This window comes from Acipenser ruthenus, chromosome 50 (assembly GCF_902713425.1).
Source record: "Acipenser ruthenus chromosome 50, fAciRut3.2 maternal haplotype, whole genome shotgun sequence".
Taxonomy (NCBI): domain Eukaryota; kingdom Metazoa; phylum Chordata; class Actinopteri; order Acipenseriformes; family Acipenseridae; genus Acipenser; species Acipenser ruthenus.
The window spans coordinates 4580686-4642347 of record NC_081238.1 but is presented as its reverse complement, the minus strand read 5'-3'; the positions used below and the strand labels follow the sequence as shown (position 1 = coordinate 4642347).

Here is a 61662-nt window from a genome sequence, read left to right as displayed (position 1 = left end):
AGGAGGTTAAATGTCTAAGAGATACAAACAGCAAAATCATAGATTTTACCATTTCGCTATCAGCATAAAAGATTAATTCTCAAACTGAACGCAGTAGGTATTCAATGAAATGCATGCACATGGATTAGGGAGTGGTACCAATCATTTTGTCCATGTCTGCTTTCACCTGCTCAGGACGTCTTGGTTCTTATGTTTGTCCAGTTCTCTGTACACAGAGTAGTCACTTTTTCCAGCCATCTAGTTAAGTTCTTCCTTCAACAATTCAGAAGTAATGGCCAAAAGCTTGTTGTTGGACTACCCTATATAATAATTGTAATGTTGGTCATTGAAAATTATGAGAAGAAAAGTTATAATGATTCACAACAAGTTTAAAACATGTAAGTTTAACAAATATATAAATTATGCCATAAAAGAAATGAGAAAAATCAATTCAAAACACAGCATACTGCTATTTAGATCCGATAGCTGAAGACAAACAAAATAAAACACACGTTATACCTCCTGAAACGAGGACAATGTAATCGTTTCCATTTTCTTGTCCATAATAACCCCTCCAGTGATGATAGAGTCCACGGCTAAAGGAGATTATGTCTCTCACATTAAATTTCTGGGGAAAAAAATAAACAACAGACATGGTTATGAGAGAAGACAAGACACTCTGAATACAAACTGTGGATAATGCATTGTGTGGCCACTGTAGAGCTAAACAACATAAACAAAAAGTTGGAGACAAAGATGTGGATACTTGTATATTTCAACTTAGCGTTCTTTCCTTAGACATGTTGGCAGTGTCTCTCTGTTGATTAACTGAATAGAAACAAGAGCAGAAATTCAAGTTTTGGTTTTAATTTTTATGACAGAATTTGTTCAAACAAAATAGGAAGTGTAACTCTCCACCTAAATGTCTCTCCAAGAAGCAATATAGGAGGTGATTCATACTAGCTGTCAAAGCCACATGTACTTTGTTAGTATTACAGTTCAGTTCCTTTCTAATGCAGTTAATGCAATCATAATCATAATCATAATAAACTCACCCCAGTGTAATTCCTTATTTTCGAAGCACTGATATGTTTGTAACAGAACGTCAGGTCTTTTATATATGCTCTGCTTTTGGGGAAGTTATTGCCTCTTAGGGACTTATTTGCATACAGTCTGACTGCAGCAGTACAAAGGAAACCAAAGAAGAATGAGAAATATTTAAGATCAGCTTCTCTACACAGCAATTGATGTTTTGCTCAAGTTCAGGCTGAAACTGACAAATGGAGAAAATAAAACTTGTCCAGCAGGTTTAAATGCTTCTATAAATCATCTACAGCTTGAGAGCTGGGGGAAATTATTGAAATGATCCAATTTAGACAATAATTAGTAATGTTAGATAATGAAGAAATTGTGTGGAATTAAAACCATAAGATCCAACACACTCTTGATCTAGAGCATGGTTTGGTCATTAGTTCCATCTCCAATCAAGATGGAGAAAACATCATTCCAAATAGCAATCTATTGGCATTACTGAGTATCTGGTCATAGTTTCATACCAAGCTCAATGGCCACATGAAAAAGGAGAATGAGACTTACAGTTACAGTTTATATATGATATACAAATTGCTGTCTTCTCTAGCTCTGCATTATAAACAACACTGGAGTCTAAACTGTTTTTCTGATGAAACAGTGCCATCCTTCATTCACAAAAAGTGAGGGATTTCTAATACTTAAAATGCACAGGCTATGTCTTTTAAAAGTTCAGTAGTAACTGGAAGAGGAAAGCATGCAGCAGACTACATACCCATGGATAAATGTATTACATATCATAGAAGCTGAAGACAAGACAGCCTAAATAGAGAGTCCTTCACAGTGAAAGCAGATTAAGCTTCTAATGTCTGAATTGTGTCATGGTGTGGGCATTAGTTGCTGCACACTATGGCGTGTATTTTGTATATTATTTAATTATTGTTTTATTTGTATTGTAAATTATTTCTCGTGAGAATGCGGTCGAGTTTCAATTGAATGATTAATTGCATATAAAAATGGCATGGCTCAGCTGTTCAGAGAGAGGAAGTTAGGAGATCAAGAGAGAGAGAGAGAGGGAGAGGGAGAGGGAGAGGGAGAAGGAGTAAGAGTAAGAGTAAGAGCGAGCGAAACAGCGAAAGTAGTCCATTTAAATCTTTACCTTTTGTTTTGGCCATCACACTCATTCCTTTGTTCCTGTTTGTTTATTGATTTATTTATTTCTGTGTTTATTAAATATGCGCCATAGTGCTTAAACACATTTGTCTGTGTGTTTCTCTTCCGGGTTTACGCTACACCACGACCACAAGACATATGGTATCAGAAGTGGGAAGTAGCGGCCCCTGCTGCACTGGAAGAAGACCACAGGCAGGAATAGGAAAAAAACAACAAATAAAAAATGGGAAGAACAAGCGAAGAAGGACAGCAGCAACCTCAGCAACCACAAGGGGGACCCAGGTCTTGTTGAGCCCAGATGCCTTGCAGGCCCTATGGGAGGACGACCTTGACGTCTTTGTGGAAGTCACAGGATGTCTGCTGTGCCGGGAATATGGCCATGAAGTTGCCAGTTGTCCACTCCTTGAGGAAAACGGGGAGCCAGAGGCGGCGGAGCTGTCGCTACCATCCCGAGGGCCCAAGAGGAAGGAGCCATTGCTGCCTTTCTGTGAACCAGAGGGAGAGGAGCAATCGCTGCCGATACATGGCCCAAAGGGAAAAGAGGCTGAGATCTGCCTCACCTGCCTCAAGGGAGAGGAGTGGTGTTTTAACGTCAGGAAGTCCTGGCACATAGTACCAGACCACCTCTTCCCCTACAGGAACAAAGAGCTGCCATACCACCAGTCAGAGGAGGAGCCAAGATGGTGGTGTCTTGACTGTGGGGAGGGTGACCACCCAACGTCCTGCTGCCCTGTTCGAGAGCCAAAGGGGGAGGAGCTATCGCTGCTGACCCGCCTGCCAGAGGGGTGACCTATCGCTGCCACCCCGCGTGCCAGAGGGGGAGGAGCTATTGCTGCCGTCCTGCGTGCCAGAGGAGCCAAGATGGTGGTGTCTTGACTGTGGGGAGGGCGACCACCCAATGTCCCGCTACCTTGTTCGAGAGCCAGAAGGGGAGGAGCTATCGCTGCCAACCCGCATGCCAGATGGAGAAGCCATTGCTGCAATCCCGTGAGCCAGAGAGGGAGGAGTATCACTGCTACCACTGCTGCTGGAGGAGTTGGCAGCACCACAACAACCAGTGCTGCCGCTGCAGAGAGGCCAGCAGCAAGAAGCCTAGGAGGGTCCCAGGAGGGGACAGTGAACATTCTCTTCTACCCACCTGAACTTTGGGAGTTTAAGGGGGGGGGTGGCCATTTAGGCTATTTATTACAAAAATTTCACTCTTAACATGCTCAGGCTCTGAAATAACATTAGCAGCTAGTTGAACAGACTTGCATTAGCTGGCTATATAATAGTAACAGGCTCCATTTTAAGAAACAGTCAACACAGGATACAGCAGAGATAAACATTCCAAAAGTAATTTCAAGTTATGTTTCTCTAAATATTTTTTCTCTACAACAGAGACGTCGGATTCAGTGGCCAAGAGTCGCGTCGCACAGTGGAGAACTTATCTGAAGCAGCAGAGAGGAGCAGCAACTGGCTGTGGTTGAGACAGAAAGATTCTGGCTGGGGATCTCAAGCACAATAGAAAGAAAGATACGCTGATGTACAGGTAAGTAAGCTGGGCTGAGTTGAGTGGGGGACGCCAGAATCATCGTCGAGCCCTCTTGAGGTGTCGTGAGCTAGTCAACGAAACACTGAGGATGGAAGGTGCCCACTTGAAGACCCCAGAGATGTACCCTACTTAGCTCAATCCAGACGGTTGTCATGCTGATGCGCTGGGGAGGCCACACTGTGGTTGATCCCCGGAGCCAGCATCACAGCCATTGTGTGTGCTGATGCGCCAGGGAGGCAAAATAAGCTGATCCCTGGAGCCAGCCTTACACTTCAGCCATTAACACCAGACAGAAGGATATCTACATCATCATATGGAAGGAAACGTAAATGGATGGAGACACATATGGATCACATTAGTTTACTGTAAAGCTACGTCTTAGTTGGTGCTTATCTTGGCGAGAGCCGAGTTCAAATCAGCATGAAGTTTTAACATCTACTCTCGTGTAATGGAAATCATGAAGATCTGGATACGTCCAGCGACTGCTGTGAATAGTGCAGCTGGCAACAAGGGAAAGACCTTGTGACAGCCTGGAGAGACAGATGACAGGAGGAAAGAGACCCCATTGGGACTGGTAAGGGTTAGCTACCCTTGACGGGCAGTATCCAGCTCTGTGTTTATAGGATGCTGGAGACACCTGCCCAAGGCTTCTAAGAAATTAAAGAGAAAAATACCCCTAGAGTCTGCGAGAGTGGGGGCGGAAGATGACTCAACGTTGGACAACACGGTTAACGACTTAGGAACGGAAATGGATATGAGTATGGAGAGTACTTCACAAAAGACTAATTCAAGATCTGCAGTTAGCAAAGACATGGAACTCCAGGTTTGTGTCTGCGGCTGGAGCAAGGTGACAACGGTCAGGGGTTTGAAGATTCATCAAGGGAGAATGAAATGCTTGAGGGAGAAGGGACAAGGGCCTTGCATTGATCAGTACTTCTTACAAAGTCAGTCTAGTCAGTCGAATTAAATCCAGCGACAGGAAGCAAACCACAGTTCGCAGGATATCAGCACCCTTGTCATAGACGTGAGGAGGACTTGCATGGACACAGTTAGTGATGAACCTAATGATCCTTGTGAACCCAGTCAGACAAACCAGCATAAGAGAGAAAAGAACCTCAACGGGCACAAGCCTGGAGTTAAATGGCCAAGAGCTTGTGAGAAAACTGCATGGGACACAGTAAACACAGATCTCTGCTTTGCATTGGAAAGATTAAGTGGAACAGTTGAAAAGCTGCTGGATAAATTTGGGGACATCATCTACGCATATGGAAGTGAGAGGTTTGGAGTTGAAAAAAGGAAGGAAAAAGTACAAACTATTCCTGGAAAGTCTAGACGGCAGCAGGAGATTGAACGCTTAGTTAGAGAAAGGAGACATCTGAGGAAGCAATGGAGAAGAGCAGAACAAAGTCAGAAGGAGGGACTCAATCTCTTACAAAGGGTCATAAAAGATAAGCTTGCAACATTGTGCAGAGCTGAGCGCCTACGGAAACGCTACAGAAAGAAGGAGTGTGCGAGAGCTAACTTTTATAAAGACCCATTCAAATTTGTAAAGAAGTTATTCACCAGTGAGAAGAATGGCACACTAAAAGCATCTAAGGTTGAGCTGGAGAGATATTTGGAGGAAACACATACAGATTCAAAAAGGCAGGAGCCTATGTCAATTCCGTCAGACATCCTACCTATCAATCCACCAGAATACCAAATGGAGGACTGTGCACCTAAGTGGAAAGAAGTAGAAGTAGAGCAAGCTGTGAAAAAAGCAAGGGCTTCATCATCTCCAGGGCCTAATGGAGTTCCGTACAGAGTGTACAAGAGTGCTTCAGGAGTTCTACGAATTCTGTGGAAATTGATGAAAGTGGCATGGGAAAAACAGGTTGTACCAAGAGCATGTCGCCGAGCAGGTGGAGTCTTTATACCTAAAGAAAAAGATTCTACAAGCATCAGTCAGTTTCGTCCTATTTCCCTATTAAACGTAGAAGGCAAGATTTTCTTCAGCATTATTGCTCAGAGATTGTCAACTTACCTATTAAAGAACTGCTTCATTGACACTTCAATACAAAAAGCGGGCATTCCAGGTTTCCCAGGATGCTTAGAACACATCAATGTGATCTGGCAACAAATTCAATCAGCTAAAAAGGAGAAGGAGCTCCATGTGACATTCCTGAATTTGGCTAATGCATATGGTTCAGTGCCACATGAACTTCTTTGGGCAGCATTTGATTTTTTCAGTGTACCGATGACAATAACAAATTTAGTGAAAGCCTACTTTGGAGATTTGCAATTTAGTTTTTCAACTTCAGAATTCAGCACTACATGGCAATGCCTAGAAGTTGGAATAATGGCAGGATGCACCATTTCTCCACTGGCTTTTACCATGGCAATGGAAGTAATCATTAGGGCATCAAAATGGGTAGTAGGAGGACAGCGCTTGGCTTCTGGAATGCGACTACCACCAATTCGAGCATACATGGATGACATGACAACCATGACTACAACAGTAGCCTGCACTAATCGGTTATTGGGCAAATAAACCAATAACATTGAATAGGCACGAATGCAATTCAAACCCACTAAATCAAGGAGCATCTCTATAATTAAAGGCAAAGTAGTAGATAAAACATTCTTCATTAATGGTGAGGCAATAGCAACAGTGTCTGAGAAGCCAGTGAAGAGTCTTGGGAGATGGTACGACGGGGATCTAAAGGACACAGTTCGTGTGGGAGAAGTTAGACAACAAGCAGTGGAAGGGTTGAAGATCATAGACAGCAGTGCTTAACCAGGCAAACTAAAACTCTGGTGCTTTCAGTTTGGTCTACTGCCGAGGCTGCTGTAGCCACTGACTGTGTATGAGGTTTCTTTGACAACAGTAGAGAAGCTGGAAGCTTTAATCAGTTCATACATCAGGAAATGGTTGGGAGTTCCACGCTGCCTCAGCAGAGTGGGACTTTATGGTAAAGGAATACTGAAGCTACCAGTCTCCTCTCTAACCGAGGAGTTTAAGTGCACCAAGGTCAGACTGGAAATGACATTAGTAGAGTCACGCGACAAATGCGTAAGGGAGCCAGCACCTGTGTTGAAAACTGGAAGAAAGTGGGCGGCAAATAAAGCTGTGGAAGATGCAAAGGCTGCCCTTCGAATTGGTGATATCATGGGGCAAGTTCAGCATGGAAGAGGGGATCTTGGTCTCAGTTCAGCTCCTCCTACATGGCACAATGCAGCCCCAGCTTAAAGGAGGAAGCTGGTAGTCAATGAGGTACAAAAGCAGGAGGAGAGGATGAGGTGTATAAAGGCCATTTCCCAGGCCAAGCAGGGAGAATGGATGAGATGGGAGAGTGTGGAACAATGCAGGATTGGCTGGCAAAACCTATGGTCAATGGAACAGAGCAGGATCAGTTTCCTCATCAGGTCAACATATGATGTTCTCCCATCACCACAGACCCTAAACCTCTGGGTAGGAGAGGATCCCTCATGTCCTTTGTGTTCATCACCTGCAACATTAAGGCACATTTTGACAGGGTGTAAGGTGGCTCTTAGCCAAGGATGGTTTACTTGGCGCCATGACCAGGTGCTGCGATGTTTGGCCTTAGCATTGGAAGACAAGCGTAAGATGACCAATAAGTTGCCACCTGTTCCATCAAAACATTACACACAAAAGCCAACATTCCTCCGCCCAGGAGAGCAACCACCAAGAAAAGGTGTTAAAACCAATCCTCGCCCAGGACAACTGGAAGCTGCTAGGACTGGAAAATGCTGGCAGATGTTGGTCAACAGCTTATTTTTCCACCTGAGTTTGCCACCACTAACCTTCGACCAGATATTGTCTTGTGGTCTGGATCAGCACGCCTTGTTCACCTGGTAGAGTTAACAGTGCCATGGGAGGATGCTGTAGATGAGGCGTATGAGAGGAAGAAACTGCGGTATGCTCAACTAGCCACTGAAGCGGAACAGCAAGGATAGAGAGTCCGGGTTTACCCAGTGGAAGTGGGTTGTCAAGGATTTGTGGCACACTCTACAACCCGGTTTCTCAGAGACGTCGGATTCAGTGGCCAAGAGTTGCATCGCACAGTGAAGAACTTATCTGAAGCAGCAGAGAGGAGCAGCAACTGGCTGTGGTTGAGACGGAAAGATTCTGGCTGGGGATCTCAAGCACAATAGAAAGAAAGATACGCTGATGTACAGGTAAGTAAGCTGGGCTGAGTTGAGTGGGGGACGGAGGGGGGTGATGCTGGGATGCCAGAATCACCGTCGAGCCCTCTTGAGGTGTCATGAGCTAGTCGACGAAACACTGAGGATGGAAGGTGCCCACTTGAAGACCCCAGAGATGTACCCTACTTAGCTCAATCCAGACGGTTGTCATGCTGATGCACTGGGGAGTCCGCACTGTGGTTGATCCCCGGAGCCAGCATCGCAGCCGTTGTGTGTGCTGATGCGCCAGGGAGGCAAAATAAGCAGATCCCTGGAGCCAGTATTACACTTCAGCCATTAACACCAGACAGAAGGATATCTACATTATCATATGGAAGAAACACGTAAATGGATGGAGACACATATGGATCACATTAGTTTACTGTAAAGCTACGTCTTAGTTGGTGCTTATCTTGGCGAGAGCCGAGTTCAAATCAGCATGAAGTTTTAACATCTACTCTTGTGTAATGGAAATCATTACATTTCAAAGTAAAAAAAAATAAAAAAATAAACAGATAATTATTCATTTGAACATTAAGAGTGCAGCTCACCTGCAAACGAAACCAAGTATGTCAGATTATTATTATTATTTGTTTATTTAGCAGATGCCTTTATCCAAGGCGACTTACAGAGACAGGGTGTGTGAACCATGCATCAGCTGCAGAGTCACCTACAACTATGTCTCACCCGAAAGACAGAGCACAAGATGGTTAAATGACTTGCTCAGGGTCACACAATGAATCAGTGGCTGAGGTGAGATTTGAACCAGGAACCTCCTGGTTACAAGCACTTTTCTTTAACCACGACCACACAGATTGACATCAGCACACTGTTGCACAGCTGAAACGATATTACGAACTAACTGCAGTATGCTAATGTAAACTACCCACATGGAAAAGAAAGACATCCTTCCTGCCAGGGAAAACAATAGGTGTCCCAGAATTCCCTACCAGTTTGTAGTTCTTTTGCTAACTTGTTAAACTAGCTGGCTACACAAGCAAGCAAATATTCCATGGAACGGAACATTTTCTTTTACAGCAGTTCAAAAGACCGAGGTGGGGGTGAAAAAACCTCCAGATGGCAGCAGTGGGATTGAAACTCACACCTCCAGAGCAAGTGGAGCCTAAATATAGAACCTTAGACCGCTCGGCCACACTACCACACCAGAATTTGCCAGACCCCCTCACGTTTCATTATTATTATTATTATTATTTATTTCTTAGCAGACGCCCTTATCCAGGGCGACTTACAATCGCAAGCAAATACATTCAAGTGTTACAATATAAGTCATACAATAAGAACAAGAAATACAATAATTCTCAAGTGTTTCATACTATACACCGCTAATGCAATTCAACAGCAACAACAACAACTTCTTATCTTGTAGTTGTAAAATCTTAACATAATGATTGGATTGAAAAACCAAACACTACTTTCTCTGGTTGCACTAACTGGGAATAGAACCCAGGTCACAAGAATGAGAATCTTGTATGATACCACTACACCATTGGCGCTGACATGCACGCATGCATGCAAATATTCCATGGAACGGAACATTTTCTTTTACAGCAGTTCAAAAGACCGAAGTGGGGGTGAAAAGAAAACAAGATGGCAGCGGTGGGATTTGAATCCACGCCTCCAGAGAGAATGGAGCCTTAATCCAGCGCCTTAGACCGCTCGGCCACGCTACCACAACACTAACACTTACCCACCCAGGTTCCATACTATACACTGCTAGGCCGCTCGGCCACACTACCACGCTGCAGGCTGGCAGCCCCCCAGGTTTCATACTATACGTCACTAACACAATTCAACTAGAACAACTTATTGTAAAATCATAACATAATGATTGAATTGAAAAAACAAACACTGCCTTCTCAGGTTGCGCCACCTGGGAATTGAACCCAGGGCGCAAGAATGGGAATCTTGTATGATACTGTCACCTGTGTGACAGTATCATACAGTATATACTGTGTGACAGTATAATTTAATAACTATGGAATTGAATGGGTGGGTAATTATTTCATTGATGCGTCCAATGGAGACTCTCTCCAATTGACTTGTTGAATTAGAACAGCGCTTGGCTATTGTGTCCAGGTGCGTTCTTACGTGTTAAGTATTCTCTGCATTTTCTATTTCATTTTTCTATGACCCTTTAAGAGCCTGTTTATTCGCTAATTATATAGAATGGGAATAGGTGTTTGTGACAAAGAGAGAGTGAATTCTTGTTTTAGATCTCCCTTCCGACCGGTGAGGGCACTGGGGAGGAGGAGCAGGCAGAGCCACGGTGCGCAACGTCACAGACCCGGTCGGGAAGCGCAGTGGCAATCGCGCATTGGTCGACGGCGGTTGCCCTCGCTGACCAATGGGGACGGGACGGGGCGTACAAAAGGGGGCGTGGCCCGGGGTTCTGTTCCTTCTGGCAAGGTACAGTGCGTGTGAGACAGTGAGAGAGAGAGAGAGAAACGAGCAGGGAAACAGAGGAAGGGTTTTTGAAGACGGGTCGTCTTTGCTGTGTGGACTTTTGCTAACCCATCTGTTCTTTGTATTTTAGAGCACTAACGGGACGCTCCGGGATTACGACGGCGGAGCGACTACCCGGAAGTGCTGGTTTTGTTACCCCCCGTGTTTTCCCGTTCCTGGATTACAAAAGGAAGACAGACTGTTTTTGTTGTTTGTTTATTTGGGACTGCAACCCCGTTTCTCTTTATGTTGTCGGGTTACACATCGTTGTGTACCCCGGCGGCCCTATTGTTTATTTGTCCCTATTATTTTTGAGTGCGTTTGGTAACCGGTTTTTAAGGAAATAAAACCCAAGCGCTTAATTGGAAAAGGACTGGAGTCTGTCATTTTGCACCACACCATCGGTCCACGTGTGACAGAGTTGACCGATGGTGTGGTGCAAAATGACAGACTCCAGTCCTTTTCCAATTAAGCGCTTGGGTTTTATTTCCTTAAAAACCGGTTACCAAACGCACTCAAAAATAATAGGGACAAATAAACAATAGGGCCGCCGGGGTACACAACGATGTGTAACCCGACAACATAAAGAGAAACGGGGTTGCAGTCCCAAATAAACAAACAACAAAAACAGTCTGTCTTCCTTTTGTAATCCAGGAACGGGAAAACACGGGGGGTAACAAAACCAGCACTTCCGGGTAGTCGCTCCGCCGTCGTAATCCCGGAGCGTCCCGTTAGTGCTCTAAAATACAAAGAACAGATGGGTTAGCAAAAGTCCACACAGCAAGACGACCCGTCTTCAAAAACCCTTCCTCTGTTTCCCTGCTCGTTTCTCTCTCTCTCTCTCACTGTCTCACACGCACTGTACCTTGCCAGAAGGAACAGAACCCCGGGCCACGCCCCCTTTTGTACGCCCCGTCCCGTCCCCATTGGTCAGCGAGGGCAACCGCCGTCGACGAATGCGCGATTGCCACTGCGCTTCCCGACCGGGTCTGTGACGTTGCGCACCGTGGCTCTGCCTGCTCCTCCTCCCCAGTGCCCTCACCGGTCGGAAGGGAGATCTAAAACAAGAATTCACTCTCTCTTTGTCACAGTGTTACAGTGATTTTTCAGGGCTTATAGGAGGCTGTGTGGTCCAGTGTTTAAAGAAAAGGGGCTTGAAACCACAAGGTCCCTCGTTCAAATCCCACCTCAGCCAGTAACTCATTGTGTGACCCTGAGCAAGTCACATAACCTCCTTGTGCTCCATCTTTCGGGTGAGACGTAATTTTAAGTGACTCTGCAGCTGATGCATAGTTCACACACCCTAGTCTCTGTAAATCGCCTTGGATAAAGGCGTCTGCTAAATAAACAAATAATAATTATTGGGGAGAATAATCATCAAAAAGGATATTGCTGCTCTAGAAAGAGTGCAAAGAAGAGCAACCATAATTATCCAGGCATTAAAAGACATAACATATGCAGACAGGCTAAAATAATTGAATCTATTCAGTCTAGAACAAAGAAGACTATGTGGTGATCCGATTCAGCCTGATTGCGCTGCAGGTAGAATTGAGCTGGTAAGTGTTCACTAAGGCAGCAAGGCTGGGTTGCTGTTTTTATTGGTTTTCGAGTATCAAAACTATTATACTCTGTTTATTATTTTGGAATATTCTTTTTTTGTTTGTTTGTTTTGTGTTCTTTTGTTTGGACTGAGACTTTTTTGTGTTTGTTTTATTTGCAGAGATGCATTACCGTCAGGGAAGCACTGGAGATTGTTTGATGTAACTGTAAACACTTTAAATAAAACAAATGTGGAAATGGTGTTGTAAAGGGGAAAAAACTCACCGTTTTGGTTCTTGTTTATTACATATACAGTACTGTGCAAAAGTTTTAGGCAGGTGTGAAAAAATGCTGTAAAGTAAGAATGCTTTCAAAAATAGACATGTTAATAGATTATATTTATCAATTAACTAAATGCAAAGTGAGTGAACAGAAGAAAAATCTAAATCAAATCCATATTTGGTGTGACCACCCTTTGCCTTCAAAACAGCATAAATTCTTCTAGGTACACTTACACAAAGTCAGGGATTTTGTAGGCATATAGTCAGGTGTAAGATTAAACAATTATACCAATCAGGTGCTAATGGTCATCAATTCAATATGTAGGTTGAAACACAATCATTAAATGAAACAGAAACAGCTGTGTAGGAGGAATAAAACTGGCCGAGGAACAGCCAAACTCAGCTAACAAGGTGAGGTTGCTGAAGACAGTTTACTGTCAAAAGTCATACACCATGGCAAGACTGAGCACAGCAACAAGACACAAGGTAGTTATACTGCATCAGCAAGGTCTCTCCCAGGCAGAAATTTCAAGGGAGACAGGGGTTTCCAGATGTGCTGTCCAAGCTCTTTTGAAGAAGCACAAAGAAACGGGCAACGTTGAGGACCGTAGACGCAGTGGTCGGCCAAGGAAACTTACTGCAGCAGATGAAAGACACATCATGCTTACGTCCCTTCTTAATCGGAAGATGTCCAGCAGTGCCATCAGCTCAGAATTGGCAGAAAACAGTGGGACCCTGGTACACCCATCTACTGTCCGGAGAAGTCTGGTCAGAAGTGGCCTTCATTGAAGACTTGTTGCCAAAAAGCCATACCTCCGACGTGGAAACAAGGCCAAGCGACTCAACTATGCACGAAAATACAGGAACTGGGGTGCAGAAAAATGGCAGCAGGTGCTCTGGACTGATGAGTTAAAATTTGAAGTATATGTCTGTAGGAGAAGGCAGTTTGTTCACCGAAGGGCTGGACAGCGGTACACGAATGAGTGTCTGCAGGCAACAGTGAAGCATGGTGTAGGTTCCTTGCAAGTTTGGGGCTGCATTTCTGCAAATGGAGTTGGGGATTTGGTCACAATTAATGGTCTCCTCAATGCTGAGAAGTACAGGCAGATACTTATCCATCATGCAATACCATCAGGGAGGCATCTGATTGGCCCCAAATTTATTCTGCAGCATGACAACGACCCCAAACATACAGCGAAAGTCATTAAGAACTATCTTCAGCGTAAAGAACAAGAAGGATTTCTGGAAGTGATGGTATGGCCCCCACAGAGCCCTGATCTCAACATCATCGAGTCTGTCTGGGATTATATGAAGAGAGAGAAGCAACTGAGGCTGCCTAAATCCACAGAAGAAATGTGGTTAGTTCTCCAAGATGTTTGGGCCAACCTACCTGCCGAGTTCCTTCAAAAACTGGGTCCAAGTGTACCTGGAAGAATTGATGCTGTTTTGAAGGCAAAGGGTGGTCACACCAAATATTGATTTGATGTAGATCTTTCTTCTGTTCACTCACTTTGCATTTTGTTAATTGATAAATATAAACTATTAACTTGTCTATTTTTGAAAGCATTCTTACTTTACAGCATTTTTTCACACCTGCCTAAAACTTTTGCACAGTACTGTGTGTGTGTAATATATATATAAGAACATAAGAACGTTTACAAACGAGAGGAGGCCATTCAGCCCATCTTGCTTGTTTCATTGTTAGTAGCTTAATGACCCCAGAATCTCATCAAGCAGCTTCTTGAAGGATCCCAGGGTGTCAGCTTCAACAACATTACTGGGGAGTTGGTTCCAGACCCTCACAATTCTCTGTGTAAAAAAGTGCCTCCTATTTTCTGTTCTGAATGCCCCTTTATCTAATCTCCATTTATGACCCCTGGTCCTTGTTTCTTTTTTCAAGTCAAAGAAGTCCCTCGGTTTGACATTGTCTATACCTTTTAGGATTTTGAATGTTTGAAACAGATCGCCACATAGTCTTCTTTGTTCATGACTGAATAGATTCAATTCTTTTACCCTGTCTGCATACGACATGCCTTTTAAACCCGGGATAATTCTGGTAGCTTTTCTTTGCACTCTTTCTAGAACAGCAATATCCTTTTTGTAACAAGGTGACCAGAACTGCACACAATATTCTAGGTGAAGTCTTACTAATGCACTGTAAAGTTTTAACATTACTTCCCTTGATTTAAATTCAACACTCCTCACAATATATCCGAGAATCTTGTTAGCCTTTTTTATAGCTTCCCCACATTGTCTAGATGAAGACATTTCTGAGTCGACATAAACTCCTAGGTCTTTTTCACAGTTCCCTTCTTCAATTTCACTATCTCCCATATGATATTTATAACACACATTTTTATTGCCCGCATGCAATACTTTACACTTTTCTCTATTAAATTTCATTTGCCATGTGTCTGCCCAATTCTGAATGCGGTCTAGATCATTTTGAATGACCTTTGCTGCTTCAACAGTGTTTGCCACTCCTCCTATTTTTGTGTTGTCTGCAAATTTAACGAGTTTACTTACTATACCAGAATCTAAATCATTAATGTAGATTAGGAATAGCAGAGGACCAAATACTGATCCCTGTGGTACACCACTGGTTACCTCGCTCCATTTTGAGGTTTCTCCTCTAATCAGTACTTTCTGTTTTCTCCCTGTTAACCACTCCCTAATCCATGTGCATGCATTTCCTTGAATCCCTACTGCGTTCAGTTTGAGAATTAATCTTTTATGCGGGACTTTGTCAAAAGCTTTCTGGAAATCTAAATAGACCATGTCATATGCTTTGCAGTTATCCATTTTCAATGTTGCGTCCTCAAAAAAGTCAAGTAGGTTAGTTAGACACGATCTCCCTTTCCTAAAACCATGCTGGCTGTCTCCCAGGATATTGTTACCATATAGGTAATTTTCCATTTTGGATCTTATTACAGTTTCCATAAGTTTACATATAATAGAAGTCAGGCTTATTGGTCTGTAGTTGCCTGGTTCGGTTTTGTCTCCCTTTTTGTAGATCGGTATTACGTTTGCTATTTTCCAGTCTGTCGGTACAACCCCTGTGTCAAGAGACTGTTGCATGATCTTGGTTAGCGGTTTGTAAATAACTTCTTTCATTTCTTTGAGTACTATTGGGAGGATCTCATCTGGCCCAGGGGATCGGTTTGTTTTAAGAGCTCCTAGTCCCTTTAACACTTCTGCCTCTGTTATGCTAAAGTTATTTAAAATTGGATAGGAACAGGTCGACATGTGGGGCAAGTTGTCTGTATCCTCCTTTGTAAAAACCTGTGAAAAGTAATCATTTAATATATTTGCTATTTTTTTCTTCATCTGTGATTTTGCCATTTGTGTCTCTTAGACATTTAACCTCCTCTTTGAATGTTTTCTTGCTGTTATAATATTGGAAAAATATTTTGGAATTGGTTTTAGCCCCCTTAGAAATATTGATTTCTATCTCTCTCTTGGCATTTCTAACTTCCTTTTTGACTCGTGTTTGCAGTTCCAAGTACTCTTTCTGTGTACTTTGTTTTTGGTCCCTGTAAACGCTCTGTAAAGTGTCTTTTTTCGCTGAATATTTTTTTTAATTGATCTATTAAACCATTTTGGCCATTTTGTTTTAGATTTAGATTTGTCTACTTTTGGGATGTAATTGTTTTGTGCCTCTAGTACTACATTTTTAAAAAACAGCCATCCTTTTTCTGTGGATGTTTTCTCTATTTTACTCCAATCTACTTCTGTTAGTCTCTGTTTCAAACCTTCGTAGTTTGCTTTTCTAAAATTGTAAGCCTTAGCTTTAGTCATTACTTTTGAGGTTTTAAAAAATATTTCAAATGAGACCATGTTGTGGTCTGAGTTTGCCAATGGCTCTCTGACCTCTGTTTTAGTTATTCTGTCTTCATTATTTGAAAAGACTAAAGTCAAGGCATGCCTCCCCTCTAGTCGGTGCCTTGACAAATTGCGTTAGGAAGCAGTCATTTGTCATTTCCACCATTTCAATTTCGTCCGTCGTGCCCCCGATCGGGTTTTCCCATTTTATATGGGGGAAGTTGAAATCCCCCATTAGTATGGCTTCTCCTTTTCTACACGCATTTCGAATGTCATTGTACAACAGATTATTTTGCTCAGCGTTTTGTAACGAGGTGACCAGAACTGAACACAATATTTTAGGTGAAGTCTTACTAATGCATTGTAAAGTTTTAACATTACTTCTCTTGGTTTAAATTCAACACTTCTCACAATATATCCAAGCATCTTGTTGGCCTTTTTTATAGCTTCCACACATTGTCTACATGAAGACATTTCTGAGCCAACATAAACTCCTAGGTCTTTTTCATAGATTCCTTCTTCAATTTCATTATCTCCCATATGATATTTATAACGCACATTTTTATTGCCAGCGTGAAGTACCTTACACTTTTCTCTATTAAATTTCATTTGCCATGTGTCTGCCCAGTTCTGAATGCTGTCTAGATAATTTTGAATGACCTTTGCTGCTGCAACAGTTTTTGCCACTCCTCCTATTTTTGTGTCGTCTGCAAATTTAACAAGTTTGCTTACTATACCAGAATCTAAATCATTAATGTAGATTAGGAATAGCAGAGGACCTAATACTGATCCCTGTGGTACTCCACTGGTTACCTCGCTCCATTTTGAGGTTTCTCCTCTAATCAGTACTTTCTGTTTTCTACATGTTAACCACTCCCTAATCCATGTGCATGCATTTCCTTGAATCTCTCCTGCATTCAGTTTGAGAATTAATCTTTTATGCAGGACTTTGTCAAAAGCTTTCTGGAAATCTAAATAAACCATGTCGTATGCTTTGCAATTATCCATTGTCGATGTTGCATACTCAATAAAAAAATCAAGCAGGTTAGTTAGACACAATCTCCCTTTGCTAAAACAATGCTGTTTCCCAGGATATTGTTACCATATAGGTCATTCTCCATTTTGGATCTTATTAGAGTTTCCATAAGCTTACATATAATAGAAGTCAGGCTTATTGGTCTGTAGTTACCTGGTTCAGTTTTGTCTCCCTTTTTGTAGATCAGTATTACGTTTGCAATTTTCCAGTCGGTACAATCCGTGTCAAGAGATTGTTGCATGATCTTGGTTAGCGGTTTGTAAATAACTTCTTTCATTTCTTTGAGTACTATTGAGAGGATCTCATCCGGACCAGGGGATTTATTTATTTTAAGAACTCCTAGTCCCTTTAACACTTCTGCCTCTGTTATGCTAAAGTTATTTAAAACTGGATAGGAACAGGTCGACATGCGGGACATGTTGTCCATGTACTCCTTTGTAAAAACCTGTGAAAAGCAATCATTTAATATATTTGCTATTTTTTTCTTAGTCTATGATTTTGCCATTTGTGTCTCTTAGACATTTAACCTCCTCTTTGAATTGTCTCTTGTTTTTATAATATTGGAACACACTTTGGAATTGGTTTTTGCCTTCTTAGCAATATTGACTTCTATCTCTCTCTTGGCCTTTCTAACTTCCTTTTTGACTCGTGTTTGCAGTTCCAAGTACGCTTTCTGTGTACTTTTTTTTGGTCCCTTTTAAACGCTCTATAAAGTGCCTTTTTTCACTGAATATTTTTTTAATTGATCAATTAAACCATTTTGGCCATTTTGTTTTAGATTTAGATTTGTCTACTTTTGGGATGTAATTGTTTTGCACCTCTAGTACTACATTAAAAAAAACAGCCATCCTTGTTCTGTGGATGTTTTTTTCTATTTTACTCAAATCTACTTCTGTTAGTCTCTGTTTCATACCTTCAGTTTGCTTTTCTAAAATTGTAAATCTTAGATTTATTCATTACTTTTTGGGTTTTAAAAATCACTTCAAATGAGACCATGTTGTGGTCTGAGTTTGCCAATGGCGCTCTGACCTCTGTTTTAGTCTGTCTGTTATTTGAAAAAACTAAATAAAGGCATGTCTCCCCTCTAGTCGGTGCCTTGACAAACTGCATTACGAAGCAGTCATTTGTCATTTCCACCATTTAAATTTCGTCAGTTGTGCTCCCCCCCGGGTTTTCCCATTTTATATGGAGGAAGTTGAAATCCCCCATTAGTATGGCTTCTCCTTTTCTACACACATTTCTAATGTCATTGTATAACGGATTATTTTGCTCAAAGTCTGAATTTGGTGGTCTATAGCATGCTCCTATCATTATGCCCTTTGAATTGTTGTCCATTATTCTGACCCATACTGATTTGGTGTTGTTTTCTTTGTCCAGATTTAACACCTGGGCTTCAAGACTATTTCTTATGTATAGCGCTACCCCACCGCCTCTTCTGTCATGCCTGTCTTTCCTATACAGTGTGTACCCACTAATATTATATTCCTCTCCATCACTCTCAGACAACGAAGTTTCTGTAACACCTATAACATCGTAGTTACTTGTCAGGCCTTCTGTTTTTCAGTTTTTTAATTGAATTTGTCGTTGCTTATTTTGAACTATTTGAGTTTTAAGTAAATCGTTTTTTTTCGGGGCTTTCGTTTTTGATATACTGTATGAAATTAGTGTTGTTGGTTGAGTGCTTGAGCTTTTTTTCCTGTCAAAATATGTATAGTAGTAACTTGACAGTACTTCCACACTTAAGTTGTACCTTCTTTCCTTTGCGGTCTTCCACAACAAAATCCCTATGGACAAGGGCACATTTTCTGGGGTTTTTGTGTGTAGGCATTTTTTTAACCTTTCGCCACAATTCTGTTTTATATCCTCCGTATTATTTTATTGTTTAAAACCAAAAATCAGTAGCCTTAAATATATACAATCTATATTAAAACCACCACATGACATTTCCAGCAAGTTAGGCACTGTTTAACCGAGGCATTTCAGTAAGACATGCTTGCCTTTGTCCCATGAGATTCTGACTCTCTAAAGCAGCACAACGTTGCATCTGATTTTTGTATCTGTATAAATTTGTATTTATGTCAATTCATTTGAATATTAAGATATTTGTCCCAGCACTAATGAAAATGGATATTGTTCTTGTTCCACATCAAAGCACAAAACTTTATTGGCAATATCTTTTAATAAATACAAAATAAACTAGCTCTTGGGGAAGGTAATTCTGTCACGTGAACACATCTGTTCTAATTATAAAAACATCAGCACATATCTGTTCCAATTATCAAAACATCAGCACACTTGTGGTAAATGGAAAATGTCGATGAACAGACGTGTTTTTAAAAATATTGTCATGGTGAGAGTTCAGTTACAACAACAAAATGTAACTAGAGTTGCTAGCAACTATAAAGGCTTAAAAGCAGTTATCGTGAAATTTAAGTGCATGAAACGTTATCATCACAACTGTGTCAATTTTGGCACAAATATGAGAAGACTTGAAAATTGCCCACATTTTTCATTAAATCCAAGATGGCTGCCACACCATGTGACCAAAGGCCGCCACATTGACCATGGCACAACATCCCATAGTCCTCTACATCCGTGTCAAATTTTGTGCGTTTTGGTTCAGCCGATAAGTTACAGGCAGTTTTATAGCCAGTTGCGTATGTTGATATAATGCATCACGTTTGACCTTTAGGAGAGGTCAGAGGTCACGGGCGATGGCATTTTTTCATAGAGCACATATGACTTCCTATACGTGTTCCATTATAACTATGACCCTGTCGGCACGCCCTAGAAGTTAAAATTTCAACGTAAATTCCAAAATGGCCGCCGCGCCGTATGAGCAATTGGTTTCAATCTTCAGCAGTTATTACTTTCCAATGGTCTGTGCAATTGTGTTGACATTGAAGAGCATAAGTGCAATGGTGTTCTTGTTATGGGTTGCAATTTTTTTTACAATTATCAATATGGCTGCCAAACCATGTGACCAAAATGTGTCATTTTCATATCACCAGTACTTTAAAAATAGAGCCGTCGTGAAATGGTTATTTGCACGCCACGGCCATGTTTTCTAATGAAAAAGCGTGGATTTTACAACGGTAGAAAGGACCTGGTTATGAACATGCGGGCCAATTTAGGTGTCGATTGACGTTACGGTTTCAGACAAGAACATTGTTGAATATTTGGCGCCAATCCAGCGTAGCGGGCAAAGTAATTGTTCAATCGACCTCGATTGAACATATGGTTTTTATAGGCCATTGCTGCACGATCTGCTGCCATTGTCATAGTTCCACCTTAAGTTGTTTTTAACGGCAAGAGTTTTGAAAAATTCCCAAATTTTCCACGAGACCCAATATGGTGGTCGAACCATGTGACTTTCATTCGGGGATGCCAGTCTGGTTGTCCAGCCATAGGCATCTACTTACATATGCGTTTCCATAACTCTGCGATGATGTTTGGGAAGAATAATAAACACAGCAATAACGATAGGCTTCCCAGCCTTTGGCTTGGAAGCCTAATAATAATAATCATAATAATAATAATAACTAGAGTTGCTAGCAACTATAAAGGCTTCCAAACAGTTATCGTAAAATTTAAGCGCATTGGTTAGCGCAGTATGTACAACATTTTTCATTGTTGTAAATGCAAGACACAGCTGCTGTTCTTTATAAATGAAAACACAGTGTTTATGTATTTAGAGTTTATACATACAGAACCTGTCTGCTTGGAAATGTGAGAACACAATATTAAAATACTAAATTAATACATCATCTGGTCACAAACCATTGTGCTTGCGATCTGCTCTGTCAGTGGCAGATGCAAACCTGTGTGCCGTCTTCAAGACACCTCAGTTAAACATGTTAATAAAGTCACACCTCATATGTCTGGCAGTGGCTCAGTCTCAGTCTCACAGCTCAGTCAGGTGTGAAGTCGCTGGTGTCGTTTAAAGGCTCCAGAGTGACGGAACATTTGTCCACATTGTGTACAACGGAATGGTTTCTCTCCGGTGTGAATCAGCTGGTGTCTTTTCAGGTTTGCCGAGCGACTGAAACTTTTTCCACAAACAGAACAGCGATTAGTCTCTCCTGTGTGGACTCGCTGGTGCTGCTTATAGGACTCGAAAAGACTGAAACTTTGCCCACATTCAATGCAATGATACAGTTTCCCTCCTGTGTGGATTTGCTGGTGCACTTTAAGATTTTCTACCCGAGCAAAGCTTATTCCACATTCATTGCAACGATGAGGGGTCTCTCTCACGTGAACACGCTGGTGTTGTCTATAGGCCACTAAGTGACGGAAACTTTTCCTACAAACATTACAAAACCATCTCTTTCCTGCTTGAGTTCCAAGGTGTCTACTCAGGTTTTCTAGTTGACTTGATTTTTTTCCACTTGAGGTCTCAGGGGTTTCCAAACTGCACATTCGTTGAGTGGTTCCTTTTACAAAGGGCAGATCAAGTTGTGGTAAAGAAGAATTCTGAAACCTAACAGTCTCAGTTCTCATGCTTTGCCAATACTCTTCTTGATGTGTTTTCCCCACTTGCATACCTTGCTGCTGTTTGTATGAGAGGTTGTGGTGAGACAATATGCAAGAGCCATGTTGTTCTTTTGTATCCACTTCAGAAGCATATATGAGAGAGAGAGAGAGAGAGAGAGAGGAGTTAATATATTTATGTCAATTTCTTTAGAATGTTTCTTCCCTCAGCAGAAAAAAAGCAAGTGCAGGAACTAACCTACAGTAACTTAAGCCCCTTTCACAGTGGCACCCCTACCCGGTTCCTGGCTACCCGGGTCACAATCCGGTGTAGTGTGAAGCATAACAAAATAAGGAAGTTTACAAAACGAAAGGAGGCCATTCAGCCCATCTTGCTTGTTTGGTTGTTAGTAGCTTATTGATCCCAGAATCTCATCAAGCAGCTTCTTGAAGGAGTTATAACTGTAAAAAGTTGTCAGTGTTAACAATGAAAAGAAAAACGTACCTAGGGTCGACACGCTTTGACCTGGGTCTAGCAACACAAAATGCATGATGGCTGTACGTAAGGCGATGAAATAACAAACAGCCATGCCTGTGTGAAGGTTTCACTTCCGCAAGGAACTTTTGCTTATTCAGTTCAGCCATATTTTTGTTGATTGAGAGACAGCATGGGGTGAAGAAACATTTGCTCTAATCAACATTTGGACTGCCGGTTCAATCCGGAGAAGCTTGGATGGAAGCATCCGTAACAAGCTGCTTCCGGGGCATTTATACTTGCGTTGTGTATTGCTTCAGTCACCCAGGTCAACCCTGCTTTGACAACCTGCCAACCCGCATGACACAAGATCGTGAGGGTAGGTTCTGACCTGGGTTGAGCATGCCAGTGTGAAAGGGGCTTTAGGTTAAGTAGCAGGGTTCTGAAAAAACATAGTGTTGTACATCCCCATGTGTTGCGACAACTGTTTAAATAACTTGCCTCTAATTTTTCTTTTCATTGTCAACAAATCACAACTTTTTACACTTATAACTTTAAAAGTCTTATTCAAAGCTCTTTGTAAAATGGCTGCTCATTTAGCTCATTAAATGCAGCATTTAACTCAGGGCTGTCCAACAACTGTCCTGGAGGGCCATTCCACTCTAGGTTTAACACGTCCAATGAGATAAATAACTACTTCAGGGTTGGAACTACTTTAGAACAGGGTTGGAACAAAGACCAGGAGTGGAAGGGACCACTTTGGCCCCCCCTGATTTAATTCATTCAGCCCACAGTGGCCATTTTGGATTCTACCACAAATCCATGCAGTAATGCCTCGAAACCCCTTAAGAATTCTGTGAATATAAGTTGTTTAGCATCATAGTGAATTAAATATCAGAAACCTCTTAAACTCTACACATAAAACATATGTAGCAAAGTTGTTCACCATATGCATTTCAGATGGAGGTTAAATCAAACAAAGTTGGGGTCATTTTGTGCAGAAGAATACAATTCAACAGCCGTACATAAACAAACTACAGTCAGCACTCACATATCTGACCTATAACATTTTCACTTCAGTGACGGTTAAATGAGTGTGATGCATATCTGATTATTTCATCTGATTTGTCGTGTATGTAGGTGAGCACGTTGTAACCTGACCCCTACCACCCAAACAACCCCCTGCCCTGCACACACAAACACTTTGTACGGAAAGAAAAAATATGACTTGGGTTTGAGGAACTGTACGCCAATTCTTTGATTGAAATCTGTAAGCGCACGAGTTGCAGTAACACAGCAGTAACACAGCAGTAAAATACAAAAACTTGTCAGTTTTTTTCAAGGAACACAAACAAATACAAATGTCAAAAATACAGCTGAAAGACTTTTAAAAAATAAGCAGGCTTCCATGTAGATGTACTGTAGTTGGTTTTGTTGGTAAAGTACTATATTTTCAACAGAAGTAGTATTTTAATTCAGAACAATGATTCTGAAAACATCACTTGCCAAAGAGATGACTGGACACGTGAACTGCAATACAGTACATATTTTTTAATTTGGTACGTATTGTAGCAGTATGTAAAATTCCCTTTTAACAACCCAACAGCAAAATGAAATCAAAATGTTACCCATACACAGAACGGCTTAAAACAAATGCAATTTAGCAAAAGATTTAAAAAAAAAAGGTTCCAGAATTAAAACTGTATCCAATGTCAAGGCCCTAATGTCACAGTTCACATGCAAATGAAAATGCACAAATGCAACTAAAGATCACAGATTTAAAAAATGCATCACAGTATCTAAACTGTTTAATGATTTACTTTTACATTCCGTGCCTTGTCTCATTCACTTTGTTTTTGGAGGAAGCGCTGTGTAACTGCAGTGCACAATAAAGACGATTTGTCATGCCAGAAAAAATAAAAATAAAGAAATGCAGGCTGTGACGGTTAAACAAGTCAAGTCACTGAAGAGATGGGCTTTGTATCAGAAAACTGGTGACGGAAATTGCATGTGACGGGTAAGTGCATTCATTTCATACATACATACATACATACATACATACATACATACACACACACACACACACACTGTGGTCAAATGGAAATTTAGAAGTCCCGGTTGTTTAGTAAACAAGTTGTTATTTACCTTCTTCCAGTGGAATCATCAGGAGGAAATTCATATATGAGACAAGAAGATGAATGTCAAAAGTTTCATAACAATAACACAATAGATAAAAAAACTGTATATGCTCCCAGAGTACAAGCAACCAAGTCTTTCCTTCATCAAAAGCACATTTGATTCTGCCTTTCACCTCCGGAAAGGTCCTTAAAGTAGTCCAATATGTGATAACTATCACTAGATGGCGACAGAGACAGTAGAATAAACCAACACTGCTGCGCTTTTACCATAATGAATAACAGAACAAATGATCAGTTTTCCACATGAACGAGAATAAGACTACGAACATTCATTTTCATAACCATAACTTTGAACTACAATTCGGCTACACCTTTAGTAAATCATCCTAGTAGCTCCCAGACACACTTCATGCCTGCTGGATTGTTTGATTTCTCCTTGTCTGTCTGCTTTGAGTGACAAGTGGTGAAGTCTGCATGGTGGCGTCCCTTTCCCAACCAAGATCGAATGTAGCTTTACGGTTTGAAAAGTTTAAGCGGGGGACCAACAGTTATTACAAATAGAAATCTGGATGTAGTTTTCATGCTCGTTCAATACATGAAAGGTAGAGCGCGCTAGAATAATGCATGAATACTGTGCAACCGCACTTGCATGTTTCTCTGTCACTTTGCATCGCAAGGAAACCCAATCTCTCCGTTTCATTGTTGGTTTTCTGAGAAGGTACGGCATACCGTAGTATACCTGCCCACTTCGACCACTGTATAATTCATTTTTATATATATATATATATATATATATATATATATTACACACACACACACACACACACACAGTACATACATACATACATACAAATGGGGATTGATTTTATTCTTAATAAAAGGACGCTAAAACGCGAATGATGTGTATCTGGGTAGCGGACATCCAAGTGCTGACTGTACTGCAATTTAAAACTGTTACTAAAACACTTTATAAATACTTAAACCAAATAAACAGTAATATGTTTTCTATTTACCGTATTTATTAAAATAGGTTTTCAGAAACAACTGATTTCATTTTAAAACTATTGAACTCCCGCTTTGTTTTCATGTCCAATTGTTTATATTTTATCACCTAAAATCAACACGATTTTTTATATTCAGGAGCATTATTTTTTTGTAGTGAATGTAGTAGCACAACAAAGCTTTGTGATCATCAAAAAAAACAAACAAGAACCAAAGCAGTTTGTACATCTTTGCTGTCCTGAGCTCTACTTACATGCTGTCCTGCTAGTGGAAGGCATTCTCCGCTCTCCCTCATTGCTGTGGCTCAGTTCCACGGGCGAGTCTGCGAGAGCCGGCGTGGATCTGCAGTTTCCTGTGCTTGTATGCAGCCGAGTGGAGTGAGGCCTGCCCAGGATGGTCCCCAGATCAGTCCCCTCCTCAATAATAGAGCATGTCTCTTCAGAGCCAGATTGCTGCTCTAGGGCCTCCTGTTTAATGCAGCCTGGCTCCACTTCAGAGACCAGCTCAGTGAGCTCCCCCCCCACTGTCACCTCAATGATCTGGACAGATTCTGTCTTTGCCTTGTTCTCAGTATCAGGGAGACATGTTTCATCTTCAGTACCTGTGTGAAATTAAAATGATCATTAATAGATCGTAGAACATAAGAACATTTACCAACGAGAGGCCACCTGGCCTATCAATGCTCATCCAGTTCCAAGTAGCTGATTGATCTCAGAACTCCCAACGAGGATCCCAGTGATTCAGCATTAACATGGTTAGGTAACCCATTCCCTGCACTCAGACATGTCTCCTACCCTCTGTTCTAAGTCGGCCCTGGTGTCCTCGGCTCACCGTGCACCAGTGACCCCTGTGGTCTGGCCGGGTGCCTGCAGGCTTGCCTGTAAGCTGCGTTGTCCTCCGACTGTAGCTCTGCGGTGGCTGCATGGTGAGTCTGCAGTGTGAAAAAAGCGGTTGGCTGACGGCACACGCTTCGGAGGACAGCGTGTGCTCGTCTTCACTGCTCCCGAGTCAGCGCTGGTGTGGTAGTGGTGAGCTGAGCTTAAAAATAATTGGATATACCAAATTGGGATTAAATAATAATATAATTGGCGATTGCTAGAGGACACTAGAGGATTACTAGAGATTTCAAGATTGAAAACTTCAAATCAAGCCCCCCATAATACTTCTACTTTAGCCCTGTGCTGCTCTAGTGTCTTGTTTCTGACAGCAGTTAGTCCATTACAACATCAAGGTCTTTGTCGTGGTGGGCCTGTTCTAGTTCTGCATTACGTATTTCAATCCTACATTGTTGCCAGATAAAATTAAGTTTTATCTGGCAACAATTTCATATCAATCAGCCACATAATTATTTGATATTTCCCCATTCAGTGTTGTTAAAAATAAAAATAAAATAAACATATATGTTTTTGATAGAAACTAAATGATTTCATACCCTCCAACTGCAGTGATTTGGCTGGTATAACACTGGCAGTCTTACTTTGGTACCGGTGTCCCAGGAAATAAGTAGATCAGGAAATAAGTTGATCAAGCTCTAGAATTTAAAGGGGAGATTCCATTGTTTCTAATGTAAATGAGCCTAGGCCAGGAAATAAGTAGATCGAGCCAGGAAATAAGTAGATCGGATATATTAATGAACAATAAATAATTTAAAATGAAATGTTGCAAGTATAATTTATATCAATTAGTAGATCGGATTTATTCGGCAGTATGCTGCTAGATAAGATGATGTGAATATCGCTTTAGATCCGATATATTAGCCTAACAAATGCATAATTTAAAATGACTTTTGTACATACAATTTACATTAACATGTAGATCGGATATATTTCGACAGAATTACACTAGATAAGGGAATGTGAATATCGCTGTAATATATATTAGCAGCAAATAAAAATGAACTGTATGATTGTACATTTCTGATTGTGTATTTCTGGTTGTGTAACAAACATTAACTTGCAAAATGTGTTATGTATTGACGTTATTTTGCATTTCTGGAGGTGTTGTTTTGGGAAGCACTACAGTATGGACAGCAGGTATGCGAGCGATTGACCAAAAGTTAAAGCATGAGTTTCAATCATGGAAAAAATTAAGCTCCATGCTGCGATTACTAACTAGGCCACGGTGCACATCAAATCACATGATGTACTTGAAAAACGTTGCTTATACAGTATTATTACTGTATATTTGTTCTTTCATTTATTTTTCACACAGTACTTTGTATAATTAGGACAGAAAACGAACAGTAGACTGGTTATCATAGTGCATGTATTTCAATTACAAGTGTGGGAAGAAACAATACATTCATTAATTAAAAACTAAAGAGTTAACGTCTTTGCTAAACCATGGTAAATACCTGTAGTTCAATACCAACCAAGATTTTGTGTTGTGAGAGAGATCATACAGCATATGTAGGCTACTCTATAACAGCATAATTTTAAAATGGTAAATCCCTGTAGTGCAACAACCAATAAGACATATAACGAGAAAGAGATACAGTATATTGAATTAAAGTGAATTATCACTCATGTAGATACACATATATATGGTATCTCTCTTCCTCATTATATAGGTCTTTTTTATATATCTCTATTCTTCATTATAAATTCCTGTAGTGCAACAACCATGTAACACATAACTAGCAATCATATCTACCACGACACTATATATTACTGCAAGGAATACAATTGTCACTTTTACGAAAAATATGGCATTTATGTTAATGTATTGTGTGCAAACAACATGAGATTTTTTTTTAAATTCCCAACCCGACTACACGACACAATTCCTTTCTAAAAAAAACTTGTCTGGCTATTTGTGGTTCATTTTCTTCACCCTATCCCAATTTAAAAACCACAACCCTAAACCTGATGATGGATGCAGCATGTCATCAGATTATATTACTGAAACATTTTAATTTTGATTAGATTGACAACATTTTGATGTGTAAAAAATGTAATATATAAATGAATCTCAGCGATCACACAAACTACATCTGATTGGCAACGATGTTATAGAAACATAAAAAGACAGGGATTTAAAACATTTTACCATATAAAGAGCCGTCGATCACACATTGTAAAGTTCATACGAAAAGACAGTGGCAGGAACACGCACCAACATACACAGTCTAGTAAATAAAACGGCCAGATAAAAATAAAAAGCCATGCAGTGAACCTGCCCTTTAATCAAAATGTAGCCCCGCATTACTTTTGTCTACTTTTGCCTTACTGCGCTTGCGCGATCAAATTATCAAATTATCAACACCGGATCCATTCAGTAACTCTGCTTCCAGCACTGCTCTGAGCAATACAGCCAGACAGCAGACAGTCCATTTCAGAACAGAACAAAACCACTCAGCACCAGGCGCTCACTTCCAGCACTGCTTAGAGCAATACAGCCAGACAGTCCATGTCAGAACAGTAGCACCAGGCACTATCTTCCAGCACTGCTCAGAACAATACAAACAGATTTGTCTAAGATGCTTAACATTGTATGACAGACGACGTATGGTGCTGGGGATTAAAAACAGAGAGTTTAAGGAGAACATGTATATTTTATTAGCAGGGCTCCAGACTGTGACTAAAATGGTTGCCAATGCAACAACAAAAAAATCTTAGCAACTATTTTTTGGGGGTTAGACACTATTGGTGCCTGCAACACAGAAACATGCTGGCTCTCCCTTTAAAAACATACATCAATATTTATATTTATGTAAAGGAAAAAAAAACTGCACCTGTTTTAAACTGAAGTGCAAGCAGGATGGTGACATGATCAAATGCCAATGCCTGGAAGTCCAGAGAGGTGCTGTATTAACACCAGCAGAATACAGGAACCCCAGATTCATGCAACAGGAGTGATGGTGACCAAATATAAAAATGTGTGCAAGTACTTTTGTGTAAAAATTAAGCTTAAAATGTACAGTTTCATTCAAGAAATTTAAGACAAAGACAAAGAAAAACTCAAATAATACACCGTGTTGGAGGCCTAATTAATAAAATGCACTGAAAGGAAATAAACAAAATAAAATTGTAACAATCGGCTAAATTGAAAATACAATGCATCTTGTGTTATATAAATGGCACTTCTTATTGTATGTGACAAATCAATCAATAAATAAAAATAATAAAACGGTCAAAACGTCATTGAGACGCCACATCACTGTTGAATTTGAAATCCACTCTTAAGACACATTTGTTCTCGGCAGCCTTTTTAGTGACCCTGTGGACTTGTTCGTAAAACTTTTGATGTTTCTTTTGTAATTATTGTTTTTATGATCTTAGGAATTAGTTTTCATTTGTATTTTACCTGTTTTGAATATATTTTTGATTGGACTGTTTATTGTTTGCTTTGTTTTATGGTTATTACTATGTTCCTGACTTTGAACACAAGAAAGTTTACAAACGAGAGGTGTTTACAAACATTTGGTTGTTAGTAGCTTATTGATCCCAGAATCTCATCAAGCAGCTTCGTGAAGGATCCCAGGGTGTCAGCTTCAACAACATTACTGGGGAGTTGATTCCAGACCCTCACAATTCGCTGTGTAAAAAAGTGCCTCCTATTTTCTGTTCTGAATACCCCTTTATCTAATCTCCATTTGTGAAAAAAAGTCCCCTGGGTCGACATTGTCTATAACTTTTAAGATTTTGAATGCTTGAATCAGATCACCGCGTAGTCTGAAAACAATATTCTAGGTGAGGTCTTACGAAATACATTGTAAAGTTTTAACATTACTTCCCTTGATTTAAATTCAACACTTCTCACAATATATCCGAGCATCTTGTTGGCCTTTTTCATAACTTCCCCACATTGTCTAGATGAAGACATTTCTAAGTCAACATAAACACCTAGGTCTTTTTCATAGATTCCTTCTTCAATTTCACTATCTCCCATATGATATTTCTAATGCACATTTTTATTTCCTGCATGCAATACTTCACTTTTCTCTATTAAATGTAATTTGTCATGTGTCTGCCCAGTTCTGAATGCTGTCTAGATCATTTTGAATGACCTTTGCTGCTTCAACACTGTTTGCCACTCCTCCTATTTTTGTGTCATCTGCAAATTTAATGAGTTTGCTTACTATACCAGAATCTAAATCATTGATGTAGATTAGGAATAGCAGAGGACCTAATACTGATCCCTGTGGTACACCACTGGTTACCTCGCTTCATTTTGAGGTTTCTCCTCTAATCAGTACTTTCTGTTTTCTACATGTTAACCACTCCCTAATCAATGTGCATACATTTCCTTGAATCCCTACTGCGTTCAGTTTGAGAATTAATCTATTATGCGGGACTTTGTCAAAAGCTTTCTGGAAATCTAAATAAACCATGTCGTATGCTTTGCAATTACCCATTGTCGATGTTGCACCCTCAAAAAAATCAAGCAGGTTAGTTATACACGATCTCCGTTTCCTAAAACCATGCTGACTGTCTCCCAGGATACTGTTACCATATAGGTAATTTTCCTTTCTGGATCTTAGTTTCCATAAGCTTACATATAATAGAAGTCAGGCTTATTTTTTCTGTAGTTACCTGGTTCAGGTTTTGTTTCCCTTTTTGTGGATCGGTATTACGTTTGCAATTTTCCAGGCTGTCGGTACAACCCCTGTGTCAAGAGACTGTTGCATGATCTTGGTTAGCGGTTTGTAAATCACTTCTTTCATTTCTTTGAGTACTATTGGGAGGATCTCATCCGGCCCAGGGGATTTGTTTATTTTAAGAGCTCCTAGTCCCTTTAACACTTCTGCCTCGGTTATGCTAAAGTTCTTTAAAACTGGATAGGAACAGGTCGACATGTGGGGCATGTTGTCCGTGTCCTCTTTTGTAAAAACTTGTGAAAAGTAATCATTTAAAATATTTGCTATTTTTATTTCTTTGTCTGTGATTTTGCCATTTGTGTCTCTTAGACATTTAACCTCCTCTTTGAAAAGTCTTGATGTTATAATATTGGAAAAACATTTTGGAATTGGTTTTAGCCCCCTGAGCAGTGTCCATTTCTACCTCTCTTTTGGCCTTTTTTTTATTAAAGCAATTAAAGATGTAATTTCTCCTTACTGCTTCTAACTGCTCTGTACTTTCCATATTGTGCAGCACCCTAAGAGAGTGCGAAGGGTGCTATGTCAAATTAAAAGTTATTATTAATAAAAAAGGAAGTGAAAAGGTTATCATATCAAGCTGAAAAAAAATGTATTTCTGCTCTCCAATAAACCAATGTTGTCCTTCGCCAGTCACATCGCAGGGTGCAGAAATAAAGTTACGAGTCAGCACAAACAGATTTTTTTCTGTCTGTTGCATCCTCTTTAGCAGCTGCATCTATCCCATATATAACAGTTTCAGTTAATTGCACAGCAGCTTCCCTAGTTTGATGATGAGCTGACAATATCTCTTCAGCCAAAGAAGTAGCCACACTCATTTTAAGATGTTACAATAATAATAAAAAAAAACAGCAATTTTTTTTTTTTACTTAAGCAGGGTCAGCTGTTGTAGGGAAAATTTAGCTCATATCACTGACCATTTTAAGAACAGTGAAGGTCTGTAAATAGGAAGAGTACTGCTGAAAAAAATATTTTGAGAAATGAAAATGAGATGTATAGAAAATTCACTAAAGTTAGCTCTCAGATTGTGCTAATGAAAAAGAATGGTTTGAGAATATCAAAAAATATGACAAATGTGCTTCTTGTGGTTTATTTATTGCTGGGGGAACATGAAGCCAAACTTGCTTTCAGAAGACTAGGTTTCAGGACACTGCATAGCACACCAGAGGAGACTTGGGGTCAGCAAATTTGCCTCAAACTATGTCTCCCGGAACCAGGTTTCAAGCCACTGTTCCCAAGAAAGTGACTCCATGTTCCCTCAGCTTAATATTATAAATAACAGAATGTACTCACTGAAACTTAAAACTAGTTTATACTGAAAAATAAAGCAGGAAGATGTAAACTTAAGAGCTGTCAGTGTTACATGTTCTCAGATCAGGACTTCACTAAGTAACAAACACTGAGCATGAAATCTGCAGCATGCTATTACCTGTATTACAACTGCACACAGAGGTGTGCTCCACAATTCCATACACAACACGTGCAAAACATCAAATACAAACAAGCTCATTGCAGCCATCAGCTGCATAGATTAACCATTCAGCAGAATGAGGCAAAAACTTTCACGTCAGCGTTTTAGCAAGCTGTTGTATTAAAGCAGTCGAATATGGTAGCGACCAACCTTTTCATTTTTGTACACTGTGGTTAAACCTCCTTTAAAACCTATAGAATGATCGTTTGTGGTATACGGTTTTTATTCACCGCAGGAGCATGTTCCAGTAAATTACAAGCCCTGACAATTTATGTAAGGACATACTCCTGAAGGGAATAAAAACTGTATACCACAAACGATCATTAGGTATTCTGTTTATACCATAAGTATATTATTAAAATGAAATGTGTATATTTTTTTATTAAATCATGAATTAAGGGATTATTTTACCTGGCACATGTTTACTTATTATCAACAGACGGATTCATTTCGAACCCTGTTTATGGCCTCTTCGTAACCGTCTTTAGATAGCTCCTTAAGCTCAGTCTGTCAGTTTGCATCCTCTCTGTTTCCTACCTATACTACCGGTTTTAATGAAGGTGCTGCAGGCTGCTAAGATAAGCCAGATGCAGGCAGATGGGTAACTGGCATTTCTTGACTAAACCCATTCAAAGAAAATCGATCCAAATTAAAACAACAGAAATCTGAAATTATTTCAGACATTTTAAGGCATAAGTGTAGAAAGACAGGCAAGGCTTTTCAGCTACAGGCCAGCTGAAAGCATTTGAATAATGAGTTTATGATTTAAATCAATTCTTAATTCCAACACACACCTACCTTCACATTAGTGTTAAGGTTGGAACCATAGAAGAATTATTTATGCGCAATGTACTGTAAAGCCAAAAATACCCCCCCCCCCCCCCCCAGAAAACCTATTTTGCTGCAGAAATGTTGCGCCCTGTTGTAATATACAAAGTATGTATTGTTAGTGGAATTTGAATTCGTGCCAAAAATGTTTGCATTTTTTTTTCATACACGAAAAACCCATATAAAAGGCTTGCAAATATTCATGGCTTTACAGTAGTTGGGGAGTGGGGTGGTATTACCTTTAGTTTCAGCAGCAATCTCACTCACCAACAAAACCTTCACTGTATTGATGGAGACTACAAAGACACACAGGTGGATACACGAAGTGGTGTGGTACAATGCCATGGTCTCGAGAACTTCCATTGCTATACTGATGATACACATCAAGTACTGGATGTCAGATGAATTCAGATAAAACATAGGTTATGCTAGTGGGTTCACAGACTCATATTAGGGAAGTTACTAACATATATTTTTACCATTTGAGAAATATAGCCAAACTTAGACCAATTATTTCCTGATCTGATGGCGAGACACTAATGCATGCCTTTCATCTAGAATTGATTATTGTAATGCACTTTTTTCTGGTGTCCCAAAACGTGTGGTATCCCGCTTGCAGCTTTTTCAGAATACCGCTGCTATAATTCGGACTAAAACCAGGAAAAATGAACATATTACGCTTGTTTTGGCCTCTTTACACTGGCTCCCTGTGCAGTATAGAATTGATTTTACATGCTGTACAAATGTATTGTGGTTTGTTATTTATTTTTATTTTTTTTGCTATGTACTGTAGTGTGTTTTGCCATACCTATGTAAAAAAAAACTCTATATAAAATGTAATAAATAAAACAACAAGCAACAGCTCACGTTTCATATGTTCAAAAGAATGTGGTCGTTTTACATTGGCCTGTGTTTCTGCACCAGGTTAAAGAGCGGGACCTGTCTTTCTGCACCTATGCATATTTTAAAGTTGTTATTAAACATGTATAAGTTGCAGTATCGTCTGAAATGCCGAAGCGCAGTTCTGTCCTGAATTTCAGCAGCACACCACTGGATTGAAATGCAAGCAAAGACACTTTTGAAACTAGTCCCGGTAAGCATGTTATGGGAGAATAAAAACTGCACACCACGAACATTCATTCAATATCCTCTATATTGGGTATTAGGTGATACAGGCTTGTTTTAATTCCTTAATTTAACTTATATGCCTAGATTCAATCTACAGTATATCAGTCTTATGATCCTACAATTAAGAGTTAACAAGTACCTTATCTTTTTTTTTGACTAAATTAAAAAAAAAACAGTCAGGATATTTAACTTAGTCACAAAGCTATATATTTGTAGAAATAGATACAAGTGTATAGTTCCTACTTACATAATAAGGATATGCTATAGCAATGTAATTGCCCAAGCACAACACATTTTGTTATGAGTGTAACACTTTGCTTGAACTTCACACACACAGTATTGCGATCTGTAAACACTTCACACACAGTATTGCAATCTGTAAACACTTCACACACTATTGCAATCTGTAAACACTTCACACACACAGTATTGCAATCTGTAAACACTTCACACACACTGTATTGCGATCTGTAAACACTTCACACACACTGTATTGCGATCTATAAACACTTCACACACACACACTGTATTGCAATCTGTAAACACTTCACACACACACAGTATTGCGATCTGTAAACACTTCACACACACTGTATTGCGATCTGTAAACACTTCACACACACTGTATTGCGATCTGTAAACACTTCACACACACTGTATTGCGATCTATAAACACTTCACACACACACACTGTATTGCGATCTGTAAACACTTCACACACAGTATTGCAATCTGTAAACACTTCACACACACAGTATTGCGATCTGTAAACACTTCACACACACAGTATTGCGATCTGTAAACACTTCACACACACAGTATTGCGATCTGTAAACACTTCACACACACAGTATTGCGATCTGTAAACACTTCACACACACAGTATTGCGATCTGTAAACACTTCACACACACAGTATTGCGATCTGTAAACACTTCACACACACTGTACTGCGATCTATAAACACTTCACACACACACTGCATTGCGATCTGTAAACACTTCACACACTGAATTGCGATCTGTAAACACTTCACACACAGAGTACTGTGATCTGTAAATACTTCACACACACAGTATTGCAATCTGTAAACACTTCACACACACACACAGTATTGTGATCTGTAAACACTTCACACAGTATTGCGATCTGTAAACACTTCACACACACACACAGTATTGTGATCTGTAAATACTTCACACACACAGTATTGTAATCTTTAAACATTTCACACACACAGTATTGGAGGCTGTGTGGTCCAGTGGTTAAAGAAAAGGGCTTGTAACCAGGAGGTCCCCGGTTCAAATCCCACCTCAACCACTGACTCACTGTGTGACACTGAGCAAGTCACTTAACCTCCTTGTGCTCCGTCTTTCAGGTGAGACGTAATTGTAAGTGACTCTGCAGCTGATGCATAGTTCACACACCCTAGTCTCTGTAAGTCGCCTTGGATAAAGGCGTCTGCTAAAATAAACAAATAATAATACTAATTGCGATCTGTAAACACTTCACACACTATTGCGATCTGTAAACACTTCACACACACAGTATTGCGATCTGTAAATACTTCACACAATATTGCGATCTGTAAACACTTCACACACACACAGTACTGCGATCTGTAAACACTTCACACACTGTACTGCGATCTGTAAACACTTCACACACACAGTATTGCGATCTGTAAACACTTCACACACAGTATTGCGATCTGTAAACACTTCACACACAGTATTGCGATCTGTAAACACTTCACACACACAGTATTGCAATCTGTAAACACTTCACACACACAGTATTGCGATCTGTAAACACTTCACACACACAGTATTGCGATCTGTAAACACTTCACACACACACAGTATTGCGATCTGTAAACACTTCACACAGTATTGCGATCTGTAAACACTTCACACACACACACACAGTATTGCTGTCTTGACCGGAGGGTCGTGGGTTCAATCCCAGGTGGGGGACACCGCTGCTGTACCCTTCAGCAAGGTACTTTACCTAGATTGCTCCAGTAAAAACACAACTGTATAAATGGGTAATTGTATGTAAAAAAATAATGTGATATCTGTATAATGTATATGTGAATTAATGTGATATCTTGTAACAATTGTAAATCGCCCTGGATAAGGGCGTCTGCTAAGAAATAAACAATAATAATAATAATAATAATAATAATAATAATAATAATAATACTGTGATCTGTAAACACTTCACACACACACAAAGTAATGCGATCTGTAAACACCACACACACACACACAGTATTGCAGGCATCACAATTCATGTAATTTTATTTCTTCTGAAGTACACACAGTCCAGCATATTTTCCATTTTAAATGCAACACAAAAGTCTTGTTACAGTATGGGAGTCATTTTATCCGCCTCCACTACCCTTACCGGGTAATATCCTAGCTAATGTCTGAAGCTTTCGCCCTGTCCAGCTAAATCAGCTGCCTGAAAACAATTTAAAAAGGGGCATGACTTGTGTCATTTATTAAAATCAGGTGGACTGGACCTTACCTAATGACATTAAAACGGGTGTATCTCGAGTGCCGATTAAGATAACTTGAACATATGTACCCAACTACAAGGTCTGTCCTATAAAACTGTTTTATCACACTGTATACATTACATTTTCTAAACACCCCATACGAAAGTTTTGTAAAGATTTATAAAGTTGAATACAACTTTTATAGAAAACAAACATTCTATAAAAGTTTGATAGTCATGTGGTGGTTCTGTAAAACATTTTTATAGAAATCCTAGTTTTTTCATGCCTTTTCACTTTAAATGTATTCATACACCAGTCAGCTTAAAAAGAAATTCCCTTAAATCGCTCTTATGACAAACACGACATACATAAAAATGATTTCCATTACACGAGAGTAGATGTTAAAACTTCATGCTGATTTGAACTCGGCTCTCGCAAAGATAAGCACCAACTAAGACGTAGCTTTACAGTAAACTAATGCGAGCCATCTATTTGCGCTTCCTTCCATATGATGATGTAGATATCCTTCTGTCTGGTGTTAATGGCTGAAGTGTAATGCTGGGATCAGCTTATTTTGCCTCCCTGGCGCATCAGCACACACAACGGCTGCGATGCTAGATAAGTTACATGTATAAAAATATGTATAAACCCTAATAAACGATTTTAGGACATCACAATACTGTAATACATTTTAGAAATGATAGATTAACAGTTTTTAATAGGAACTAGTTTTTCACATCACCAGCATTCTTGTCTGGTTGATGTCACAGGTACAAGGTTGACTCGAGTCAGTGATCAATTCAAACATCACATACTGTAAGTAAACAGTCAGTGAAGACAGGCAGGAGGTACCTGTTAATTCAGTGGATCGAAGACCCTCCACAATGGGATGTGCTGAATGCCAGCAAAGCCTTTTCTGGCATTAACCAGGACTGCATCAAAAATATTACAGACTGTCTGGAAAGACTAAACATCCAGACTAAACTTCCTGCTCTTGGTAAGTGCATTTTTAAATCATCTTGATTAAACAATACATTTTTACCAACGAACCAGACTGGTATAATTATATCAGTTTTTGGTCTTTTAAAGGTCAAAAATCTACCATGGAAAAACTACTGGTTAAAGGTGTTGCAGGAGGTGAAAGAAAAAATGCCACTACTGATTTGAGACGTGGTTTAATGGGGTGAAACAATCATTACAAATACATCTTTCTGAATGGTGAACCGAATTATTATCTTTCTGAGTTGAGAACCAAGATCTTGTCTGCTAGATCCTCATCAAATACGAGGCATTATACAGAACAGCAGTGAAGGAGTCTCCCCTCCAGCTCATCTCCTTCTTGCTCAGGTAGATCGCTTTTCTAGTGTCCCTCATATATATGTCCCGTCTCTGCATTGAATTCAATTTTATTGAAGTACTATGGAAATCAATATTTTCTGTATAATCTGTAGTGTTATTATTGATAATGTTATGGCAAGTTTAAACCATAAGGTCATTCCATGTCAAATGAACCAACATTTTGTGAAACTGTCACCATCATGGGACGAGCAAAATATCAGGGCAGTGCAATCCTTTCACATTTTCACTGACGCTATTCAACAATACCTGCCGGCAGCCATCACAAGTGTGTGCCTCTGACTCAAGAGGATTGGAAATGTTTCACCTTTCTAAAGATGACTTTAGTACCCGTGGGCAGGTAACAGTCTCCCAAAAGGCTCCAGCAGCAAATGATACCAACAGTCTGCAGCCTGGACAGTATGTGGCTACCATGTATGACACAGAATGCTGTGTGGGTGTGATCACAGAAAGGTCTGATGAGCACGGTGATGTGCTGGTGAAGCTCATGTGCCAACACAAACCCTCAGGCATGCCGTCATGGCCAGCTCAGCTGGATGAATGCCATGTGCCTTTCGATCACATCCTGTGTTGTTTTCCTATTCCTACTCTGGTTGGTAGCAATGGGAGTCAGTACAAACTTGAGAAAACACAAACAGAAAAAGCTAACAAAATGTGAATCATTCCTTCAAGCTAAATTTAATTGAGCTCCATTACCTGTAAAATACTTTATTCAATACAGCTGTTTTTTCCTTTACTGTAATTGTGTATGTACATCACATGTTAATTGGAGTTCTTGCATGAATGTGGACCAACATGGGAAAAAGTCTTTACTGTTCTACCTTCAACTGCACACTAATTTGAGTGTAGTGAACATGATTGTGAACTTAAAGAAGTCACTGGATTTTAAAACCTAAGCTAGGGGTTAGGAATGGTTACAATGTTTAACTTTTTACCTGCGAGACCCAGTAGAGTTTATATAGCAAAATGTTTTGGGCAAGAGAGTGTGTAAGCAATGGAGAGAACACACAGAAAACGTGAAGCTTTTCTTAACCCTAGACAGGCCCTGAAACCCCACATCATAAGGAATATTTTAAACACAGCAAAAGTCATACAGTCTGTTTAAAAGACATATTGACATTTTTATGAAGAACTTGCTTTTTTACCCTAACTGGAATTGACTATGCCCTGAAAATGCAATTCCTTTTTCTATAATTCTTAATATCTCAGAAAAGAGAAATATCCCTAAATGAATTTCTTGCCAGTTAGACAGACCCCTATTAGGACTCCCTTGTGTAAATCTCAGCTATGCCACATCTTCATTTATGCACATGTGTGGGACTACCTCACTTCCAAAAAAACACCTTGATGACCTTTGGTGCTTAATTTAGCTGTGAAATGCATAACTGACATGGAAAGTTTTGTAGTCCTGTCATAAATATTTCAAAAGTGATTAGCTTTTTACTGCAATGTGTTTGATTTTTCACAACCTCGGGAGGTGAAAATGGGGCAAAAATCCCCATGTTATGATCTACCATTCAGAAACTATTTGGAGCGGAGAGTAAAACTTCAAATTTCTTCATAACTTGCATTACCTAATTATGTACAGAGTTTCTGAGATGGGTGGTGACATGGCTGGCTGAATTGACACCGAATGACCCTGTACCAAGATTTAAAATGCACTTTAGCTCTAGTAACTTGCTTAAATTGTTAATTGTGATGCTGTTGTGTTGCTTAGAGCCAAACATAGCAATTTATTTTAATCTTCTCTATTTTTCTTCAGAAAAATCTATCATATTATAAGAACATAAGAAAGTTTACAAACGAGAGGAGGCCATTCAGCCCATCTTGCTCGTTTGGTTGTTAGTAGCTTATTGATCCCAGAATCTCATCAAGCAGCTTCTTGAAGGATCCCAGGGTGTCAGCTTCAACAACATTACTGGGGAGTTGGTTCCAGACCCTCACAATTCGCTGTGCAAAAAAGTGCCTCCTATTTCTGTTCTGAATGCCCCTTTATCTAATCTCCATTTGTGACCCCTGGTCCTTGTTTCTTTTTTCAGGTCAAAAAAGTCCCCTGGGTCGACATTGTCTATACCTTTCAGGGTTTTGAATGCTTGAATCAGATCGCCACGTAGTCTTCTTTGTTCAAGACTCAACAGATTCAATTCTTTTAGCCTGTCTGCATAGGACATGCCTTTTAAACCCGGGATAATTCTGGTTGCTCAGAATTTGCACTCTTTCTAGATCAGCAATATCCTTTTTGTAACGAGGTGACCAGAACTGAACACAATATTCTAGGTGAGGTCTTACTAATGCATTGTAGAGTTTTAACATTACTTCCCTTGATTTAAATTCAACACTTCTAAAAATATACCCGAGCATCTTGTTGGCCTTTTTTATAGCTTCCCCATGTTGTCTAGATGAAGACATTTCTGAGTCAACATAAACTCCTAGGTCTATTTCATAGATCCCTTCTTCAATTTCAGTATCTCCCATATGATATTTATAATGCACATTTTTATTGCCTGCGTGCAATACTTTACACTTCTCTATTAAATGTTATTTGCCATGTGTCTGCCCAGTTCTGAATGCTGTCTAGATCATTTTAAATGACCTTTGCTGCTGCAACAGTGTTTGCCACAATGTATACTATATAGTTATAGGATATTTACTGGACATGCTACAGAACATCTACAAAATATTCTACAGAGGTTTTATAGAATATTGCAGTTATAGAAAATTGGCCCATTTTACTATACAATTTCTATAGCACTTTGATATAGAAATATGATATCAATTATTTCTATATAATTCTTACAGAACATTTAAACTAGATATTTTCAGCAACATGTAAAACAAAACCTGAATGTCAATTATCGTAATAATCACAATAGACAATTATCATGATATAATCACAATATATAATTATCACGGTTATTTTTGGAGGCTAAAAGTAATTTTGTCCCAACCTCCAGCTCATCTTCTTACTCAGGTGTTAACTTCTAGTCTTCCTGGTATATGTCCTCCTCCCTGCATTTAAATTATTTGTATTTGATGTATTGAAGTACTACTGAAATCAATCATTTCTGGATAATCTGTGAAGTGTTATTATTGATAATGTTATGGCAAGTTTGAAATGTACAAATATCTATAATGCACAAGTAACTTGCTTAAATGGTTACTTTTGTTACTGCTGGCTTCACAATTTAAAAAAAAAAACAATACTATAAAAAGGTAAAACACTTGATACTTAATATCTACAGTAAAATACAGTACTAATCTCTCATACTATAATGCATAGTTATAGGATATTTACTGGACATGCTTGAGAACATCTATGACATATCTATGCAGGTTTTAAAGAATGCTGTACAAAAGAATATTCTATAGAGTTCTTACAGAAATCTATATAATACTCAAAGTTATTATAGAAAATTGGCCTGTTTGTCCATAATTTCTACAGCACTTTTCTATAAAAATGTTATAGAAATTATTTCTGTAGAATTCTTATATAACATTTTTGTATGAGCTCCAATGAATAGACACCAACTTCCCTCATAAGAGGTGACATTTCACTTCAACTGCATACATTGTGAATGGAATAATGCCTTCTCAATGCCGACTCCTACTCATTTTTACAAACTGAGAAAATGAAAACATAAATTAAACAATTGTGATTATTTTAGTAAACGTACCGTACTTCTCACGAAATTCAAATGTACATACGGTTTGAAACAATACGATACCTGCTATTTTAAAATCACAACATGTAGAATTTACAATTATTTATCATTAAACATGCATTTATTTGTGTTCTGTAATAACCATCAGAAAACTTACCTTTAACAGTTCTGCCCCACTCGGGTATCCACGTGTCACTTACTGGTTCATAGTCATGCACTCTAATCAGCAACTCTTGTTCTGACTGTGCAATGTCTTGCTGTTTAGCCCGGCAGTCTCGATTTATTGCATGCACTGGGTCCCGTATTTCTATTGACGGGACTGGGTTACTTATACAATCCCGCTTTGTGGTGGACAGACAGCGAGGAAACCCGATACTGCTCTCGCCTACAGCAGTGTTAACTTTGTCATTGAACAATGGAACGCACGAGTCTGCGGTGATATTGCCGCTGCCCCTCCCAGGTAGAGCAAATATCTCGTTGTTGTTCTTTCGAGAGGTCTGTTTATTACAGTTGGAGTTTAAGAGAGAAATGCCTGCAGTATTCAAATATCCACGCATTACATTCACTTCGTTATCTGACATTTCTAATCTCATCTTCAGACTTGCGTTTTCTTTTTCCATTTCAATTTGGAAATCAACAAGTTTGCTGTCGATCAGCTTTGCAAGTTCACACACAACGACGTCCACAGCCGCTTTCACTGCTTGTTCAATGGTAGGGACGAGCTCGCCTTTAAAATGGGACACGGAGATCCGGAGATCCATTGTCGCTTCTATTTCAGAGGAGAACAAACCTCTTCAGACTCGTGAATTGGTTTCAGCCTTTGTCTCCGGCAGAGACGGTAACTTGCCGTTTTAAAATCCTGACTCGGGTAACTCGGAGCAGCGCTTCACTGATAAATGCAGTAAATAAAACACAAAAAAACTCTTCCTGGTTACTATATATAAATATATATAACCAACAACTTACACTGTACACAGGCCCCTATCATGCCAAACCCACACAAGGTCGTATTATAACCTCGTTATTATATAAAAATAAGAAAAAAAACTTACAAACTGTAAGACTCTCAATTAATCCGTTTGCAGTAAGTAATCACCTGATTTGGATTTCAAGCACTTCCGTTTCCTTCTTTTTAGATTTAAATGGAGTCTTTAAAGACTTGCCCCACCTACTGGATGGAGTTCAGTTCTTTGTATTGTAGAAAACTAAACAAGCTGGACAGCAGAAAGACAATGCGATGTTAACTTCAAATGAATAAACTTAAATGCAATGGATAATAAAGAAAACATGAAATGCAAAGCATAAAGACAATTCAAGATTCATTTATTGATGGTAAGATAAGATTTCTGGAGGAAACTTAAAATACATTTGAATTGACTAAATGTGATTTCATGCATAGCAACAACAAATTACAGTACTGTTAAGTGTTCTTGGAAAATAACATGGAAGATTTGCGAACAAAAAAATAATTTCGACAGAGGAAAATCCATCACAAAATTAACTGTTGTTAAAACTAAAATAGAAGTGATGATATTGAAAATTGAATAGTTAATACCAAAAATATAATTCAAATTTTCCATTATCAAGAATTATATTTTTAATATAAAAAACGCATACTAATGAACATCCGGTCCGAATTTTATATAAAAAATGCATACTACAATAAAGAGCAAGGAACATCCAAATGTACCTGTATTCTAAAATAAGATTTAAAAAAATAGGCATATGATCAAATCCATCATATAGCCATCTGGTATCTTTACATAGCATACAGTATTTGCATGTGAATTGTATTTTTTTTTGTTTGGAAACACACTTATTTATTCTATGCATTTTATATGATCTGAATTTGTAACGTAACAAACCCCGATGATTTTGATTTACAGGAGTGAAATTTTTTAATGTAAAATACAGCATTTCCAATTATGAGTTCATTACTTTAAACTTGGTTTATAACAGAAAAAATATGGCACAAGGAAGGAGGTGTGTGGAAGGTGAATTTGTTCCTCTTTCAGAAGAAAGTATGTATGTGTGTATCTCTCTCTCTCTCTCTCTCTCTCTCTCTCTCTCTCTATATATATATATATATATATATATATATATAGTATATAGAGAGAGAGAGAGAATGAGAGAGAGAGATGATTGTGGCAGATGTGTGTGTAATATGCTATACAAAATGTATAGTGGTTTGCTTTTCTGTTATGTACTGTACAGTGCTTTCCAGATACTGTTGTATAAAAAGCACTATATCAATGCAAATAAATACACTCTTTGACTTCTGTCTTACACCTCCCACCCTGCTTATGACTTCCATATCTCCTCTTGTATCTCAGAATGCCTCTTGGCTATCTCAACTTGGACACATTCTCACCACCTCAAACTCAACCTTTCCCTCCTCTGACCTCTCTATTTCAGTATCCCTTGATTCTATCACTCTCCATCCCCTTCTGCTAAAAACCAAGGTGTTATTCTCAACTCCTCCCTCTCTTTCTCTCAACTCTCTTCCCTGACACACACTTGCCGCTTCTTTCTTAGCAACATCTACTGAATCCGTCCTCTCGGTACGTATTCCACCCAACTCCTGCTCCAAAATCTTGTACTCTCCAGATTGTACCACTGTAGCTGTCTCCTTGCTGGTCTCCCTGCAATCCACCCCTTCAGCTCATTCAAAATTCTGCTACTCATCTTGATTTCTCCCAACCTCTACTCTCATGCTAACTCTCTGCTTTGCACCCTTCACTGGATACCTATCTCTACTCCCATTCAATTCAAGACCCTTGTTCTTGCCTACCACTCTCTTCACCACACTGCCCCTCCTACCTCCAATCCCTCGTGTCTCCCTACACCCCCTCTCCACTCTTCCTTTACTGTCCGACCTGTTATGCCCTCCCTCCACTCTCCATCCTCCTGTGCCCACTCCTTCTCTTCTCTCAGTGCCTTCCACTGCCTTCTCAAGACCCACCTGTTTAGACTGCACTTATAGATCTTTTGATCTGCCCCTCGTTCTTTGCACTGGACTTCCCTGATCTATGCACCACATGTTACCTTACCGTCCTATTACCTTAATAAAACAGATTTTGGGACCTGATAACTCACACAAGCTCCGAGGTCCAGAGCAGCACAGTTATACGCCTACTGTTTAACCACTCTGGGGTAACCCGTAACAGCAAAACTATGAGTAAGTTAGTGCAGAGGCGTAGCGTACATTGAGGCAGCCAAGGCAGCCGCCTCAGTAAAAATCAACTCGGAACATTTAAAAAAAAAAATTAAATACTGCCCACTTACACTTTTTAAGACTGGCGTATAATCGACATGTCTTCATATTATTATTATTTTTTATTTGCCATTTCTTCATAACATTATTGTGATCTTAGGCTGTATAAAAATTTGACCACCGGGGTATTGAAACTTCACGCCAAACAGACATTTCTCGTTCTTATTGGTCAGTTTCCCTAGTTACGCCGCGTGTAGCTCCAGAATTGGATCCAACATCCCATTTTTTGTTCTTGTTAGTGCAACCAGCCCCTGGAGCAGCAGGTAGTCCTGTATATTATTTAGAGGATGGTTAGGTACTGTACATACTGAAAGATGAAACGAAGAAACCAATCTGTAACGTATTTCCTTCAGATGAAGCCAACTCTGGGTACGAATGATTAGTGATTTTATTTCTTATATCAATATTGTTTTTCTGCTGACAGTCCTGTGCAGTGTAATGTTTAGCTGCGATCTGTGTTTTTCTTGCGCGATGGCAACGCCTTCCCCCTCCCCGATACAACGATTCATAGATATAGTACTTTTCATGTACAGTGGAACGTTGCATATCCGACGTCACATAACCGCCCTGATCAATTAACTGCCTCGCTAAATAAATAAATACATATTAAAAGTAGGCTACGAGAGTAATGTCATTGGAAGCAAATGCAGCTTCCGCGATGGAGCAAAAAGAAAGCGTTATTCGCATGGTCGGTGCCGCATCACTTCCGCTTAACCAACCAGCGGCTGGGGTGAAAATAGTGTGTGTTCTTACATTATAGCCTATGGGAGTGTTGCTTATGTATTGCTAATTCATAATAATACCCTTATTCTAGCGGTAGGGATTTTTTTTTCTCGCTATGGAATAATGTACAATTACGTGGAGCCTATGTCATGTTGCAAAAGAAAGATATGCAGCCAAATTATCAGCTGCAAACATCGATAACTGCCCCTACAAGCTCCCAGCCGATGTGTGGATCAACCCCCCCCCCCCCCCCCCCCGGTAAAGATGTAAAGGATATATTATTATTATTATTATTATTATTATTATTATTATTATTATTATTATTATTATTGGAGAAATTTGTTAGTACATTTAGTCCATCAGTGTATCTGCACACGTAAATTATTATTATTATTATTATTATTATTATTATTATTTGTTTATTTAGCAGACGCCTTTATCCAAGGCGACTTACAGAGACTAGGGTGTGTGAACTATGCATCAGCTGCAGAGCCACTTACAATTACGTCTCACCCGCAAGACGGAGCACAAGGAGGTTAAGTGACTTGCTCAGGGTCACACAATGAGTCAGTGGCTGAGGTGGGATTTGAACCGGGGACCTCCAGGTTACAAGCCCTTTTCTTTAACCACTGGACCACAAAGTGTTAGTTGCATGTAGCAGTGACGTTTCAATAAGAACATAAGAGCATAAGAAAGTTTACAAACGAGAGGAGACCATTCAGCCCATCTTGCTCGTTTGGTTATTAGTAGATTATTGATCCCAGAATCATATCAAGCAGCTTCTTGAAGGATCCCAGGGTGTCAGCTTCAACATCATTACTGGGGAGTTGGTTCCAGACCCTCACAATTCTCTGTGTAAAAAAGTGCCTCCTGTTTTCTGTTCTGAATGCCCCTTTATCTAATCTCCATTTGTGACCCCTATTGTTTCTTTTTTCAGGTCAAAGAAGTCCCCTGGGTCGACATTGTCTATACCTTTTAGGATTTTGAATGTTTGAATCAGATCACCGCGTAGTTTTCTTTGTTCAAGACTGAATAGATTCAATTCTTTTAGCCTGTCTGCATACGACTTGCCTTTTAAACCCGGGATAATTCTGGTTGCTCTTCTTTGCACTCTTTCTAGAGCAGCAATATCCTATCTATCTTAAAATGTATAGATAATGTCGACCCAGGGGACTTTTTTGACCTGAAAAAAGAAACAAGGACCAGGGGTCACAAATGGAGATTAGATAAAGGGGCATTCAGAACAGAAAATAGGAGGCACTTTTTTACACAGAGAATTGTGAAGGTGCGCCAGTCAACCATATCAAGAGCTCTGGCCTGTATGGGAGGGTGGCAAGAAAGAAGCTGTTACTCAAAAAGTAACATCTGAAAGCACGTCTGGAGTTTGCCAGAAAGTATGACAGTGAGCCAGCTGCGATGTGGGAAAAGGTTTTGTGGTCAGATGAGACCAAGATAGAGCTTTTTGGCCAAAACTCAAAGCGCTATGTGTGGCGCAAACCTAACACTGCCCATGCCTCAAGACACACAATCCCTACAGTGAAGTATGGTGGTGGCAGCATCATGCTGTGGGGATGCTTCTCATCAGCAGGGACTGGGCATCTTGTTAAAATTGAAGGAAGAATGGATGGAGCAAAATACAGGGAAATACTGCACAAGGCCAAAGCAACATTGGAGTGGCTCAAGAACAAAAAGGTGAATGTCCTACAGTGGCCCAGTCAAAGTCCTGATCTCAATCCCATTGAGAATCTGTGGCACTATTTGAAAATTGTGGTCCACAAGCGTCGGCCAACCAACCTGAACAACCTGGAGCAAATCTGCCAAGAAGAATGGGCCAGAATCACTCCAACACTGTGTGCAAAGCTGGTACATACTTACCCCAAAAGACTTAAAGCTGTTATTGCAACGAAATATACTCTACCAAAATATTAATGTGTGGGGGTTGAATACTTATGCAAGCAAGATATTTCAGTTTTTTATTTTTCTTAAAAATATTTCCCAACATAAAACCAATGTCACCTTACAATAATTTATTTTGAATTTCAGTGTTTTAAAATAAAATATCAAACAGAACGAAATTTCAATGTACCATTTGTAATTCAGTAATATGAGAGAATTGGTCAGGGGTCTGAATACTTTTGCAAGGCACTGTATATATAAAACGTCTCTGCCGGTTTTCAGCCATGGTGCTCTGCAATACCTGTTGGTCAGTTTTATTTTATACCTCTGAGTTTATTTTTAATTAATGAGTCATAAGATACATTAGTTGAAACAGTATTCACTACTATGACATGACACCCCACTACTGACATTTGAAAAACAATTTGGGCTCGAGTAGTAAAACACATTATTACCCAGCCAGGCACGAGGTATTTTGCTTTATTACAGCAGCTTAGATTCACTCGTGTAGCAGGTCTCTGCGCATGTAAACCATATTTTCACAAAATGTCACTAGTAATCTTCTAAAACAGCACAAGTACTTTACGCATAGCTAATTTACATATCAACCCCCACCTTTCCCATTCATTTGCATGACGTCGAGTGAAAAGCCTGGTTTACTCAAGTAAAATAAATTGAACGAATGGAAACCCAGAAAAGCATTTTACACGAGGCATTTTACTTTTTATCTTTCATTGATTTATTCATTATTAGGGGAGACCCTGTCTTGTTCATACAAGGGATATTTTGAAACAGTGTTGATGAAGATTGCAAAAAAGGCCGTCAAAGTTACAAAAATCGAGTCACTTTTCAAAACAAAAATATTTTTTGCAACAAGTTTTTTTGACGGCCTCTGAAAAGTGCAACGGCCTTTGTAAATTTGACGGCCTTTTGAGGGGCTTTTTCAAAAAAGGCCATCAAAGTTACAAAATTCGAAACTTGATCCAAGGCCGTCACTTTCCCCAAATGTTATTGGTGCCAAAACACTGATACATGTATTAAAAATAAAATTTTGAGCCTTCTAGCTTTTGTACTTTTTAAAATATCCCCTTTCTTGTGAGGAAAAAAAAACACATTTTCTTCAGCTTTTCAGCTAATACGGCCGCCATGTTTGGGACGTCACGAATAGAGCGTGCATTGGCATGTTCATTTCAAGTGAAACACACAGAAATATTCTTTTTTTGGAGTGGGTGCGCTAGCGCTGTTCTTGCGATGCCAGCGCTCTTTAAATGGGGTGTTTACGTGCCACGGTTAGAGATATATGCTTAAAAACGTGGAATTTTCAACTTTAATCTTTTTTTTTTTTGCCATAGACATGCATGGGGGGTGAGCTCTTATTTGGCCCCTAACCCTGCAACCACTGGTGCAAGGGGGTCTCTTTAGGGGCCCGCTGGTCTTAGCTATCCATAGAGCCCACGGTTGAGCGTCTGCGTGCGCGTTTGTTTATTTAAAGTGACATACAAAAAACTTTTTGTAAAGGATTGCTCTGAAATTGGGCATGCAAACTCAGGCTGCTCCTCTGATCACAAAACACTTTGAATGGAGCGTCTAAGTGCCACGGTTCCAGAAAAAGGCCTGAAAACGTGCTTTGTTTCATATCACCCTATATGTAAAATAGCAGTTTGTATGGTGTATTTCTGGCTGTGAAAGTGATAGGAGGCTTGTGACAGGAATGATGAGTGGTGACGTCATGGCAGAAGCAGGAAGGAAACTGACACCAGGGAAGTACTGCAGTTAAGGCGGCGTTTGCCGTTTTTATTAAGCAAATAAAAAAACAAATAAAATATTTAAATAGAAACACTTGCTCACAGAGTGAAAATAAAAGGTTTAAACAAAACAAAATCACGAACACAAAAATACATAAACAAAGGTCAGGCTGGGCAGATTGCCTTCACTGTTCCTATGTTTCTTTTATTAAGTTTCGTTTTCGTTTTTACTCGCCGTCTCTCTGCTCTCTCGTTCCTCCTCTGAACTCCCACCTCGAGCTAGAGAACTGCAGGCTTTTTATAACAGGTGACCATCTCCCGATTAGCAACAAATTAAATCACTTAATTAATTCGGGAGATGGCCACCTTCTGCACGAGTTTCCTAAAATCCTGTGTGGATGGGGCTTCCCATCCATGCTACTAAATAATACCACACACATTCGGCTACGCCGTCCTAAATACAAAACAACCAGCGCTTCACCGTCATATAAATACAATAAATCATAATAAACAAACACAAACTAACACAAGGGCGAAGGGGGAACCCCCGTTCTGAAAATAAATAAACAAATGAATGTACAGGGCACCTCGCCCTGTTACAAGGCTGAAAATTGCTACAGAGTACCTGTAGTACATGCTGATCCAATCCAGAAGCACAAGTGTCTGGCTCTTTTGCTTCCCATGCAGCAGCTTGCCTTAGACGGACGCAGACCATTATATTGCAGTATTCTACAAAAAGCCCCTTTTGAATTGTTTCTCAGCCATGCAACCACTAGAAACTTCAATTAAATGGCTGTGGTATCAGACATGTAGTCTGTAACTGGTCCCAGTGTTTATGGAATGATTCCTGCAAAGATTGATTTATAAGAAAAAAAAAGATTGACAAACAGCATTCTGCATTATATGCACAAATGGGCAACACAATAGGGTGTCAAACAAGCTGTGAATGGGCTAGGAGCCTGAAAGTTGCTACAGAGTATCCGTATTACATGCAGATAATAAATCCAGAAGCACAAGTGGGCCTTTTTGTTCCCATGGAGCGGCTTGTCTTAGACTGACAGAAATGCACTCTTGCGCTATACTTGTAAATAGCAGTTTTTTAAGTGTTTTTCAGCAACAGAACCAACTATGAAGTCCATTAAAAATTATCTGGTATCAGACAGGTAGTCTCTAACTGATCCCAGTGTTCCCTGCATAAACTGATTACTGCATAAACTGATTTATAAGGAAAAAAAGAGGCAAACACTGCTTTAAGTGTATTATGCACAACCGACCATCTATGTTAAGCTATCAAACAGGCTGTGAATGTGGTAGGAGGCTAAATATTGCTAGAGAGTACTTGTAGTACATGCAGATAATCAATCCAGAAGCACAAGTTACTAGGCCTTTTCGTTCCGATGAAGCACCTTGCCTTAGGTGCCGCATTTCACTGTATTGCGCTGTACTTGAAAATGTCACTTCTTAATTGTTTTTCAGCCATGCTGTCACAGGGTGAGTGAAATGCCACTCATGCAGCCCTTTTATAAGCACTTTTATTTTGAGCATGTTTCTAGACAATATATGTGTTTTTTCTCACTTTTTGATTTATACTATATTGGAGCACGTTTTTATAATTGTATGTTTTATTATTATTTGCACTTTTGATTTTACACGTTTTGCTTTGTCACGAAGAGGATTGTTTTGTTTAGGCATGGCTGTACGAGTTGGGCTAGATGTGGTAAGAGCGAGGCTTCTGGGAGGTGTAGTTTTGCTGACATTACTTACCAGCAGACTAAGCGCAGAAAAAGAAATGTAAAGGGAGAGCGGGGAGGAGATGCGCAGAGGAACAGGGAGACACGGACATAGAAAAGAAAGTGAAAGTGAAGCAACCTCGGGATGTGAGCGGTGTGGATCTGTATTTGGAATCAATTACAGCAGTAGCAACAGAGACCAGAGCGGCGTGGATCCGAGTCTGGAACAAAACACAGTAATAGCTGCAGAGTAATGCGAACCAGGCGAGCTTGACAGAAATTTAGGGAAGTTATTACTCTTTTTTTTGTTGTTTTTCGTGTATCAGACTGTGACAAGGATGACCGAGGTTGAGGCTCAGAGACAGTTTAAAGTTCAAAATAAAGTTTTTTTAATAAACAAAAATACAAAATAAATCAGCACAAGGGCCAAACAAAAAGGTTTCTAAACACAAAAGGGAGGCGGAGGCAGCAGCAGCGGACCCTCGGGAGGTGGGAACGGCGGCCCGGCTCCCTCTTGTGGCGGAGGCGGGAACGGCGGCCCGGCTCCCTCTGGTGGCGGAGGCAGGAACGGCGACGCTGGTCCTTCCAGCGGCGCTGGATCCTCTGGCGACGCTGGACCCTCTGGACGCCCTGGCGGCGCGGACAGGCAGGCAACCCCAAGCGATGCGGACAGGCAGGCAACCCCAGGCGATGCGGACAGGCAGGCAACCCCAGGCGATGGAGGGAGAGACAGTTCCGGCTGTTCCCCCTCTGCTGGCGGTGGAGGGAGAGACAGCTCCGGCTGTTCCCCCTCTGCTGGCGGTGGAGGTGGAAACAGCCTGTATTCTTCCCCTGCGGGTCCCTTCAGCCCTGGACCTGTGGGCTTCCCCTTCTCAGGCCGTGGTCGCACCGACTCCTCCCGCTCGGGCCGTGGACGCACCGACTCCTCCCGCTCGGGCCGTGGACGCACCAACTCCTCCCGCTCGGGCTCCTCCCTCTCGGGCTGTGGACGTTCGGGCTCCTCCCTCTCGGGCTGTGGACGTTCAGGCTCCCCCTCTCTGGGCGACGGCAGCGGCTCCCCCTCTCTGGGCGACGGCAGCGGCTCCCCCTCTCTGGGCGACGGCAGCGGCTCCCCCTCTCTGGGCGACGGCAGCGGCTCCCCCTCTCTGGGCGACGGCAGCGGCTCCCCCTCTCTGGGCTGTGGACTTTCAGGCTCCCCCTCTCTGGGCGACGGCAGCGGCTCCCCCTCTCTGGCTCTCGGGACGACAGCTCACCCCTCTCTGGCTCTCGAGACGACAGTTCCACCTTCTTTGTTTGAATGACAGGGGCCTCTCCCATATCTACCGCCAGGTAGTTAATGACCATCAGGGCAAGCTCTGCGAAGGACGCCAGGTGATGCTGTTCCTCCCACTTTTCCCACCTCCCCCCCTCGACGCCACAGCGTGTTGATAACTATGGGGAGGTCGTGGAAGAGGTCCGCCTCAGGGTGCATCAACCAGTCACATATTTCCTGGGATGGTGGAGAAGGTGGTGGCACTGGAGGTAGTGGGGTGGCCCCTGATGCCCGGGGTGAAAACTGCACCTCTTCCTGGGCCTTATTGTAGGGGCATCCTGCCCAGTTGTGGCCGTCCTCCTCACAACAGCCACACCAGTCTGTCGGTGGCACTTCTGGGCAGGACCTCCAGCAGTGGTCCACCTTCCCGCACCAGGAACACCAGGGGAAGAGGCTGGCCGGGTCCTCCAGTGGTGGCTGTTGTTGCAGCAGCTTACATTTCTTCGGCTGCTGCATCTCTTGCCTTTGCCGCTGTCTGCTCTTCTTCCCCATTTCTTTTTTTTTCCAAAAAAAAAAAACTCCTCAAAATTAAAAAAACAAACAAAAAAAATACTGCCCTGAGCCTCTAGGTAGCGTTGTCCCACTTCTGAGCACCAAATGTGACAAGGATGACTGAGGTTGAGGCTCAGAGACAGTTTAAAGTTCAAAATAAAGTTTCTTTAATAAACAAAAAAACAAAATAAATCACCACAAGGGCCAAACAAAAAGGTTTCTAAACACAAAATACACAAAACAAAACTTACAACAATAAGGCTTCCAGGCTGGGCGTTGCCTTCACTGGATTCAAAAACTTACAAAACAGCACACACAGACAAACAGTTGCTTCCTCTCCTTCTGAAACTCTCTCTCCCTAGCCAGGGCCTTTCCCCTGGCTTTTATCCCCTGTGGCTGGAGCCCAATTAATCAATAATTGCTGATTATTCAATTAGGGCTCCAGCCACATTCTCACATGTTTTCCTGGTATGGAGGAATTTAACCCCCTCCCTGCCAGTCCCAACCACGTTCATAAAGACGGGGCAGTCCCCCGTCACATATCCCCCTCCTTGTGCCAAGTACAACATGGCCTAAATGAACAAACAAAAAAAATACTGCCCTGAGCCTCTAGGTAGCGTTGTCCCACTTCTGAGCACCAAATGTGACAAGGATGACTGAGGTTGAGGCTCAGAGACAGTTTAAAGTTCAAAATAAAGCCCCCTGTCACACAGACTTTGTTAATCACCCCTGTTTTTGGTTATTTATGCAGCTTTTATCCCACAGTGCTCTCCCTGGTTTTGGTGCACTTTGTATTTTTGCTTTTGATTTAGTTTGATAAGGATCTCCTGCTTTTTAATTAGAAGCCAATAGAATGTTAGTGCTGTTTTTAGTAATGATTTGTTTATTTTTCACATGTCCTTTTTATCTATATTGTAGCAAATGGTTAAGCTTTGTGTTTTAAAGGGAAAGGGAAGGTAGGCAAGTTCATTGTTTTTTTTTAAACTGCATTGAACACTTTTACTCTTGCCACGCAGGACCAGTCCAGGCTGCTGCAGAACCACCCTGACACGAATCCCCTCCATGGTCCTGGAAGAACCACCCTGACACGAATCCCCTCCATGGTCCTGGAAGAACCACCGTGACACGAATCCCCTCCATGGTCCTGGAAGAACCACCCTGACACGAATTTCCTCCATGGTCCTGTAAGAACCACCCTGACACGAATCCCCTCCATGGTCCTGGAAGAACCACCCTGACACGAATCCCCTCCATGGTCCTGGAAGAACCACCCTGACACGAATCCCCTCCAAGTAGTTGGTGTAGTTTTGATTTGCTACTTTTCCACCCTTGTCAAGGTGGGTGGTGATCTTTTGCTTTTAAACATTTGTTTTAAACTGTAAACGTTTGTGCTGTCTGTCCCTGGGTGTGCTGGTCTCTGATCTGCATCCTGTGTAAAGTAAAGCCTGTGTAAAGTAAAAATTGGTAAACATAATAGTTATATTGGGTCCTGGTGCCCAAAACCACCATTTGGCGTAGTCGGCTACAATTGTTGGATGTGATCTGTGACGTCCTGGTGACAATGCAACCACACAGACACTCTGTTCAAAGTGTTTTGCGATCACAGTATCAGCCTGAGTATATTGGAATGTTTTTTTGCATCGAAATTGAAAAAAGTGCCTATATAAGACCTTGTCTAGTTTGTTTCACAAAAGGGAGTCTATTTCTGCAACAGAAGCACCTAGAACCACGGTTGTTCTAGACTTGTACCAATTCTTTACAAAAAAATTAGGGTGCTCAGCCCCATTCATATGTATGGCAGGGGTAAAAAAACAGATTTTCAGGCATATCTCTCGAACCCGAGCACCTAGAATGACCATCCGAAGTGATCTAGACTCAGGGCAGCACCCCAAGCCACCGCGGTGGTTCACACAAATACTCGAGTCATGATGAAAACAATCACTTTGCTGAGCCGTGCTGGCACCTAGAGACAACTGTGAGATACGCCCCATCAAAAATGTCCAAAAACGACCCTTCTCTGGGTCATATCTCCATGACCCCAGGGCCTAGAACCCGTGTTGAACTTCCTGCGGTCATGGCTGGGGACTCTCTTTCACAGGGAGCCACACGTTTTCAAATGTCATTTTCAGCATAATGGGGTGTCAAGATTGGATAGCCAATACCTTTTGAGCTCCGGGTTGGCAAAAAAAGTCTAAATTGGTGTCCTTTCCAGCCGTACCAATTTTGAAGTCTCGGGGACCTCGCTGGGACAGGTCCGTCTTCCCTCTACTCAATAGGCATTAATACAGTGACTAGTGCTTATGATAGAGCGTCATATGACGAAAGCATTGGTGGTTCAGTGCAGAATTCTTGCCTGCCACGCTGGAGGCCCGGGTTTGATTCCCGGGCAATGCAACCTCCCTTTTTATGGCATTCTTAAGAACCTCTTATTTACCAGCCACAAAAGGAAATTGGGATTCACATGTGTTTCACTTAAAACTCTTTCAATTCCTTCATCTGGTCAATCTCTTTAAACACTCCAATAGGACCCTGCAAGTCGCCCACTAGGCAATCGGCATTAAAAGCTGCCACATCAATGGAGGACTGCACACGTACTCTCGCTCTGATTACAGACATGGGGCGTTGGGTTGCCTGCAAAACTGCTCTCACTCATGTTGGGCGCAGTGGCCTGCAATCCCAGCTGCTGGAAAGTTGAGGCTGGCGGACCGCTTGAGCTCAGGAGCTCTTGTGCAGCCACGGGCTGTGCCGATCGGGAGTCTGCACTAAGAATGGCATTTCTGGAGAGCTCATGAATCGCCTAACGAGGGGTGAACAGGCCAAAGTCGGAAATGGAGCAGGTCAACCATCTGATTAAGGCAGTTAATAAGAAAATAATCTTGACCGTTTGCAACTATAATGTTTTGTTATATTTTCCTCATCTGTAAGACTTCCTCATTAGTATATTGGTCAGTATCCCCGCTTTTCATGTGGGAGACTGGATTCAATTCCACAACGGGGAGATCATTTTTTATTATAACATAAGAAAGTTTACAAACGAGAGGAGGCCATTCGGCCCATCTTGCTCATTTGGTTGTTAGTAGCTTATTGATCCCCAAATCTCATCAAGGAGCTTCTTGAATGATCCCAGGGTGTCAGCTTCAACAACATTACTAGGGAGTTGGTTCCAGATTCCAGATTCTTTTTCATAGTTCCCTTCTTCAATTTCAGTATCTCCCATATGATATTTATAATGCACATTTTTATTGCCCGCATGCAATACTTTACACTTTTCTCTATTAAATTTCATTTGCCATGTGTCGGCCCAATTCTGAATGCTGTCTAGATCATTTTGAATGACCTTTGCTGCTTCAACAGTGTTTGCCACTCCTCCTATTTTTGTGTCGTCTGTAAATTTAACGAGTTTGTTTACTATACCAGAATCTAAATCATTAATGTTGATTAGGAATAGCAGAGGACCTAAAACTGATCCATGTGGTACACCACTGGTTACCTCACTCCATTTTTAGGTTTCTCCTCTAATCAGTACTTTCTGTTTTCTACATGTTAACCACTCCCTAATCAATATGCATGCATTTCCTTGAATCCCTACTGCGTTCAGTTTGAGAATTAATCTTTTATGCAGGACTTTGTCAAAAGCTTTCTGGAAATCTAAATAAACCATGTCGTATGCTTTGCAGTTATCCATTTTCAATGTTGCATCCTCAAAAAAGTCAAATAGGTTAGTTAGACACAATCTCCCTTTTCTAAAACCATGCTGACTGTCTCCCAGGATATTGTTGCCATATAGGTAATTTTCCATTTTGGATCTTATTATACTTTCCATAAGCTTACATATAGTAGAAGTTTTGATGTGGTCTCCCTTCTGTTTTTTGTTTTCTCCCCCCTTCCTTTCTAGTTTAAATGCTTCTGGACCTCCTCCGGGATCCTTTCTCCAAGTAGATTGGTTCCCTTTCTGTTCAAGTGCAGTCCGTCCCACCTATATAGATAGTCCTTGTTGTAGAATGTGCTCCAATGTTCAGGAAAGTTGAAGCCTTCCTGTGTGCACCACGATTTCAGCCATGCATTTTGATTTTGTATTTCCAGCTGTCCATATGGTCCTTTGCAAGGTGCCGGCAGTATCCCAGAAAATACCACAGTTTTGGTCTTGTCTTTTAATTTCCTTCCTAGCTCTCTGAATTTGTTTTGCAGGAATCTTGGCCTGTCTCTTCCAATGTTGTTTGTACCGATGTGGATGACTAGTACTGGGTCATCTGTTCGTTCTAGGAGCCTGTCCACATTCTCAGTGATGTGCTTGACTGAGGCTCCTGGAAGGCAGCACACTGTTGTAGTAAGGGGGTCCAAACTGCGAACTGAACTTGCTGTGTTTCTCAATATGGAGTCCCTAACAATCATGACCTCCCTTCTTTTTGCTGCCTGGCCAGCACTGTTTATAGGTTCCTGGATGTTGTTTCTTTCATTCTCTTGATGTTGGTTTTGGTCATCTAAATGTTGAAGTGGGTCAAATTTGTTGGATGTTTGGATTTCTGGTGGTTGTGTTAGATTAAGTTTCTTTTTTTCCCTGCTTCTGCCTATCTGAACCCAGCTGTTTCGACTCTCTTCCATCTCCGTGGTGGCTTTCAGTCTGCTAGGGGTGCAGACTTCCATGAATTGTGGGTGTGTCAGCTCCTCAAGCTCCTGTTGCTGTCTCATTTCCTCCAACTCCTTTTCTTGCAGATTCGTTGGAGCAAGTCCTAAATCGTGAGGCACTTTACACACACTTGGTTGAGCTCTGATGGGTTTTCTCGGATTTCCCACATCATGCAGTTGTCACAGATTACTGGCTTGAATACCTTTTTTTAAGTTTAGTTTAGCTTCTGCAGCTGTCAACCTGCTTTCAAACTGCTACTAACTGCGTTGTAATTGTCCACTCGTACTTCTTCCACGATGTCGCTCCCACACGCTGTCGCTGGGAAGGTTGCCTGCCTTTTGTTTGTCTGTGCTGCGGGCTCCGCCCCTCCCCCATGTCTCAGAACGCCACGGAATTTGAATCAGCTGCTCAGAGTTTCAGCTTGTTATCAGAAAAATACACGCAGATGTAAGGCTTTAAGGTGCAATGTTTTCTGATTTAAAGCAACTCCAGATTTAATTTAAAGTTGTAATTCCTCCTTTCTGCTTCTAGCTGTGTTGTACTTGTCAACTCATACTTCTCCCACAATGTCGCTTCCTGGAAGGCAGGTTTATGTGTTATCTGCCTGGAAGGCAGGTACAGTTTTGTGTTTATCTGCTCTTCTTAATATCATTAATTTTGTAAAATTATACATTACCAAAACAAATAATATCAAATTGTATTTTATACAGATGGACCAATATTGGATTAAATCCATTGAAGATTCGCTAAAGAGAGAGGTGGACCCAAACATCATCCAAAGAGTGAACCTGCTTAAAACCAAATCTGGAGAAGATTTCATCCATGAAGTCTTGGAAGAACTTAGTTGCAATGAAGATGGATTCTTTACAGCAAGACATCAAGCTAAAAACTCAGTATATTATAGATGTGAAAGAGCAAATAAACCAAAAGGAAAATCACTTGGAATTCCCTGGAAAACAAGAGCCAACGGTTGTAGGGCATCTGTTAGTTTTAATTTTATAAGTGACTCTGCTTTCAAAGGATGTGTTGTTCGTATTCAGCCCATTCATAATGGGCATGATCTTAAAGACCCTTGTCAGCAAAAAGTCAACAAAATACATCCTGAAATTCTCAGGTTAATTGAAGCATATTTGGCCCAACATCTTCTACCAACTGATATAGCTGTTAGGGCAGCAGAGTGGGCAAAACACTCAGCATAGATATTTTGTCACACCCCACGATGTGAAAGTGATTAAAGAACAGTATATCGCTAGTCTATATCTGGATAATGATGATTCTTCTAGCGTAGATAAACTTCTCAAAACAGATCTTAAAGAACACGTGCTGTTCTATCACCCTTTAGCTCGCAGTGTTTCACAACCACTCATGATCGTGCTATCCACGGCAGCTTCAACAGCTACAGAGAATGGGAAAGACATTATTTTTTAGATGCTACATATAAAGGCGTGACTGCATATGCATTTGCATTGTATGCCCTAATTGTTAGGAGTGAAGCAGGTCATGGTGTACCTGTTGCATTCTTTATTTTAAATGAAGAAAACAGTCAGAATCTTGGATTGTGTCTTCAGAAGGTGAAAGATGCCCTAAATGAGTTCACACCAAGGTAATTGTTTTTAATTAGTCATTTATCAGGTGCTATTATCCAAGCGATTAGGGGTGAACTATACATCAACAACTGCTGATGCAGAGTGACTCACTTTTATGTTTCATCTTTCAGTTATTCAATGCCTTTGAGCACTAAGGCAAATTAGAAACCTGGTGCGGATGTCAGAAGGTTATTCCTTTTGCCCCAGAGGGAACCCGCCATTAATACTGGGTTTGTAATTTGCAAAAGTTTTTATTTGGTCTAGGCCAATGGTTGTTTCCTTACAAAATAGTGGGAATACTAATATTACTAATTTGAACTAATTATCTTACAGATGTATAATGATAGACAAGGACATGAAGGAAATTAATGCTGTTAGAGATATTTTCCCAAATGCTGTCATCCTGCTCTGTTAATGTCATGTATTGCAGGTATTCATAAGGTTTTAGTCCTATTAGTGACTTTTACCTGTAATATAAACCCAGGGAGAGATGAGCACATAAATTTACTGACATGCTCTAGGCAGTCCATAGATGGTTGGTCCAGAAGGATGGAGGGAACTTGAATGTTTCACAGAGGAATGAAGTCGTCAGGTCCATGATTAAGTTGAAGCAATGTACTACAGTAAGTATGTTATTTTAGAACTGTGCGTGTTTTTATTGTAAGCTGCAGTATTTTAAGATTTATATGTGTAAGTTGATGGATTGCATGTCATATATTTTAACAAAATGTATGCTCCTTGAATTGTGCTCAACACACACAAAAAAAATCTTAAACTGGCAACCACAACATTTAGGGTAGGGGTATTCAATCCCACATTCATATAGGGTAGGGGTATTCAATCTCAGTCCTCGAGGGCCAAAGTGTTTTTGGTTTTCACTCCTGGTCTTAATCACTTGATTGATCTAATTATTTGTGCATTTTAAAATATTGAAGGTTTTAAGAGACATTTATTAGGGGTATTTTTCATTTTATTTATATGATGCCTTATTTCAAAATGCAGTACCTGATAATCAAATAATTAGCAGATTAACTAACAGACAGCTTGATTGCAACAAAAACCAGAAACACGTTGTGGACTGGAATTGAATAAAGAATTGATAACTGTGTGTGTGTACGTGCATGCGTGTGTGTGTGTACATAACCATATATAATGTGCAATTACCCTACTGCAGCACAAAGAATAAGCACAATAGTCCTCACCACCCACTCCCTATGTGATAAATCTATCTAAATCTCAGTGATCTTTATTTTGCTATTCAGAACAGTTTAACCCTAAATCATTTTCACAGCTTCATTTTCAGCTTGTAAGTACAGTGTTGAAGTATTGCTTTGATGTCAAGATGTGAAATGTCTCATTCAGCAGGGAGAGTTTTCCACAGAAGCAGAAAATCTGCTTAAGCATCTCTGTGATGTGACAAGGGACACACGTGTCAGTGACTACCTGAAGGAAAATTGGCTTCCTACTGCAAATATGTGGTCACAATTTGGTCGACAGATGTATCATGGAAATAGTGAGACACACACATTATATATATATATATATATATATATATATATATATATATATATATAAAAATCAGGTGTTTTAATTTAATTATCCCAGGACTCTGATTTAATTAAAATAAACATTACTTAATTGAGAATCATTCTGTATCACCTTGTGACAGACGCAGAGGCAAAATGATGTTTTTAAATGCTTTTTATTTTCAATACAAAACAATGAAACAAAACTCAACACTCAAACTCTCGCTCTCCACTTGCTCCACTAACAGTGCACCTTTCTCCCCTAATATATGGTGACGTTATTCAATTACTCAATAAACACCCCCACATTCCAAACGTGAACAATCAACACCAACATTCACATGAGAAAACACGACACACACACGCACACCTACATGTACATGGTGTTATCATGCAATGTGCCAGTTATCTTGTTGTACTTGCAGTCTCTTACTTTTGAAACAATGTATGTTTCCAAATTCTATTATACTATTGTAACATAAAATATATGTTGAGTTTTAGATTTTTTCACAGCTTAAAGTATCAGTTCATGGGTGCCAATGCAAACAGATGCTTGGATCAGCTGTTGCTCCTTCTCTCAAACAAGGTTGTTGATTTTTACAGGTACAGCATTTAAAAAGATGAGTTTGTGTATCAAAACAAGAGCATTTAAAATTATATTTACTACATAATAAAATCTTTATACTAATACTGTTTTTTTAATTTAAAAAATATTATCATTTGCATTGGCATTTGACAATAAGAATCAAAAGGTCATCAAGGTTCATAGCACAATGGTATATTGAAAGAGGTTGACCAAGAATTAAAAAAAACATTAAATTCCTACTCCCCGAGTATCTGTAACAAAGACCCGCATAAAAGATTAATTCTCAAACTGAACACAGTAGGGATTCAAGGAAATGCATGCACATGGATTAGGGAGTGGTTAACATGTAGAAAACAGAAAGTACTGATTAGAGGAGAAACCTCAAAATGGAGTGAGGTAACCAGTGGTGTACCACAGGGATCAGTGTTAGGTCCTCTGCTATTCCTAATCGACATTAATGATTTAGATTCTGGTATAGTAAGCAAACTCGTTAAAT

At 40.3% G+C, this 61662-nt stretch overlaps 1 protein-coding gene and 2 non-coding genes across 3 annotated transcripts; all 3 read right to left on the bottom strand.

The window, feature by feature from the left end:
* Nucleotides 1-9343: 9343 nt before the first annotated feature.
* On the bottom strand, nt 9344-9414 carry trnae-cuc (transfer RNA glutamic acid (anticodon CUC)). Its single transcript has one exon. It is a non-coding gene; the product is annotated as a tRNA-Glu (tRNA).
* Nucleotides 9415-9509: 95 nt separating this feature from the next.
* On the bottom strand, nt 9510-9591 carry trnal-aag (transfer RNA leucine (anticodon AAG)). Its single transcript has one exon. It is a non-coding gene; the product is annotated as a tRNA-Leu (tRNA).
* An 11108-nt stretch (nt 9592-20699) lies between these two features.
* Nucleotides 20700-42715, bottom strand: LOC117965820 (zinc finger protein 397-like). The gene is made up of 3 exons (XM_034910951.2): nt 41827-42715; nt 25380-25727; nt 20700-21654 (listed from the first exon to the last, which is right to left on the bottom strand). Exons 1-3 carry the CDS (start codon nt 42428-42430, stop codon nt 20957-20959), a joined length of 1650 nt encoding a protein of 549 aa, XP_034766842.2. The 5' UTR covers nt 42431-42715; the 3' UTR covers nt 20700-20956.
* Nucleotides 42716-61662: the final 18947 nt, after the last annotated feature.

Excerpts from the sequence above, each read along its gene's own strand:
- LOC117965820 (XM_034910951.2), bottom strand. The coding sequence starts at position 42,430 with ATGGATCTCCGGATCTCCGTGTCCCATTTTAAAGGCGAGCTCGTCCCT. Across the intron at positions 25,728-41,826 it reads GTGGGGCAGAACTGTTAAAG|GTACTGAAGATGAAACATGT; the intron begins GTAAGTTTTCTG and ends AATTTCACACAG. Across the intron at positions 21,655-25,379 it reads TTCCACTAGCAGGACAGCAT|TGGATACAAAAGAACAACAT; the intron begins GTAAGTAGAGCT and ends ATGCTTCTGAAG.